Source organism: Argentina anserina, chromosome 7 (genome assembly GCF_933775445.1).
Source record: "Argentina anserina chromosome 7, drPotAnse1.1, whole genome shotgun sequence".
NCBI lineage: Eukaryota > Viridiplantae > Streptophyta > Magnoliopsida > Rosales > Rosaceae > Argentina > Argentina anserina.
In genome coordinates, this window is record NC_065878.1 from 8,751,767 (window position 1) to 8,823,855 (window position 72,089).

At 37.2% G+C, this 72,089-nt stretch overlaps 2 protein-coding genes across 2 annotated transcripts; one reads left to right on the forward strand and one right to left on the reverse strand.

The window, feature by feature from the left end:
* The first annotated feature begins 1,330 nt into the window (after window positions 1-1,330).
* Window positions 1,331-11,021, forward strand: LOC126801916 (ribose-phosphate pyrophosphokinase 1). The gene is made up of 9 exons (XM_050529408.1): window positions 1,331-1,584; window positions 1,692-1,871; window positions 3,735-3,983; window positions 5,239-5,382; window positions 6,187-6,354; window positions 7,066-7,135; window positions 8,170-8,251; window positions 10,247-10,406; window positions 10,787-11,021. Exons 1-9 carry the CDS (start codon window positions 1,483-1,485, stop codon window positions 10,823-10,825), a joined length of 1,194 nt encoding a protein of 397 aa, XP_050385365.1. The 5' UTR covers window positions 1,331-1,482; the 3' UTR covers window positions 10,826-11,021.
* A 7,903-nt stretch (window positions 11,022-18,924) lies between these two features.
* LOC126802274 (protein NRT1/ PTR FAMILY 7.2-like) lies at window positions 18,925-21,976 on the reverse strand. The gene is made up of 5 exons (XM_050529880.1): window positions 21,821-21,976; window positions 21,536-21,662; window positions 20,854-21,071; window positions 20,052-20,614; window positions 18,925-19,928 (listed from the first exon to the last, which is right to left on the reverse strand). Exons 1-5 carry the CDS (start codon window positions 21,851-21,853, stop codon window positions 19,049-19,051), a joined length of 1,821 nt encoding a protein of 606 aa, XP_050385837.1. The 5' UTR covers window positions 21,854-21,976; the 3' UTR covers window positions 18,925-19,048.
* Window positions 21,977-72,089: the final 50,113 nt, after the last annotated feature.

Genomic DNA, 72,089 nt, shown 5'->3' on the forward strand with positions numbered 1-72,089 from the left:
AATTTGGTTTTAATTTGATTTTCAGTGCGTAATTAGGTTAGTTTTGGGACGGGTCGTCTCAACGATAATTAAGAGTTTGTGAAATAAAAACTCCTAGTAAACTAGAAAACTAAAACTAGAAACTAACATCTTACTACTAAGTCTGCAGTCGGTCCAAAAGTAAGCAGTAACAATGCCCTATTAGCACAGCTAACTTATTTCAAGTAACTAGAATCTTAGATTTGGACTTCTGATCAAACATAATAGAAATCCAAATCCACCAAGACCATCCACTAGGATCCCATATCTCAACCCACGAGTGCGTGAGCCTAAAAAGAACAAAATCGGGTCCAAGCGTAAACCAAATCCAAGCCCACACAAATGTGGTTGCGACACTAGACGACGGTGATCGATGACAGCGCCTCCACCCACCCAGCTAGCAGCAATGAACACCAATCCCATCGGAAAAAACCTCCTCCTCAATCCCATGAAGGAAAGACGAGGTGTCGCCGACACAGCAAGGCCGCATCCCACAACTCTTGACATGGAATCAGATTCCTTAGCCAAATCCGAGATCCGAGATCAAGCAATGTCTCTCGCCGATAAAGGACCATCTGTCTCAAATCACAAGGCACCAAGGTCTGTCCAACCTGCAACCACCGCCAATATACTAGCTCTGGCAACCCTCGTCTCTCTTATGCCACCATAACAAGATAGAGAAGCCTCTGTTGATGCAAATTCTCATCACGCTGCACCCATCGTGGGCCTGGATCCCAAAGCCGGATTTGAGACCACTATGCTGCCTTCTCCAACCCTAGGCTGACCTTCGGCATAAACAGATTCACCCACCTCCAAACCATGAGGATACCACGGCGAGGAGACGACCCTCGGAGACCCCAACATCATCGGGGAGCACCAAAGGAAGGGACGACCTTGGGAGAGTCGTCAAAGCAACACCGTGAAGAAATTTGGACTTCGGATGCCACGTGGAACGAAACCCTAAATCCTAAATCCTAAACCCTAAACCCACTACGATTATGTTGCTTTAAACTTGTTTTTAGTTTGAAGCAACATAAGAAGGTGTAATGCAGTCGGGCATACCAAGCGTGCACTTAAGTGAACTAACTCGACAACGAGCAATCGATCTTACACTCAACCACTCCAAACGCAGGTTAGGATCTAAATTAATCTACCAACACCCAAATTGCATATAGGCTATAATCTTTTCAACAAATCATATCTCAATGACCCTCTTTTGTGCAAACATCTTAATCTACAACCAAAACGCATGTTTATGATGATATTCTAGAATTGGTATTTTCTTTTTCTTATCTGACAAATAAATAAAAATCCCCAAAAAATTGAAAATGGAAACATGGAAATAGAAATTTCTCTCATTCAGCAGTCGGTTTCTCGATGGGCAACAACGCCTCTCTTCCCTGAACCGCATCCCGCCACCGCCCTCAAAACCTTCCCCTAAAACCCTAACACACCTCACCCGAAATGGCCTCGCTCCTCCACACATCGCCTCTCTCTTCTCGCACTCTCCTCCCTACTAACCCCTCTCCCTCTTCCTCCTCCCCAATCCCATGCCCCAAACGCTTCGTAAGCTCTCTCTCTCTCTCCTCCTCCTCTCCTCTCCTCACTTCAATTCGAGTATGTAACTATGAATATCTCCTCACTGATTTGTTTTTGCTGTGGGGTTTTTTTAGCGGTGTAGTGTGGGGGAGCCTCTGAGGTACGCGAACGGGAGGCCGAGCGTTCCGATTCTCCGGAGCGACGAGGTGCTGCCGAACTTCCTGACGAGGACGAGTCCGGTGGTGAATGCAGCCGGCAAGGATGACACCAGGCTCAGGATATTCTCTGGGACTGCGAACCCGGCGCTCTCTCAGGTATACTTTTTACATTTTCGGCAAGTTTTGTGGTTTTGAATTGTTCTAATAGGAATTACTGTGAGGTTGTATTGGTGAGGGAGGCATGTGAGTGCTTGTTTTGATGTTATTGTGACTTGTGTGTGATAATGTAGGGATGAGATCGCGGTAGGTTGATTAGACGGTGGGATGTAAAATTTAAAAGATCTGATGTGGTTGTTAGTGAACAAAGAGTGTTGAAAATATAACTAATGATCAGGTGCCGAACCGAGTAAGACTTATGTAGGATGAAAATAAACAAGACATAATGAGATAATTTATGATCAGAATTCATGTGGCTGGATTCTGGTGTAAGGAGACTCGGGTCTGGTTGATTTAGAAAGGGGAATGATGATGTTGGAGGCTGTGTGGTTTTGATATATTTGTTTATAGACTTGGTACATGTTTATGTAGAGAGGGAGGGGTGGTTTGAATTCATTTTATTTTCTTTCTTGATGGTTTTTACTTGGCAATTGACTTGTTATCTTTTTTATTTTTATTTTCTGGTGGAGAATGGGAAGCAAGTGAATCGTGGCAGGCCCAAGTTTTTCAATTTTATTTAGTTAAGATCTGTGTAGGTCACCCTTGCACAAAGAATGAAATAGAAGGCGGTTATATCATATGGGAAATTGAGTATGTTGCGGGAACTCTAAACCCTAAACCTTTGCAAACTATTATATCTCTATGATGCTGAAAATTTGCCCTTTTAAATAGAAACCAGGATTTTCCATAAGAGAAGTTTATTGTGATGTACTTTCCTGCTTTATTAAATTTGATTTTCAGTGTGGTCATTTTGTGAGTTTGAATGACAAAACCTAGTTGAAAATAAGGTCTCAAGAATAATAATAAGATAAAAAAATTAGAATTAGTTGAAGAGGGTAGCTAGTGTATCTGTTCAGATTGTGAATATTGATCCCAGTTTATTAAATGTTGAGATGTAAGGAAGATGAAAAAGCTAAGATGGATGATCCAAATTTCCAACATTGTAGGGACATTTTGGGTGATACCTCCTACTGATAATAGTGCGAATGGTTGTGTGGATTGTAGGATCTCATTACTAAAAAAGACTGTTTAAGATAGACTGTAAAATAACAAGTGACTGATCAAGACTTACATGGGATAATTGATACTAATAGATCTGCGAAGATCTAATAGCATAACGTTCTACTAGATTGAAATGTAGAATAAGAATTCATGCAGCCTGAATTCTATATACGAAGATTTTTTTTTTCAGTATAAGGTAGATTATTAAAATGGGCAGAAGCGGGATTTCTGAATCCACTTCTTTTTCTTTTCCCACTTTTTTTTTTCAATATTTAATGCTCAAGACCTGATTTTTACTTGACTTTTGTCATTTTCACTGTAGCTCACTGTGTTACATGAATATGTAGCCTCCTTTGTCATGGATCTGAATTTCCGATGTTTCCATGGAAAAAACAACTAAAAATGAGTCCATTTGGCCCTTTGTCTTCTGGTGTGGTTATGTTTGAAAAAGCTAATTCTAGAAGTATCAAGAAAATGCTTTCCATCCTGAAATTTATAGTTCAGAATACCTAATGCAGTTGGGTAAATGTTGGAATTTTTGTAGAATTCTTCTTGTTCATGCTTTTAGCTAGACTGGTTGACATGAGGGATGATGTTTTTGTCCTTGGTTGGGTTTTAAAGAAAACATGTTTAACATAGACTGAATAAGTTATATATGTCCCAGGTCATTCCCGTCAAAGCAAACATTATAAATTTTTTTATACAGAATCTCTTCCATGGAGTTGTATTCTACCAAAGAAATAAGAGCATAGTATGTGTATCTTAACCACTTTAAATGAACTGATTTCTGCTTTTTGATAGGAAATTGCATGCTACATGGGTCTTGAACTTGGAAAGATTAAGATAAAGCGCTTCGCTGACGGAGAGATATATGTTCAGTTGCAAGAAAGTGTCAGAGGGTGTGACGTATATCTTGTTCAACCGACATGTCCTCCTGCAAATGAGAACCTCATGGAGCTTTTGATAATGATTGATGCATGTCGGAGGGCGTCAGCCAAGAACATTACTGCTGTGATTCCATATTTTGGATATGCCAGGGCTGATAGAAAGGTAAATGAATAGAAGAAGCAACGAAACCGGAAATTTTTTTCATCTCTGGTGCATTGCTCGACTCTCATATGTTTCAGAGCTTTGATAATGATTGATGATTGTACTAGGGTCCCCAGTAATATTTTGACTAAATACTGTTCAGATGCAGAGTTGTTCATTTATACCACCCATGGGCCGGAGTTATTTGTCTTCATTTTATCCACTTGTAGATTGTGGCCTTAAGATCACACAACAAATTAGTGTTGGGTTAGGTATTTCTAGGGATTGTTAACGTGTGAAACTTGAAATTGGTACCTCATTTCTCCGTTTAAAAAGATACTACCTTCATCCACTTTCTTGCCTCTTCTGTGATATGTGTGATCCAATGAGTGTTGGTTCAAACTTAGAGAATTATATATATAGAGTCCCATGCGTAAGAGTTATCCCTTTCTTAGAGAAGAAAAATGTGTGGCATTTTAGTATCTTCCTGAATCATAAGGTCTAGATCCAAAATTAGAATTTAATCCTTGCAACAATTAGCAAAACCAGAAATAGTTTACCATTTAATTGTCTTATTCTTATTAAATTTATGCGACTATTTGATTACAGGTATGGGTATCCTAGTGTTTAAACACTGTTTGTGTATTTTTTTAGGTGATGTTTGCATGGCTGAATGGTTTTTGACTTGGCTGATCCCTTTTCTTGTTAACAACATATATGTGAATTTATCCTTATTGGTGAAAACATAAGTTGGATCCTCATATGGAGTTCTTCGGCTGTACTAAGAAACTTTTCTACAGTAGCAGTAAGGTTGCTGATGAATGCCATATATACTTGGTAAATAGTTAGTTTCACACTTGGATCCAAATTAGAAGCATTCTGAATCGCTCAACACACGTGCAAAAGGCCGCACATGATCGATACATGTTTTCCTCAATTTGTTCCCACTATCCCATGTCTCTTTCACAGTTTGATTTTTTTTCCTTTTTCTGTAATTTTTTTTTTGTATTTACTGTAAAATCTGTTTTCTTTGTTTATCAGAATTAGCCAATACAGGGACAGATTTGACAGTTCTCTGCTGAAGCTTTCCTACACCTGGCTTTCTAATATTAGAGATAAAATTTATACTTTTAACTCCTCAAATAGTAGCTTGTACAATGTTTCCGTGCTTAATTACAATATTCTGTAATGACTCACAAATTTTGGCCAGTTTGAATTTTGAGTTCTTGATTTCAAATTTGTTTTGATTATTAACTATAAGTACTCTTTGTTTCAGACTCAAGGGCGTGAATCTATTGCTGCCAAACTCGTTGCAAATTTGATCACTGAAGCTGGTGCAAATCGTGTTCTTGCATGTGATCTTCATTCTGGTCAATCGATGGGATACTTTGATATTCCCGTCGATCATGTATATGGTCAGGTAACAATTTTTCAGTACTTGGGGGCATTTCTGTTCATACACCATCAATTAGGCTGTTTGATTCTTACAAGATTCTTCAGTCCTTTACTTGGCAACTAGGAATGATTATGTGTATGTATGTATTTTAAAAGAGACATTTCCTGTACTAGTGATAAAATTGTATGTTGAAACAATTTTTTCGAAACTACTGCTAGAATGTTAGGGATAACATTGTAAGTGTCTTTAGCTTTTATTTGTGTGCATCTCCTGCTTTGATGTACATGTTTTTATTGTAAGATCAGTTCTGTATTTGTGCCTATCCACTCGGTCCACTGCTGGAATGGTTAAGGCACTGTAAATGATTGTAGGACAGATGGAATTAAGACAGATAGTGTGTCTAGGCTTATGCTTGCGCTCAGTAAGCCCAAATACTAGAGTTAAAAATCTCAATTGTAAGCTATAAGTGGCGACTGTACATTCTAAAATAATAAGCCTTGTTTAAGAAACACAGATTTGCTAACAAACAAAGGAAAAAAGATGCAGTATGGCCAAAATTTATTGACTCTACAGTATATGGTATATTAGTTTTGAGACTTAATTTTCCTTGGTCTTGTTGTGCTTCTGTCTGGGGTAAAACATATGCTAGTTTAAGGGTTAGGATTGTGTCTTTCTGAGTGCAATAAAGTTGTTAAGAAGTTTGTCTCTGCTTTTTTGTTAAATAGATTTTTGGCCTCCACTTTTACTGAATTTATTTAATGATACATACGGTCAAAGTTCTGTTCGGATTGTAATGATTTTTTAAATGTTTTTATTATGTTTAATCAGCCTGTTATACTTGATTACCTCGCCAGCAAGACTATCTGTTCCGATGATTTGGTAGTGGTCTCACCCGATGTTGGGGGCGTTGCTAGAGCCCGTGCTTTTGCAAAGAAATTATCTGATGCTCCTCTGGCAATTGTTGATAAAAGGCGGCATGGGCACAATGTGGCAGAGGTATGAACTATTTTACATGAGGCTGATATCTATTTCAGAATTGCACTTTAATCATTTTTCATCATAACTCATCAATATTTTAGGTAAATTGTTGCCGTTCAGTTCTATGGTTCTATATAGTGATAATTATTTTGACCCTCACATTGCTAAACCTTAGGCCCTGCATTACTGATTCCATGGAAGTCGTTATATTTCCTAACCTCCTTATCGTGTTACTTGAAATTTTATGTAAAAGAAATGAATGAAGCTAGACTCTACCAGTAGTGGCTGTAGGAATGAGAGTTTTCCTAACATCCATTTGTCATTTGACTATCCTCTTAGTCTCTTAATATCTTCTGAATGCTGTTCTTAAAAAATAAATAAACACAGACTACTAAATGTGCTAGAGATCTCCGAGAGGACCACTCTAAACAAGTAAACAGCAGTCTGTATAACGAAGGACTTGAGAGAAATTCTCAAAATAAAAACCAAAAGCTATTAATAATGTAGTAAAAGGTTGTTTGGTAAGCTCTGCATTTTCTAAAAAAGTTTCTCAATTTTCACATTGACACTTTTATGATTCTGCTTTTAATTAACTATTTTAGTTTTTTTTTAAAATTTTTCATCATATTGTCCTTAAATCATTGAAGTCTCAAGCAAAGGATTGTTATTAAAATATTCATAAGATTTTCTGTTTTGGTCAGTTCATTGTAGAATGTATCTGTATTGCAGGTGATGAACTTGATAGGTGATGTGAAGGGAAAAGTAGCTGTCATGGTTGATGACATGATTGATACAGCTGGTCAGTTTACATACTGTAATCCGTTGTATAAAATAGAAATTATACTAGCACCTTCATAAAGATTCTGTCAAATAAAATTGAACAGTACATATCATCTTGAGCTTGCTTGTGATTGTAAATTTGAATTTTGGAAAATTCATAATCTGCAGAGTTAGATGAGAGAGGTCTTTGGAAATTGATTAGTTAAATTGTAAATGGCCGTGCTAAAAAAAACCTGTATATATCTTTTTTTGAAGAAAAGAAGAAGACTACTAAAAGTACTAGAAACCATTGTTGGTATCTCTACCATGGATCTGGGTGTAATTAGATTTAAGTTTCTCTATAAATACAACTTGAAAAGGACTTTCAACTGTATAACAAGATGGACTTTCAACTGCCCATTAAAAGCATCGTGGTGGCATGGGGGCATGGGGCAATGGACTATTCTTCATTTGGTAATCTTTTAGGTGGTTTAACTTGGCTGTCTTGCATTATCCTACTCCGGGTGATAGTCTGCAAAATCAGATGTTAAGGCTGTCGTAACTGTTGTGAGGATTCAATTTTCATTGCCTTTGCATTTATTAGTGGCTGTTCTCGGAGACTAGCGTGAAATGTACCTACATTTAGGTTTTGTCATTCCTGCAATTCCAGTTATTGATTTTCCAATTTATATTTCTGCATAATCATTATCGATTCTTGTCCAATTTTATTGTATCCGTCTACTTTTCTGCTGTATGATCAATAAAGCGGGTCAGATTTGGTTTTGCTGTTGTCATTAATGCAGTTTACTAAGTTGGTTCATTATAGAAATTATCTTAACTCATTCCGTGCAAATTTGTTCAATTTATGTTGCAAGCTTCGCAACATCTCCTTTGCACATCCCGTAACCATTTAGCTATGACTATGACATGCTATGACAGTATTCCTTCACTATCATGGGATATAAAACTGATTGATGTTCTTATAGTTGTTGGCGTTCATTATTAGTCTCTGCGGCTATATTCTTGGTCGTTGTTCTTGCAATAAACTTATATTGTTTGGATGATGGGTTATAGGAACTATCTCGAAAGGTGCAGAATTACTACATCAAGAGGGTGCCAGGGAAGTCTATGCATGCAGTACACATGCTGTTTTTAGGTATGTGTTACTTTCATAGTGCTTGAATGCCACTTTTATTCTTTTAGTATGACATAAATAGAATGTCTATTCAGCAGAATATGATAATTTCCACCAATATCAGCATCCTTGGTATTGTTTTTTGTTGATTTTGTTTGCTTCATATTGAATTTATCGTGAGAGGATCTCTCGTAAGTGTAGCTTGCTCATTAGTGGGTGGTTCCTGGTTTGAGTAGCAGTAGTCTTCTTGGTCAAATCAGAGGTGTGGATGTGTATGTCAAATTATCATCCCAACTACTGATCATACATACTTTGGAGTAGGATCTTCAGTGGTTTTGAGTTAGATTAGAAACTTGAAATGCCACTGTGGATGTGAATTCTTTGACAGTTGATATTTAAAAACCACTTTCGGGATCTTCCTTGAGCAATTTATAGTTTAATTTCTAGCTCACAATTTATAGTTTAATTTCTAGCTCATTGAAGATTGCAGTTGTAGTAGCAGTTCAACCTGGGCTCGATTGTAGGGGTTCATAGGTTTGTTGATTTTTTTATAGGCCATACTATTAGGATCTAGGATGCCCAAGGGGGAAAAACTACAAAAGACATTCTCGAAAGTGTTAAATTAGTCCAGAGGGAAACAATATGCCCAATCTGAGTTTAAGGTCCTCTCAGGCTCTATGATTTGCTGATTCATACGTATACCTGACTAACATTGTCCCAGTTGATTCTAGTTTGGTCTGACAAATAGTACGACTGTCTATGGATCCAGGGTTCATGTACCTACTCTTTTCATTTTTACTTTAACAAATCCATAGCGGGCCATTTTGGTGCTTTATATGATTACTTCATACCTACCTTTTGTCTTTAATCTACCAAGTTACAAATTCTTGCGTGGCTGCTAGCATATAGAATAATCAATTCTGATTGAAATGCTATTGTGGGAATTCCATTTTCTGTATTTGTTCAGAATAGTGGGCTATTCTCATTTAGGAATTCTCTCTGGTGTATTTGGAACTAAGCTATGACTGTTAGATCTGTGCTTTGAGAGGTGCCTCTGCAAATCTTTTTACATTCAGAAATTAACATTTCTGTTTTCTTATATATGCTACATCATAATTATTTTTCCATTTCATACTCTGAAATAAGCATCATGTACGAGGAGCTCATAGAAGTAGACCGGTAGTGTGGCTTTGGCTGAAATTTGTTTTTCTTTTTGTTTGCATAGGGATATTTTGGGGTATTTGGGCAGTAATATACTGATTACAATTGTGTGGTGTGTAGCTGTGGACCACGATTTGGTCTGCTGCAAGGAAAGCGATTTGATGATATGGGAGAGAAGATTAATTTGGTTGCCACAAAATAAGTCTTTAACTTCTCTTTAGCATCATGGTCTAGATATTTTTATCGATGTTTTCTTTATTGTAAATTATATTATTTTATTAGGGTTTAAAACGGATGGTGATTCTTGTCTTGTGTCCATTTTCATTCCTCTAAATATCATTGTTTCTATGGTTTTATAGTACCTTAAGTAATCACTCAAATAGTCTGCATTTTCTTCCCTGCCCTTGCTATCATGGAGGTCTGGAAGTGACCTTTTTAAAAAAAAAATTAGAATCGATCTGGAGTTTATGTCCGCACTAAAAAGGCCTATAAGCCTATGGTAATTTATAACTTTTTTTTTGGTAATAAAAAGGAATCAATAGAAATATCCCAGCTGCATCTATGATATAAATGCAGTATCACTAGTTGAGTGACATCTTATGGAAAGGAATAAGTTTCTTTGTAAACCGTTTATTTGGTGTTTACCCTCTTTTTCTTTTTTGGTTACACGGGGCACAAAGGTGTTTACCCTCTTTGCTGAGTTATTAATCATGGATGTGGGATTCTTTTCTTAACCCATGGTTGCAGTGCAGTTGGATGCCAGCATACTCTTTCCCAAATTAATTATTGGACTATAAGAATGAATGTAGTAGTTATGCTTAACTGAGTATTTACTTTCATCTATCATTTTTGCAGTCCTCCTGCTATAGAGAGGTTGTCAAGTGGTTTGTTCCAAGAGGTGATCATAACAAATTCTATTCCAGTGTCTGAGCAGAACTACTTTCCCCAGCTAACTGTCCTGTCAGTAGCAAATCTTCTCGGAGAGACCATATGGCGTGTGCATGATGACTGTTCTGTGAGTAGCATATTTCAGTAAAATTGGCTTCTTATGATTAGGAATGGAATTAGTCCCACCCTGTTACATCAAACAAATATAATTCATTTATTTATTCAATTGTATATGGTTGGCATTATACAAAGCCTTGTCCTCCAATCAACTGGTGAAATGGGATCCTGTTGAAATAGAATCACCTATATGAAGCCACTTCCATTCTTTACTTATATCTCATCTTCTTCGTCCTTTTTTTTCTTTTTCAATTTTTCCTGTTTCTCAATTCTATGTTCTCAACCATCCGACTGTAGTTGTATACTTTATTTGGAACAGGATAATGTTTGCACCTTGTATTGTTTCCCTAAGAAAACAAGCTGAGAGTTTATTGATTTTGTATTTGTCAGGGTGGCTATGAACCCTATTCCACCTTGGGCATTGATTGATCAATTCCTGTTTGCGGTCTCCCCTCCAGGTTCCTTTACTGTTGTATTTGTTACCTTGTTGGCGCATGTTTGTTAATAGCAAAACAAATTTTTTAACAGCTTCGTTTTTTCCTTTCTTTTTCACAACTTTGCTCGATTTGAGGTTGATGTGCTTGAATTTGAATTACACAGGACTAATCATATCTTATTTTCCTTATTGGATCTAGTTGGTGAACCAGGGTATATCTATATAGACAGCACAGTTGTTCACACTCCAAATTCCCTATTATGCTATGCTTGTGTTTTGAATTTTGCACATTACTAAACAAGTTATGTTGTACCCCATTACAATTCTTGAACAAACAAATGCATTCATTTCGCCACTACCACTACCAGTACTGGTGAAATGATGTAATTAGAATACTTGTTGTAAGGGTTGTAGCATTGAATTTTTTATATTTTTTTTTCGGTTTCTAATCAAATGTAAACCCATAGTGGCGTGCCAAAATATTCATCGTCTGAGCAAAATCAAGTCACCCTGATTCAGTATTACAAACCCTATAGACTTGTTTAGATCAAAGCTTTATCGTCTGAGCTGCACTTGTATTCTATAGAGTTCTTGGTGGTAAAGAGTTGAATTGGACGGCCGTGGGTTCGAGTTGATTAGGATTGCCCACAAAGAAGACCATAGGGTTGAACTGGTTATTTCCAGAAGAACCACATCGTATTCTAGAGATAGATGGTTAGTCACATCGTCATTTTAACTCCAGTTCGTTCATTTGAAAACAAGTTTGTGTATTTTCTTAAATTATGCATTTGGGTGGCAAGTGGTTGTGAACCAGTTCAGCTCCTTGTAACTAAATCTTTTACAGGGCGTGCCTAATGCTTTACTGGCTGCTTACGGCCATTTTATTCATCTATAGGGGACTCTTCAGGGTTAGAGTTTTTATATTTTGCAATAATAAATTAGGGTCGGGATTTGTGCAAGTTGAATCTAGTTCTTTATTTAGGTTTGGCTAACATGGCTTTCATCTGTTGTAGCTAGGGTATCTTGATGAGTCGTGCGTATGATGCAATCTTATGTTTTCATCTAATGCATTTGACACCAGGCACGGATGTAGAGGTGGGCTGGGGTCTGCTGCAGTCAACCTCATTTTTTTTAAGGGAAGCTCAAATTTTACTACATGTTAGAGCATAAGAAAAAAAATAGAGATTAGAAAAAGTCGAGACTCTGTATCTCCTCCACTACTCCGCTCTCTCTCCTCTCAGTTCTTTACAGCTCTTTGTCTCTCTAAAATTCTAATTACTCTATTAGGAAAATCTTCATCCTTAATCCTATTAATTAAACAATCTCAGGTATTGACTGATTCGTATCTATTTCTCATAGTAGTTTTTTGACGAATTGAGTTTGTGAATTAGGTTTCCAAGATTTGTTAATCTGATTGTTTATTAAGGATGGTTGTTGTAATGTTGTTATTTGTTAAGATTTATTGATATAGTGATATTGATAAAAGATTTAAAATTAGGCAGAATGTTCAAGTATTTAATGTCGTATTTGATTTTCAATTGATGGAACTGAATACTAGATTTAATGAGAAAGCAAGGGAGCTTTTGGTTCTTAGTTTTTCATTAGATCCTCGATTTGATTTCCAATCATTTGACGTTGACAACATTTGTAATTTGCTGAGAAATTTATCCTCATGATGTGCCTAATTTGGATGATTTAAGAACTGAATTGGAGCATTTTGAGTATCAATTCTCTGAACTTGAGAGATTTCAGAATCTCTGCACAATTTCAGAGTTGTGTCAAAAATTTGTTAGAACAAGAACACCATTTATGTTAATTGAAAGACTGGTCTGTTTAGTGATGACTCAACCTGTTTCTATAGCTACAACAGAGAGAGTTTTTTCAACTGTGAAGATGATTAAAAACCGACTTCGAACTAAGATGAGTGATGATTTTGTTGTTGATTTAATGACAGTGCATATGGAGAAAGACATTGTTGATACTATTGATTATATTGTGTTATCGATGAGTTTTATGCTTTAAATAAACAAATGGTACAATTTAAGTAGTTTAATTTGTATTTGTATTGCATATTTGACTTTGAATGATATATATGTGTGTTATTAGGTGATATCGATATTCTTTGAAAACAAGATATACTATGTCAATTTTTTTTTGCAAAATAACTTTGTTCATTACATAAAGCAAATCCAGCTCACCCAGGTTTTCATTCCTAGATCCGTCCCTATTTGACACCCTAGTTTCTTCAGAAAAAAAAATTCATCTATATCTTCTCTTATCACTCGTCATTGACCTAAATAGACAATTTTATCGATTAATTTGAGATCCTGTAATATGCACAGTTGTTAGTTAGAGATAATGGTCACCTTTGCTTGGTAGATATATATGTACAGACAAGCCTGCTCACCTGCGGGACTAAGATTGAGAGACAAAATGAGACGATTGATCAATAACCATTAGATTTTGAATGAGTGAAATCCGAGAGTTGTGTTTCTCTTTTATTCATTCCACTTCGTTTTCTCCCTCTCTCTCTCTCTCTCTCTCTCTCTCTCTCTCTCTCTCTCTCTCTTTTCTCCTTTTATATATGGGCTCTCTACAACTCTGTACATTTTCACATTTCTCTTCAAGTCTTCTACAATCCTAAGCGTCAGCGAGAATGTGATGGAGGCAGTGCATGCTCCGTATGACTTCGAAAAGTAGTGGAGGTGATATAGTTGATCTGGGGTCACTTCAATATTGTTAATTTCATTGTTTACAATCAAACTTATGCATTTGGGTTTTATGGGTTTCAGTTGAATTGTTGTATGTAGTTGATTGGGAATAGGTTCTAGTAAGTTATCTTGTTTTCATTTTTTTGCTTACCTAAAATCATTGTTTCTGGGTTGAATCCATATCCAGAATATTTCCTTAATTTTTGAATTATGAATATCTAAAATCAATGCAAGAGTATAATACAACAAGTAAGAAAGAAATCTTGAATTTGAAATAACTCACCCCCTTGATTCCAACAAAAATTACTTGATGTAGAGAATACCTAGAAGAATAAAAAGGGGAGATCAGAGAGGAAGAGAGAGAAAAGGAGAGGCGGAGTTGTGGGTTATGGATAGATCAACATAAACTTATTTCAACCCTTTGATTTCACTCATTTAGATCTAACGGCTATAAATCACATGTCCCTTATACTTAGTCCTGCATGTGAGCAGCCTCGTATGTACAAATATTAACTGAAACATAGAAATATAGATTAAAAGGTACTTATATCTCTCATGATTTACATATGATTAATTGGTGTCTCCATTTTCCCATTCTAAAGAACCACGAGCTAAATTTGAGGTTGAAATTAAATTTTCAAATTGCCTTGGGGTCAAATATATGGCAGAATTCCTTTTATACGTGTCATAAAGTGCTTGCGATTCAGTTCCCAAAAGATGATGCTTTTGAATTAATATCAAGTTGATGAACACCCATGTATTGTAACCAATGAGAAACAACAATTAACTTGAATCTAGGATCCATTATTGTAGCAAAACAAAAGGTTTTGGGAAATGTTTCATAATATTTATCATATTTTTCTTTCATTGCAGTCAATGCCTCCATAAAGATTGCAATTTCAAAATATATCTCAAATGCAACATGTATATTTATCAAGCTATTGATAACACAACATGATGTAAGGTAATAAACACTAGAGAATATCTTAGTTGAGGAAGCAAATATTGCTAGGAAACCATTGACTAGTTGAGCAATTAATCAATCTTGTTCCGTTGGAGCATCTACATTACATGATCATGATATTGACTAGTTGAGCAATTAATCAATCTTGTTCCGATGGAGCATCTACATTACATGATCATGATTCATTCACTTTAAGAACATACATATTTAAAGGTCTTTTATACTCTATAGCTAATTCTAACAGTTCATAAATGAAATTTCACCATCTATGAGAGACATCATTGTCAACATCTCCTGAATGTGCGATGACAACATCTCCTCATATATATGATTTGCAAGTGACTCTTCTCTGTGTGAGGATACTCAACTAACTGAAAACATATTATTCTTTTATTTAAAGACCAATCTTGGTTATTAAAATAGCGGTGAGTGACATGTAACACATTTTTTTATGCGAAGATCATATATCAGAAGTTAAGCAAATTTTTCCATCAAACGTGCTATTGAAAGAAACTCAAAATCGTATTTCAAAAGAAACTCAAAATCTTAGTTTTGCCGGTTTAACATCTCTTTTACATGTTTAGGCTGAAATCCCTCACTATTCAAGACAAAATGGGCATTCAATCATTCATTTAAAATCATGGTTTTCAACAAAAATAAAAGACTATTAAACTCTAATAACAAATCAACAATTTCTTTACGTGCAACGTACATGTTTTTAGTAAATAAAAGCATATACATTTCCCTTTATATGTTAATTTTTTTTCTGCTCATTCATATAACCCTTTAAATGTCTTCTTAAATGACTAGTTAGTACCAGCACTAGGACCACCTTGAAGCATCATCTTACAAATCCCACATTGATTTTTAAGGACCACCGTTTCATGAATTTTAATTTCAACCTACTAAAATATGATCAAACATCACTAGTGAATCTATTTCTTAGAAGATGCCGAAATACTTCAATTTTGGTTATATCATCAATATTAATATCATACATTTCTAAATTTAAAATAACAAGGTTAAGATGTTATTTGAGAGTTTGGAATAAGTAAGCTAAAATGTCGATCAAATCACAATTACAGGGCTAAAAGATAAGAAAAATGACTCTTCTATATCAGAACAGGAAGAGTTTTCCGTAAGAGAAGTTGTTATGAAGACTCATAGAACAGTAAGAACATGGAAGATTTTGAATTGGAGTTGGAATCGACGGATTCTGAGGACATTGATCATTTGGAGTTCGACAATGGCTTTCATGTATAGTCAGTCATCCTCAAAATTAATTTGATAGAGTTTATAAAGGGAGATTCTCAAGTCATTCCTCAACATGTGAAGGATTAGCAACAGCGGTGTAACAAATATTATAAATCAGCTAAGTGAAGTTTTTAGTCTTAATTATTGAGGTAATTTTGAAAAAAAATAATTTTTTAATTGTTTTTATTTGGTTCAGTTAATTTGAACCTATTAGTGTGGAACTTTAACTGTCAAATTGAATTGTTTGTTGATGCTCATTTCAAACTATATGTTGGTGTTAATAATTTGGTTACTTATATTTTTTAGCATATATGTGCCAAAACTCTTAAGTTTTTTTTAGTTGTCAATACAAGTAAATTATATCAAGAATAAGAGGTCTCAGAAATATATAAATCTGATGGGTTCATTCGTTAACCTGAGAGCCAGGGGTTGTGGTTCTCGACAATTCTCCAGAAAGAGTTTCAATCGTCTCATGATACAGCATACGTAACATGCTGAGATGTGCACATTTGCATGAAGACAACAAATGCTTGAATTATCGGTGTGCACATTTGCATGAAGACAACAACCTAGCTAAATAAAACAGTTTGTGAGAGCATAAATCGTTCACCATTATCAACATGATTTCTAGATCTGGATAAATTCATAAGTATTTGAATTAATATTTAAAATGATATATAGTACATGCTTCACTCTTTTAAGATTATGTTGTATCCTTGGTTGAAAAGTTTTGACCACATGCATATTTCATCAATTGAAACTTCATTGAAACCTCATGACTTAGGTATTTGAAAAGGTGCATAAGAATCATTTTGAACGTAAATCTTCATCTTTGGGCTACTTATCACTTTTCTAACATGTTCATTACTAATATACACGAGGCAATGAAACTTAAAGTCATGTGATCTACGCTCATCTACTTAGTGAGCAACTAATATATTTTCATCTAATATATATAATTTTATGAAATCATTAGACAATATGAAGTTTTGTATGAAATCAAATTTTCAGTTAAATTATTAGAACACACATGAGTTAAAGATGTGATAGTTGTGTGCTACTGTGCATCACAACAAACCGAGAAGTTACATCAAATAGTTTTTCACATTCAAGGAATGACATAGGCATTGAAGAAGTTTAGAAATGCAGATGCTTTTTCAATAAAAAATATTATTTTAAGTTGTCGATATTCTATCAATATGTCGTATAGTTTGTCTTTCGATGCTCTTTAAACTATTTTGTGTTACAGTGCTACATGTTGAAGCCAACTAGTTCAGTTTGTAAATAAATTACAGTTCACTTTCACCCTATCATAATGTAGATTTCTCTCTCCTACCATCTCTTCAATCATAACAATCATTTTCGAGTTAAGAGTTTCATCACACATATATTTCTCTCCCATTTGCAACTCAAGTTAGGTTAAACTATAATCTTTTTGCAAGATTTAGTTGTTGAATTGATGAGTTAAATTGTTGTAATTAATGAGTTTCTCAAATTGTATTGTGTGTAGTAATTAATAGTACTTATTGCTATCACTATTGAGCTAGCTTTCCAATTAACCTTCTTTCTAAGTTAGTTATAATAGTCAAAGATTTGAATTGCTAACATTCCATTGCTATCATTAGATATGTTGTAGAACCCTCCATGTTTATCACATCTTGAAGGCATACATGTTTCCTCACATTTGGAGTCAAATTTTCTTTTTCTTCCAACTCACATCTTGAAGCTAACTGCCGTGCAGAAAAGATTGTGGGACACCGCTTATGACGACGGAGGTTCTGCCACACACACACACATAATTAGTTATTAAGCAAATTGATTTGAGAAGACTATATGTCTATATTATGTGTAATTCAAAAGAATAGTTTATAAAAAGAAATAATAGTTTAATACACTCCTCAATCTTTACGTTATTTTAACTATAAAAGACAAATTCAAGCAACCAAATAAAAAAAATCATAAATGGTAGTGCGGCGGCGGTGCCTCTTCTTTCACCGGATTTAGATGTAACTTTTTACAACAGATTCTAAACTTTGTTGGAAATTGTCAGATCCGTGGTTAGACTCTAAACCCGGCACTAGAGGGCAGATTTAAATGGTGGGCTATCTAGGCTCAAGCCCAGACGATAATCTGAAAGTACAAATAAATTTTGTAGGCTATTAGAGATAAAACACAGCTGCCAGTCAGATGGCTATCTGGCCTACATGACATCCGCAAAATCACATGTTCGATCCCTCTTAGAAGCTAATTTCCATGTTTTTTTGCTTTTCTCATCTACTTCTTCCTTTATTATTTATTCTTTGGTACAATACTACAAACTAGTTTCATTTCCATTTTCTACACTTCATTTTTTTGGATGAAAGATATTTTTCCCAATGTTTGCTCTTATTTTTCTTTCTATTAGTTGAACACAAAATCTAAAATATTTCCTTATCTATTTACACTTCCCCTTAGTGTTTCTTTTAAAAAAAATTCCTCTCATAAGCATCCATTAGATATTGGACCTTAAAGAAACAAGAGAAAATATGTATGGATGAATTTCAATTTTTTTTAACCGATTTAGCCTAGACAGATTAGGGATCCTAAATCTGCCACTGCCAGCGACGGGACATACGCCCTTGACAATGGTCCTGTAATGGGATATGGGGATGGAGGGTACATGTTTGGTGCGTTTATCGATGATTGTCGGGCATTGACCTTAGGTTTGCAGGTGCGATGTGGCAATGTTAGAGGAGGAGATCTGAAGTTGCTGACGCTAACTGTGTGGCTTCCAAGTTCTCAATGTTGGGCTTAGAGCCCACATGCTAGGGTTTTGGTTTCTTGGATCCTTGTTTCTGTTGGGCTTGTTTGGCTGCTTTCAACTCAGGTCTGCAATGTGTTGAAATATGGATTTACTATTTGGTTGGACTGGGACAAGACTGCTGAAATAAAAGTGCTATAAGCGGTCTTCAGAAGGTAAATGTACTTTTGTCTAATTGGGATAGGTGCAGTTAGGTACTGAGTACTCATAGGGAGTCATTCTTATTTTCGACCCCAACATGTGTATTATTCTTTGTATTGTTTGATGAGTATTATAATGGATCGACTACTCTAATTAAAAAAAAAAGAGATAAGTGATTATATTTATTCTTAGCACTAGCCATAGTTTTTACAACACATTTTTCTCAGCTTGGATTAATGGAAAAGACATTTCTCTAGTTTCACCGCAAGCGATGCTCGTTCTACCGACAGAAATGGTCCAACCAATTATTCTCAGAACATTTTTCGCGATCTTATTTTCAAAATGATTAGACTCCAAGTTCAGCTTGCCTAATATATTCTGCTTGATCATCTCTTCCCTTTACTTCAAATTTGATATACTTGTACCACTTAGCACAAACTATATAGACCATGAGATCAGCTGTAGTCAAAGCTGCTAATAGAAAGTAAAACCTATCCAAATGACCTCTGTTAAGGTTTCCAGGGATCCAGCCACTCATATCATCCCTACTAGAAAATCTCATAACAATCGTGACCAGCAAACTACTCACATAGTTCCCAAGTGATATTGAAGTCATACAAAGTGCACTACCAAAGCTCTTCAACCCATCAGGTGCTTGACTATTAAAGAATTCTAGCTGACCCACATACATGAACACTTCGGAAGCTCCGACGAGCATGTATTGAGGAACTTGCCAAAATATGCTCAATGAACTCGGACTCTCGCAATCGGTAGTGGCACAATCTGTTCTTGCATATTTTAACCTAAAACACTCCACTACTCCTGCTGAGATCATTGACATGATGGCAATAACAAGCCCAATCCCCATTCTTTGAAGCACAGTGAGTCCCTTTTTGCGTAGCTTAGCTACCAGGGGGTCAAGAACTCTCCGGTAAATGAAGATGAACAGTGCGACGCTGAGAATATCGAAACTTGACATGCTGGCTGGGGGAATGTGGAAGTTGGAGATGGTGGTTTTCATTACGGCACCTTGTTCAACAAAGAGGGAGGCCATTTGTGTGAAAACTACTGAGTAAAGTATTGTACATAACCAAATTGGAAGTAATCTCAGTACGCATTTAACTTCTTCTACTTGTGTTACTGTGCAAAGCCGCCATGGATTTTGGGCACATCTGTCAATTTGGTTCGATTCCTCTGATGTAACGAGTGCTGCTCTATCCAAGAACCTGTTGAATATATAACATGAATGAATCTTGTTTAGAAATAGATCAAGAATTTAATCAAGCTCTCTGACTATGTTGATTGCTAATCTTAAATCTCGACAGAACGACTTAAAATTGTGAACTCACTTGAATCCTTGGGTGTGAAGTATTTTCCTTGTCTGATTTTCAAGGCATTGTTTTCCATGTTCTTCATACAAATTTTCTCCATCTGAGGTGATCTTGACCTTCCATTTTCTTGTTGCAGCAACCAGTACGTGACAAAACCTAGAAAGAGGATTGCCTTGAGGCTTAAAATGCCTATACCTCGGAGTTCCACAAAGAAATAAAATCAATGCCATGGCAGCAGAACCTGTAGATGCCCAAAACCCTACAGTCCATATTCCTTTGTCCTCAAAATACCCTAATATTGTGTTTGAAAAGAGGGAGCCGAGATTCAAAGCCAAGTAGAAGTAGCTGAAGAAGGAAATCTTCGAGTGACCTTCTTTGGGGTCGTCCTCATCAAATTGGTCCGCGCCGAATGTAGCTATGGTAGGCTGGTAGCCTCCATTGCCCAGTGCAATGAAATAAATGGAGATATAAAACAACGCAAATTCTAAATTTGAATGGTTTCCACATGGAGACTTCTCATCACCGCAACCCTTAGGCTCGAGTAGGAATATATAGGTTGTTAGTGACAATAATGTCAAACCCTGTAAAAGAAAATTAATTAGATGAGTATATACGTACCTTGCAAGAAAATTCGTATCAGTCACACTAATAAGATAGTTCTTTGTGCACAATTTCGGCCAAATAAAAGAGAAGAAATCTAATATTTACCAAAAGATCGAGGAGCCATCTATCTGCTTATACCATATATGCCAAAAGAAATTTATAGTGTGCATGAATCTAATTAATACGAATTTGATTTGTAATAAGCTAAGAAACTTACAATGACAAAAATAACTTGAAAGATAGCGCAAGTTTTGTATCTCCCCCAGTATGAATCACTAAGGAAAGCTCCAAGAAGAGAGAAGATGTAAACGGTTCCAGTCCATTTGCTGACATTATTTGCAGCCTCAGCGTTGTCCTGCCCCAATACCCTTGTCAAGAATAATACCAAGTTCACTCCAACTCCAAAGAATGCCAATGTTGCCAATCCTTGATTCACTAATATTAGAAAAAAACATATACTGTATGTTAGTTCCACCAAAAACATATATTATTTGACCAAAAGAACGAAAATTATATGTATAACGAAATATATACTATAGTCTATAATGAATATAGTTTGGAATATAATTATATACCATCACAGTGAATAAAAAGAACTGTTTACTTGTGAGATCGATCTATTCATCACAATATAGACTATAAAATAAAAATTAAGAAGTAAATACAAATATACAATAAGGATGCAGATAAAAGAATCCAAACAACTATTCCAACTTTTGACGATTCAGAACATTGAGACCAAATATATGCAAATTTAGTACAAACGCGGCTTTGTGATAATTATATAAAGAAGTCGAGATTCTAATACGAGTCATTAGATCAAATCGTGTTGTAATTAGTGCATGCATGTCTGTCTGACGTGACTGACGTCTGTGCATGGAGCTTCTTAGCTCACTTACCTAAGATGAGAATTCCAGCAACCCAAGAACCAGTTCTCCCTCGGATTGCAGGGCGCCCATTCCAATCAACGGCTCCATCCGTCGTACAGGTTTCTGTCATCTTTTGGTTCTTTTCTTCTTCATAGCCCTGAAATAAGTGATGAATATGATTGAAGTTTCTATGGTTTAAGGTACTCCTTCTAGCCATGCAATGAGCCGATGCATAATCATATTTATCATAAACCCTCAGTAGGGAAATGAGTAAATCTTACGAGGACAGTAAAGAAAAAAGAATCACCACCATACCTGCTGGTTTCGGAAACAACTAGAGCTGGCCATTGCTATCTATAGAGCTTATGGAAGAGACCTCAGAAGTAATATCTAGCTGTAGCGCGATTAGCTGCACCAGTCAGAAAAGTTGAAGTATAGTGATGTAAGTACTGCAGAGGAACGAAAAGCTAGCCAGCCTAGAAGAGTGTTTGCTTTGAGTTGAGGAGGAGCACGGATAGTTAGGTATATATAGCGAATGTTCATATTTGAAGAACGGCTGTACATATACTGTGCAGTGGGCACACGTGTAAGAAAGATGAAGATAAAGGAAACCCTATACGCAGGTAGATATATATTTCACAGGAAAAATGAGCAAGTAATTATAATTAGGTACGTGGTGATAAGGATATGTGTGGGAAGAAGCTATCAAACATATCAAATGAGAAAGAAACGTGAATTTGTTGGATACAGTCATCCACAGCAAAACCTGATATCCTTATCAATCTGTGTAGACGTGAAGACATTGAATTAAACGGCTGTAAATCAACTTGGCTGATCTGTATTGAAATTGACATGTTTGATCTTATAATTAAGTTTCTACGAACCATTTTCTCTGTTGTTACTGAACAGACTTCTATTTGGTTTTAGAAAGGTTGTTGCCAACAAATTATACAACGTGCAACGCCTCTCCACTTTTTTTTTTGGTCTGAATGAAACTTCCATTGAAAACAACTAGCAGAAATACAAAGGAGAAGAGATTAAAAACAAAAAAAACAAAAACTAAGCCAGGTTAGCAGCATAATGTCCAGTCTTGTTTTCAAGAGTGTCTATCGTGGACATCGCTGGTTATATGAGCTTCATATATATGTGGGATTGCTTCAGGATCAAGGATTTTGGATGCATATGTGGCTACCCATCGAATTCCTAAGGATTCAAACAGGCCGACCCGGTTAAGTTTGGAGAGCTTGTCGCTAGTCAGAGACTTAACATCGAAGAAGGGAGTATGCCACCCTATACAAACTGATCGGGCTCTAGAGCCGATCCCCTGATGAGCCCAAGGCATGGTGAAACCAGTGCATTGCCCCGTTGGATAAGGCTGACTCCTAAGTGATGAAGCGCTGCATGGACCAAGTGTGATAGTTGAATGGCTAGGTCTGTGACAAGTGGTACAAGAGTTGCCCCGACATCGTTGTCGTTGTGTCGCCAAGTGCTCACACATGCCATCATGTTGTCACAACCCGAATTTTAAATAATGAAAATTCAAATTCGAGGACATGATAATTCGAATCAAAACCATTCTATTACACTTACAATTGTTACAAATCTTGATCAAATAGTAAAAACAACGTTTACAAGGAACTGATGCAAGATATTTCAAACATTACATTCATTCTATCCCTGCATATACTTCCCTGGACTCTCCCACCGCAAACAAAAGGATCACACCTTCACATAAAATCATACACCTTGGATTGGTGCACCGGGTTGTGAACAAACAAACCCGGTAAGCTTATAAAGCTCGTATGAGTGAACTTAACTCAAGAAACTCATCCTTAAATTTCTTTTAAAACAAGCCACAAACATTTAATCTCCACAGCCATACACATACCAAAGCATGATAAAATTAGTGATTTATGTATAAAAGCATGGTTCAGGAATTCACAAACAAAGGTAAATATGATAAGTGTAATCCATGCATAAAGTTTAGTTCAGGAGATCACACATATAGAAAGAAAATGCAGAAAGGAGAATTTGTGATTCCTGCATAAAAGCGCGAGGAAACCACATAAATAAAAGGACAAAGAAGAAGAATTTAACAACCCAACCCAAGATTCAAAACCCAAATGCACACACAACCAACGGTTCTAGTCCCTCATGAACACTATAACTAATAACAACAAAATAGAGAAATATTCATTCAACTCACAAAATTATATTCATGAGTTACAACACTTTGCCCCATGAATAGTAGACACTAATACTAGAGCTCTAGTTGATCATCCCCGCACCCGGCCAACGTATGGTTCCGATATATACCTAACGCCACTTAGGCCGTCACTAAAGAAAATAATATAAATTCAATTTTCGCTACTTTGACCACCATTAAGGCAAAACAACAAAAACTCACAATGAAATAACATTTTTACCGGAAGGTACATTTTCTTCCCTCCCCGTCCCATCCTCCATCACAACAAATTCACATCACCACAAAAACAATTATATTATCAATTGCTAAACTTGTAAAAATCATTTTATAAGTCAAACCATTTTACTTACCGATGAACCGTAGTCGATCAAGTTCATACGAGTTAAAACAAAGCTTATTTTGTAAAACAACTTCCCATTTAGCGATTCAGTATTTATAAAATAACTTCAAACATAATGATCAAAGTGAGGTTTACTCACCTTTTCGCCCATACAATGTCTTCCATATCACCCAAAGCAAGCAATATGGTTCCATTCAATCACCTAAGTGATAAAATGACACTTAGCAACTAATCAAAACATAAACATTACTTAAGCCTATAACTCCACTCTTAGATCTAACCCAAAAATTGCCGAGGCGGCAACCTTCCTCCTTGACCTACCAAAGGTCTCTAGAGAATCAACACCAACAACAACTCCCTCCACAATTCAACCTAGAATCACCAAACCTCCTACAACAACTAATACACACAATAATTAACCTAACACGTGCAAATGACATATGCATACGCTTGTATCGATGAGTATATCGCAATGGAGTAAGCTAATACTCCAAAACAAGACCAGATGCACCGCTACACACTGTCGTAAGCGGCCACACGCACCGGTACCTAAACCTCATCAAAACCTCACACTTCAACATCAAATTTATAGATTAGTGTGATGAACATTTTCATACCTTAACAAGCTCCAAATCAGATTGAAAGTGATTGGGAAAGTCACCGGAAAGTTTCTAAAATCACAAATTCAACCAAATTGCTTAAAACTTCAAACCGAGCTCCTAAACCATCAAAATCATGCTTAGAGGGAAGGATTAGGTCAGAGGAAGGGAGCTTGAGCTCTGAACCTCACCGGAAAAGCTCGGGATGACGGCGTCGGATTTGCAACAACCTTGCGGCCTCCGCTGCTCTGTGCACGGCGGTCGGCGGGGCTTGAGTGTAAGCTCAAATGAAAGGTGACGTTGAGCCTGTCAGTTTAATAGGTGGCTCACGTCGTGGCATCGACGCTGGAGAAGATTTCTGAGATTTTCAGCTGTGAAAGTATTGTGGGCTGATTTTCTGAAAAATTTCTAATTTCTCCCTTTAAATCCCCCTATTTATACTATTTTCTAAAAAAACCCAATTACACTTTTTTATTCTTAACTTTTTCACGAACTCAGATTCAGGTATGCCACATGTCCCCGAACTCGTATCGATGAGCTCTATAACTTTCGTGAATAAAGTTTCCGAAGATAAGCTACGATTCAAAAGTCAACACTTGAGCCTTTAGAAACTTAATCGTTTTTAATCTATTTATCTTCAAAATCACTTCTATTTCAAAAGAGTGACCATTTAGAAGGCGTAGAATGAGGAGACACTCGAATCACCATTTTAATAATTTCTGAGAAATCATAAGAAATCGGAAATGAAAATTCGGGTTATTGCACGTGTCCCTAGGTACAGGAGGCTCCGAGGGGGAGTCGAGTAGGGAGGGAACCTCCAAGGGGAGGACCGGACGAGAGGTCGAGGACAAGGTCTAGGATGAGAGATCCGACACGAAGCTTGGTTGGGCGATATTTAGGAACTCCATTCATCTTTCAGGCATCGTGGGCATATGGGACACACATGCCACAGTGGGAATGCCGTAGACGAGGAGGTACAACTTTTTTGGTGGAGAAGGATGTCACGTTCCATTTTCGGGAGTGTGTGTCATGGGCATCGCTGGTTATATGAGCTTCATGCATATGTGGGATTGCTACAAGATAAAGGAGTGTGGATGCATATGTGGTTGGCCTTCCTAGGGGTTCAGACAGGTCGACCCGATTAAGTTTGGGGAGCCTGTTGCTATTCAAAGACTTAACGTCGAAGAATGGAGTAGGCTACCCTACATAAACTGGTCAGGGTCTGGAGCCGATCCCTTAATTAGCCCAAGGCAGAGCGAAACAAGTGTATTGTCCCATTGGATAAGGCTAGCTCCTAGGCTATGGAGCGTCGTATGGACCAAGTGTGGCATTTGAATCGCTAGGTTCGTGATAATAAGCTACCTGGAGACAAAAGATGCTCAGAGAGCAAACTAAGTAGAAGGGGTCCAGGAAGACCATCACTTCTTAGAACAGAAATAGCAGCCCTCTATGATTCTCCAGTTTCTGGGATGTTGTTTTGGACTTAGACTGGACATCGGTGAAACGTTTAGTTTAGTTTAGTTTAAAGCATATAGCAGCCCTCTATGTTTGTTCGGTTTGTTGAATATACAATATACACAATAGTACTACAAACCTTGGTACTAGGGGTGGAATTCAGTTCAAAAGGTTCGGTTTTGGGCTCAAACCGGAAACCGAACTGAAATTGAACTTCGGTTCGGTTCGTGGTTCTCCGATAGACCAAACTGAAAATCGAACCGTTCGGTTCGGTATTTTTTGTATAGGAAAAAAATATAACACTCTAATGTAAGGTTTTAAACAATAAAAGAATTATTATAAAACATTCTAAAAAAAAGTCACAAATAAATTCTAGTTTCGAAATATTGTCGATCGACACCTATAGATGTGATCGATATATATATATAGAGGGACGATGTAAAAATTTCATCCAGTTTGAACATGGTTTGACCGTCTGTACCAACGGTAAACCATAAAAGAGGCGTTTTCACATAATAAAACTTCATTGACCGGGGCTTTGCCAAATCAGTTTCCTTGTTGCGACCACACACGATCGATGACAAAAACTATGTGATTTCAAATATGTAAAAAACTTTCCTCATTCGCATCTTGGTAATGGGTCCCCCCTTAGGGCATATTAGTGTTTTGGTTTACCGAAAATTCTGACGGTTAAACGAGGTCCGAATTGGATGAAATTTTAAAATGATCACTAAATATATATACATATCATATCGGATGGTGTCGATAAATTCCTAAAAGTTTCATTCATATAGTCGCTTCATAATGTGATAGTTTTATTATAAACATAATATAAATGTTATGATACATTAGTGGACACTTCGGCGATCGACAACTCCAGTTCGAAATATGGTTGATCGACACCAGTAGATGTGATCGGTATATATATTTAGGGAACCTGTAAAAATTTCGTCTATTTTGAAAATGGTTTGACCGTCCGTACCAACCGTCAATAAAAAATAAGCGTTTTCACATAATAAAACCTCATTGACCGGGGCTTTGCCAAATGAGTTTCCTCATTATGACCACGCACGATAGGTAACAAAAATTAGGTGATTTCAGATATGCAAATGGCTTTCGGCGTTCGCATATTTGTAATAGGTCTTTCCTTAGGGCATATTAGTTGTATTTTCGATTTACCGAAAATTCTGATGGTCAAACGAGATCCAAATTGGATTAAATTTTTATAGGGTCACTAAATATATATACCGATCCGATCGGCTGATGTCGATCGATCCCGAGGAGTTTCCTTCATATAGCCGCTTCATAATGCAATAGTTTTATTTTAAACCTAATATAAAGGTTATGATACATCAGTTGACACTTAGGCGATAGCCAACTCTATTTTGAAATATGGTCGATCGACACCAGTAGATGTGATCGGTATATATATTTAGGGACCTCGTAAATATTTCGTCCATTTTGGACATGGTTTGACCGTTCGTACCAACGGTCAACTAAAAAAGAGACATTTTAACAGATTAAAATCCTCATTGACCGGGGCTTTGCCAAATGGGTTTCCTTGGTGCGACCGCACACAATTGGTGACAAAAATTAGGTGATTTCAGATATGCAAACGGCTTTTGGTGTTCGCATTTTGGTAATGGGTCTTCCCTTATGACATATTAGTATTGTTTTTGGTTTACCGGAAATTCCAACGGTCAAACGAGGTTCGAATTGGATGAAATTTTACAGGGTCACTATATATATATATATATATATATATATCAATCATATCGACTGGTGTCGATCGATCCCGAGAAGTTTCACTCATATAATTACTTCATATTGAGGCGGATTTAGTAATTACACATCCGCTTAAATATATATATATATATATATATATATGTTTGTTTTAGCAAACTTATTTGAAATATACATATATGGGCATACATATATATACATAGATGATTATATATACATATATAATACTACAAAAGAGAAACATATAATTATATATGATATAAACCTAAAATCACATTAATCAAATCAAATATTCGGGAAGATAAACGTAAAACGACATTGTTTTATGAATAATTTGGTTTTTCGGTTTGATTCATTTTCTTATGTGCCCAAACCGGAAACCAAACTGATTAATTCGGTTCGGTTCGATTTTCTAAATTTTAATTCGGTTTGTGTTCGATTCAATTTTTTCGGTTTCAGTTCGATTTTCGGTTTTTCGGTGTTAAGTGCCACTCCTAGTTACTATGAGTAGTAAATGTCGATTAATCCCAGAACACGTACAGAGCCAATCATTTTCGATAGGAGAAAGTTACTGAATTTCTGACACTTTTGAATCAGATATATCGTCATACCGAATAACTGTACTAGCTAGTCATCTATTACTTAATCGATTGAACTCAATGAGATTGGTGTTAATTTTCTGCCTCCAGATTTGATTCAAACTTCTAATGGAAGTGGGGCTGATGAAGCAATAAAACAAGATCGTCATTTCCTTGGACCCCTTTATGTTGCCAATTAACCAGACGTTTGAAAATTCAATGCAGGCTAAGAGGCTCATTATTTAGCCAATGGATTCGAAAAGTCTGCGGAGGCTCGCTATCCCGATGAGGTTTTATCCGACCCGGTCTGCGAGAAAACACGCTAAAGTCTGTTTCCGTGAGTAGAGAGTCGGACTTAGTTTAGAGGTGTAAAACCCGGCCCAGTCCGTGGGCCTGGTCCGCTAAAAACCTATAAGGCCGAGCTCAAAAAATAAAATATTATACATGCATATAATATATTATACATATATCAATTATATGTCTTTTTTGGTAATAATTACACATAACATATTATATAGGTTAATAATACTAGATTTAAAATTTTATATTTCATTATATTATAACTTTATACTAGATTTAAAATAAAATTGTAGCAAGATGAAGCAACTATATGAAGTATATTAAGTAAACTTCTCAGGATTAATCGACACCAGCTGATGTTATCGGTACTAATATTTAGGGACCCTGTTAAAACTTCATCTAATTTGGACCTAGTCTGACCGTCATAATTTCCGAAAAACTAAAAACACCACTAATATGTCCTAAGGGAAGACTCACTACCAGGATGCGAACGTCAAAAGCCGAATGCATATATAAATTATCTAAGTTTTATCACCGATCGTACACGGTCGCACCGGGGAAACTCATTTGACAAATTCTCGGTCAACAGGGTTTTTTAATATGTCAAAATGCCTCTTTTTTTGTTGACCGTAGGTACAGACGGTCAAACTATGTCTAAAAGAGACGAAATTTTTACGAGGTCCTTAAATATATATACCAATCACATCTGCTGGTGTCGATTGACCGTATTTTGAACCGGAGTTGTCAATCACAGAAGTGTCCACTAATGTATCATAACCTTTACACTAAGTATAAAATAAAAGTATCGCATTACGAAGTGACTATATACAGAAAACTTCTCGGGATTCATCGACAATGTGATTGGTACTATTTAGTGACCCTGTAAAAATTTCATCGAATTCGGATCTCGTTTAACCGTTGGAATTTCCAGTAAACCGAAAAACCACTAATATGCCCTAAAGGAGGACCCATTACAAAGATGCGAACGCCAAAAGCCATTTGCATATCTGAAATCACCTAATTTTTGTTACCTAACGTGAGCGGTCGCACTGACGAAACTCATTTGACAAAGACCTGACTAATGGGGTTTCAATATATTAAAACACATCTTTTTTGGTTGACCGTTCGTACCTACGGTCCAACCATGTCTAAAATAGACGAAATTTTTACGGGATCCATAAATATATATAACAATCACATCTGCTGGTGTCGAGCGACTATATTTCAAATTGGAGTTGTCGATCACTTAAGTGTTCACTAATGTATCATAACCTTTTATATTAGGTTTAGAATAAAACTATCGCATTCTGAAGCGACTATATGAAGGAAACTTTGTGGGATCAATCGACATAGCCGATGTGATCAGTATATATATTTAGTGACCCTGTAAAACTTTCATCCAATTCGGAACTCGTTTGACCGTCAGAATTTCCGGTGAACCAAAAACACCGCTAATATACCCTAAGAGAAGACATATTACCAAGATGCGAACACCGAAAGCCGTTTGCATATCTGAAATCACATATTTTTTGTCACCGATCGTGCGCGGTCGCATCGAGGAAACTCATTTGGCAAAGTCCCGATCAATGAGGGTTTTAGTATGTTAAAACATCTTTTTTTTGGGTTAATCGTAGGTACGGATGGTCAAATCATGTCCAAAACTGATGAAATTTTTAAGAGTTCCCTAAGTATATATACTGATTACATATGCTAGTGTCGATCGACCATATTTCAAACTAGAGTTGTCGATCGACCATATGCCCTAAGGGAGGACCCATTACTAAGATGCGAATGCTGGAAGCTGTTTACATATTTGAAATCACCTAATTTTTGTCACCATTCGTACGTGGTCGTAACGAGGAAACCAATTTGGCAAAACTTCGGTGAATGAGGTTTTATTATGTCAAAACGCATCTTTTTTGGTTGACCGTAGGTATGGACGGTCAAATCATGTTCAAAACGGACGAAATTTTTACAGGGTCCCTAAATATATATATATATATATATATATATATCGATCACATCTATCGGTGTCGGTCGATAATATTTCGAAACTACAATTTATTTGTGACTTTTTTTAGAATGTTTTTTAATAATTCTTTTATTGTTCTAAATCCTTAAATATAAGTATTATCTTTTTTTTTCTAATACAAACCCGCAAGGCTCGGCCCGCAAAACCCCGCATGACCCGCTTTACGTGGGCGGGTTTGGATCTTCTTATTTGTGAAAATACCTGCCCGGCCCGACCCGCCACTCATGGGCCGAGCCCGGCCCGTTGACGAGCCCTAGACTAAATGATACTAAGCACCGTATAGTATTATTGTTAATTAAAGTGTTTTACCCGTCATAAATACTGATTTTCCACTGATTAAAAATATAATAAAATTAATCATATTGATAACTATATATATACGATTTTGAGAACGATTTTTATCAAAATTTTGGTCACATTTGTACCAATGATTTGAAGGATGGATTGATCATATCTATCTGTTACTTAATTACCTTATTTTTGAAATTTCTTTCACATTCGTGGCTCTCCGAAATACGTACAGCATACATTCACACACTCATGCAATAACGCATATATAATGATAATTGAGGATTCTGTTGGAGGAGGAATAAAATGAGAATAATAACAACGTAATGGAACAAAATATAACCGTTTTATTGATTGATAATGTGACCTATATATAGGCATTACATAACCACAATCCCATAGTATTCGGAGTCCTAATCTATTATAGAGATGTGAATCTATCTCTAACAGGAAACTAAATAAGGCTAAGACACACACAAGGGTAGAATAATAATTCTCCCGGAACACTCCCCATTGTGTTGGATGCCTAGGTTGCATGATGCACATATCGTTGCCTCGGTAAAAACCTTGTTAAGCAAAATAAAAACCTTTTGGGTGAAAAGTAAAAGCTTGAACAAAGGGAAAATGAGTACAACGCACCGTCTACATTTGATAGCATCATGTGAGGTAGACTTCCCCTGAAGTGTACGAAACAACTTCCCATGATTAGTGCCATAATCATGGAGTACAAAGAACAACGTATACAACGTTCATTACATGCATCTCAAAAGTAGTCTTGGGCTAATGATTAATGATTAATATTGCCACATATCCTTAGATCATACATAGCCAAACTTAGATCTTAAGAAACAAGATTACATAACAACTCAAAACAAGAGTTTGCAATGAAAATCAGATTCTCGGGTAGAATGACCTTAACTCACTTAAATGATCATAACTTCTTCATCATAATAGGTATTTGTGAACCGTAAAATGTTGTGGAAAGTAGACACCCGTGGCTTTCCAATGACATAAAGTTCACAACCTAATTTGACCGGAGCAGTTCACAGTGCTCTGTCGAAGTTAACTGACTTGCAAATTCCCAGATACAACTGTCCTACTTTGCTAAAACGACCATAACACACTCAATACGATACATATGACTAAATGGTTGGTGTTTTTGGAAAAAAGACACACAGAACTTTCTAACGGTATCAAATTCACCATATTTCATTGCGTGAGCTGTCCAACATTGAAGTTGACATACGAAACATGACAAATTCTGATTTGTCACATTCACCTTTTTTTTTTTTTTTACCTTAGGTCGGACAGTCAAATCATGTCCAAACGGATGAAATTTTTATGGATTCCCTAAATATATAGACCGATCACATCTGCTGGTGTCGATCGACCATATTTCAAACTGGAGTTGTCGATCGCCGAAGTGTCCACTAATGTATCATTACCTTTATATTAGGTTTATAATAAAACCATCGCATTATGAAGCGACTATATGAAGAAAATTTCTCAGAATCGATCGACACCATCAGATGTGATCGGTATATATATTTAGTGACCATTTTAAAATTTCATCCAATTCGGACCTTGTTTGATCGTCAGAATTTTCAGTAAACCTAAAACACAACTAATATGCCCTAAGGAAGAACCCATTACTAAGATGCGAATGCCGAAAGCTATTTACATATTTGAAATCACCTAATATTAGTCACCAATTGTGCGTGGTTGTAACTAGGAAACTATTTTGGTAAAACCCGGTTAATAGAGTTTTATTATGTCAAAACGCCTCTTTTTGGGTTGACCGTAGGTACGGACGGTCGAACCATGTTCAAAACGGACAAAATTTTTACAGGGTCCCTAAATATATATATCGGTGTCGATCGACAATATTTTAAAATTAGAATTTATTTGTGATTTTTTTAGAATGTTTTCTTATAATCATTTTATTGTTCCAAACCCTTAAATAAAAGTATTATATATTTTTTCTAATACAAGGTCGCAAGGCCCGGCTCAGCTCAGCCCGCAAAAGCCCGCAGGACCCGCTTTAAGCGGACAGACTTAGATCTTCATATTTGTAAAAATATCTGGCCCTGCTCAGACTCGTCACTTATTTAAATGTAATAAGGCCCGGCCTGGCCCGTTGACGAGCCCTACAAGCTAGGGCCACAAAAGCAGGAGTCATGCAGCACTGAAATGAGGAGGATTTTCTTTGGACAAAACTAGATAGATATGGTTTAATTGCGTACGCAGGTTAGTAAATTGCTTTTGAATGCATAAACAGATGATCGATTACTTTGGTCCAACAATTTCTTAGTTGTGCCATAAATTTCATGACATTAAACCTAGCTCCATTCAGTCCATTGTACACCAGAAGAAGATAAACTAAACTTTTTAAGTGTACGTAAAGAAGAGAAACTTATGCCAAATATAGCGTTATGAAGACTAGTGATTCTTATAATGGTAGGTAAAGTGGAGAGACATATTAGAGTTTGAGGTGGGGAGTACGTACGTAGCTATCAGCATATCAACTAGATATATAAAAGTCCTGTCTATGACAAATTTCTGAAGAGGAGCCAGACAAACCAGCATCGATCACTAGCTATTATTGCCTTATTTGGTTCAAAGCATTTGGACACATTCTACTCCATCGATAGCAAGATCGAGTAGTTCAACCTTCATAGTTAATGCTGTCTTGTAAGAGATATGTATCAAATAATCAAATAATTAAAACAGTGTCTAGGACAGACGGTATCGTTAATTATTCCAAAGCGAAAGGTTTGAGGATGACAGTCTGATTTGCTATATATATTTGTAGCTGTATACATGTGCATTAGTTAATGTTCCTTCAACTAATATAATGTTGTTTCAAGACCTATGTATCTTTTGGTTCTATTATGGATGAAAATGATTTCGTTATCATTTCAATATTTTCATATATGAAAACAAACTGATGTGGTCATATTAAACTTCAATTTGGCCGAATGTCTAATTTTTACCTAGCTAGTGGTAGCTTCTTTTTTTTGGATCAAATAGCTAATGCTAGATGGTTAACAAAGTTTAATTGGTAGGAAACCACCGCAGGTGGTCCAGTGGGATGAGCACTGGCCTGTGAAAGATCAAGTCCAGAGTTCGATTCATGCGGGGTGCGGATTGGCGTTAAATACCAATCTATTCTCGGTGGCCAGAGGGGAAGAAGGCTTTTGACACTGCCCCTCGAGCGCGGATTAGTCTCTGGGCTGAAAGCCTTTGAGGATACCTCGTGATGATAGATTAAAAAAAAAAAGGTTTAATTGGCAGGCCATTTTCACCTGCTGACGTGCAGGAACAAAAAAGAAAGATTTCTTGGTCTCAGATCGACATATACTGATATTTCTTCAATCGATCGATCAGTCTACATTGTTAAGCTGACATGCAAGTCCAAGTCCATTGATATTTTCTTTTTGAAGGAAAGGCCATTGATATTATAAGTTCATGGTTTCAATTCGTCTCCAATAAATAGGCCTGGTTTTAATGAGCTAATCAATTACAATCGGAAGTTTAAAACTCCCTTTATTTTTGACACATGGTAAGCTATACCTGCCGCTTAACTAGCAACGCAAGAAGGCGAATTACACAAGCATCAAGCAAATATAAAACATGTGAATGATCCAAGAGTAGTTAGCTAGGCTCCTAATTAATTCTTAATGCGTGCTCAGTTTTCTAGCAATAAGAAGTTAAGTCAATAGCCGCCAAATAAAAAGTTTGATTATTCAGAAAGATGAACATGAGTCGATCGTTTGTTCTAAAGTTTCAAAAGGAGCTGTCTTATCGATCTAGCTGTAGATAAGAAGGGTCACACTTGGAACTCATATTCAATTTCAAAGCAAGAGGACATGAAAAGCAAGTGCTCCTATATACTTAATTCATACACGACTCTTTGTTTTTTCAATATAATTCATGCCCAATGCATGTTGCTTATCACTTGTTTAACATGATAATCCATTTGATATTTAGTGTGATAGTCCATTTGATATTTAGTACGACCACTTGACATTTAATATGATAAACCATTTTTTAATTGATCGATACGTATATACTAATATACAGATCTTCTTTCCACATGGTTAGCTTTAATATGAAGATATTCATTTTATTATTATGCTTATTTACTTGGAAATTGGAATGGCTTGTTGCCGCCGAGAAAGATGAGGTGGATGAGGGGCCAATTTGTACGATGAATATCCAAATAAAAGGAATTGTTATTAACACATTCTTTTTTGTTATTAACACACTTTATATATATATATATATATATATATATATTATAATACACCTTACTACGTTATTCGGTTTAAATTGGCTTACATCATTAATGGGGTGTGTGAATAATAAAAAAAAAGGTGTGTGAATAACACCACTCCAAATAAAAGCTCCATAAAAAGAGAAAAAGAAGGTAAAAAACAATACAGTGTGCCGAGATATTATGGTTCTATTCTTATGTGTGTCTTAGTCTAAACATGTTTCCTTATTGGAGTAGATTATGTTTTAATCTAATAAATATGAATCTCTGATTCTTCGGGATACTCCACATGTAATGTTATAAGTTCCATTATCAATAAACAAAGAGATCAGTTGTGTTCTTTTACGTTGTTATTATTCTCGTTTCGTTCCTCATTGAACACGTTATCAACTTGAGCGATGAGGTCACACCCGAAAAAAAAAAACCTTAGCTCTGAAATCCCTCATCTCCAGCAGCCTTGTTATTATTGCCATCGTTGGAAATTTAGCATCCATGTCGACAAATAGTTGTCTGAAAAGCAGAAAAAAAAACAATGAATCTGCTATGGGCATCCTGATATCTGATCTGAGCACCCCACCTCTTCTCCAACCACAGAGGTCGACCCCCTGCGCTACCATGTCGTTGTCAAAGAGACCACCGGTCAAGATCAACCAGCGTCATTGTTCCGCGTGCCTCAACACTTCGTCGCTGTTCCGACCTCGACCTTCTTCTCCGACGTGCGTCTTGTGAGCTCCGCCATCGATGCGATCCAGCGTCACCATTGCCCAGCTTTGCTCCTTCTGATGATATTGGGTTCTTCCTTTAAAGACTGATCACCGCCGCCATACAGCTTTTGTCTGCTTCCATACTCGACCTCGTCGAGCCTCCCCGATGCTCTGACGACCAAGCTCGATGTCTTTCTAGACTAAGTCCTCCGACCTTCCTCGTTAGCGCCGACGAAAAGTCCATTTCCCATATCGATGCTCGCATGCTCATCGAGCCTCTTCGGCGCCATACGCATCCTCCGGATTTCCAACCTATATTTGCAGATCGAGAGCTCCGGATTACAGTCTCCGCTCGATCCATTTTCTTTGGGTCCAAACCGGTCTTGACCCGGTTTCAACTTCAGGCCGACCCGTCTCAAACTTGGGCTTACGACCTGCCGAGCCCAACAACCTATATGGCTTGCCCCTTATTTCTTTTTCTTTTACTATTTCTTTATTTCATTATTTCTATGAACGTTTCAATTCTAACTAAATTTAACATGCTCGTATAGGAAAAATGGTCTAGTGATGACATACACATCAGAGATGGACGCTACTTTTGCAATCTGCACACAGTTTCGAGAATATCCTCAAAAGATATCTATGTCATTTATACGAAGATTGAAAAAACTTAAGCTAGCAACGTTTTTGCATGAAGATTAATTTGAAGACTATTTCAAATTAATGCGGTTTATTTGGTAGACCAACAAGTAAGCTTTTCTTAAGGTTGTTGTTTTTGAACATATATATATGTATAAATTATCGGGCGCTATTAGCCTTCTTCATGTCTTTTTTCCTACCGTTCTTATACTGCAGATGTGACCAATGAGGGATATGATTCCCCTCTTGGTTGACGTTTTTCGTATGACGGTGATGTGGGAGTCACGTTATTATTTAAAAAGAAGAAATTGATTTCGTATGGTTCTCTGTGTACATTGCTATTTTGGGTGTGATCATGAGAATCGCCGTTTTGTATCGATTATTTTGTGACCATAATTACAACCCTTCTCATTTCGGTTACAAACTTCAATAATTTCGTTCATTTGAAACAAATTCAACCCTCGTTTCTTGTCGATACATCGTCATCGCGATTATAATTTGAATTTTTGAGTTTCTTAAACTCATGTTTGCGTGCTATAATCTCAAGGTCTTTGTACTCCTTTATTTGAGTTAAAATTCATACTACTCTAAAATAGCACTATTTACTGATAAAATTTCCCAAAGTTCTATGGGACATGCTTGAAGTGATTCAATAAACGTCTATGACGTTATTTTACCAAAGTTGACCTTGATACATGCTCCACATCTAAGAAACACAAGCCATTTTTGGCACCTGTATCTATATATATTGAATGATCATTTCATATGGAAACGTAATATTCTTTCAATTTCCAGATAACAGATTTTTGAGTCTTTGGCTAAGGTTCCACCGCATCCAATATGCAAGATTTTGTTTCTATGGATTTTGATTAGTCAATCTCCTTTGACTATGTTTTTCTGTTATGATTTTTCAAGTATGATGTTGGCATTGTCATGTTCTCAATTGACTTTGATTCTAGTCGTTTTGTGGAACTGAAGGTTTGTTTGTGTTGTATTAAAAACTGACATTAAATAAAATTTCTCGTATTTTTTTTACAAGTTAATCTATTGAGAATTATATTTACCTTAAATCTAACATGAACGATCAATATTTGCAACTCACGTGATTTTCAAATCTAACATGAATTATATTGTGAATTTAGCACTTAAAAATTAAAAAACGAACCTTGGAACCTCAAATTTTGACGTCGTTTTTGATCCCTTTCGTGTCTGGCATCTCTGGCTTGGATCCGGCCACTTTGCCATATTTCGGTATATTCGGCCAATTCCAACGTGTCCTATCGTTTTCTGGCCACCGACGACGACCTCTAGCGTCTCTGCTCAGCCCTTTCCAGAACTCTTGTTCGGCCTCCATACCGGTTGTTTCCGGCTGCCATGGACCAGTTTTCCTTCCAACATCCAACATTTTTTGTTAAATCATTTTCCTGCCAAAGTTTCATTCGATTTTGAGGATAATTTGACATGATTTCTGGTTATCTTTTCCGATTTTCTCTAAGTCGTTTTTCATATCTCAACCGGTTCTATTATTGGTGAGCATTCACACCATTTGGACGGTTTCTTTCTAACATCCGTTTCCAACTCTTTAGTTAAAGAATGTAGTACTATTATACCTTCGATTAGATTGCACTTTGTTCAAATCCCATTTCTTACAATATCTAACGGCGTATTGTCTAGAAACGTTCTATGTGTCGCTGATTCTCTTTATTGATTTTGATGATGTGCTGCGATGATGTCAAATGTCTTGCTGATTGCAAAACCACCCACACTGTCCTACGACGCATGTAGTTGTTTACGGATATAGTGCTTTATATATCTTTGCACCTTACTAAGTTTCAAAGGTCATACATGCCAATGATTTCTCATATGGATACTTATGTTGAGAATGGAGAGGACTATATCTATCAGATTTCGTTGACAGTAGTTTTTTCAAACTTTTGTAGTAGCTATGTTAACCTGCAATCATAGCTTTGCTTGCATGCAGTAGTAGCTTTATGTAACCCGAGATTTTTTGAATCATGGGTTCAGTTTTGCTGCCCTATTGGTTTTGACATGATCATTTTTTGTCATTATGAATATGATATGATGATTAGAGTTATTGAAAATTCACATAATCAATTGTTATTCATGTTCAATAAGCGATTGGATGATTTTTCTCCATACCAATGAATTGAGGGACCGTACGGCCTCCTCATGGCAGTGTCTCTACTTTTATGCCGGCTGTGGTGCTGTCCATCCCTTCGCAAGGGTTTGTGACATCTCCTATTACGTTATTTCTTCATGTCACCAGTTATTCTTCAAAACCTGCTTAATTGATGACTTTTAACGTCAACCTTATTATGTGAAGGCTCCAATTGGGCATATTCCATTCATACAACATATTCAAGATGTCATTTGTTGAGCTATTCAACCAAGAATGCGGACTTTCTATGTATTTTATGGTATTAGTTGAAGCATCAATGTGTTGGTCACTCGTCACTTTGTGTTTTTTTTTTTGAAAGTCACTCGTCAGTTTGTTATCCACAAGGAATATTGCATTAGCTGAGATCACCAACATAAGGTCTCACGACCCTAACAATCATCTCAAATCTATTCGATTGGATAACTCTGGAGTGTGCACCTCCAAGACTTTTGATGATTATTGCATGTCTACTAGGATCGTCATTGAACATCTTGTTCCTCATGTCCATTCACAGAATGATCTAGTAGAGGATAAAACATCAAGCTTTTTCGACTTATTGCTCAGGCTTGGTTATGGGTACTATCTTGCCGGTCTTTGCATGGGATATGCAGTGTTGTATACAACGACACTTATTCGTTTCAGACCCACAACTAACCAAAAGTTTAGTGAGTACTTGATGGTTCCTAAATACGATCTCAACGTTCTTTTCACTAAATGCATATTTGGTTAAGTTACTTATGTGCCTCAATTTTAGTATCTCAATTGGTCTACATGAGACGATTAAGTATTTTTGGTGGTTATGAGTAACCAACACTTGTCTATTATTTCTAATCTACAACTGTGGATCTTTATTCTGCAATATTCGCAGACGGTCATTTTGATGAGACATACTTCCCGTCGTAAATGAGAGATATGGAATGCAAGAAGTGCAATGCAATATTGATCTCCAGAAAGTGAGAGTTTCGATGCTCAATGACTTTACCGATATTGTGAAAGTGACGATATCACACATAAATGTTGTAATGTTCTGGTAAGATTGGAACTGCCAAAATATGGGAGAATTTCATATGACCTGGTCCAAGCGCAGTTGACACCATCCCTGACATTGGGAAGGAAGCCGACGATGGCACCATCATACGCTGTGGTGTTGGCGCCCGTGGTATTGCACCACAAAATATGGGCGGTAAACTTAAGGATGAACTAGTAAGGGTCATAGCTTCGGTCTTAGCTCCTACCCAGAAGAGGGGGAGATCATCAAATTCTTTGGAATAAAAAACCAGAAAGAAGCGAAGTGCGAATACACAAATATTCCACCCATCATCAAGAGATATTCTCTAAACATGTCTATCAACTAAGTTTTTGTATGACGCTACAGATTCATTTTGTTGATGTCAGAGAACAAAAGAAATATCTCAATTGATCATATAAGCGCGTGCGTGTTAAATGGATTGCTCGCCCATGATTGATGATGTATTTGCTTATGCTCTTATTCCGTTGTAAAGTATCAAAGACGAGTGGCTTGGCCGAAGTGGAAAAGATCAATACAAAATGAACTAGACTTGTTATATTAGTCTTTGTTTGTAAGAATAATGAGAATATTGAAGTCATGTGATATTTGCAAGATCTATGGCACAGAGATTGTCTCATTATCGTAGTATTGACTACGATGAGTTATATTCTCTCGTTATGGGCATAATTGTTTTCCTCTACTTGATTAGTAGTAGTGTCCATGAAAACTGATTTGCATCATATGATAATGGTCATATTATATCTGTAAAGGGATCTGAACACATATATGAAAGTGCCTGAGGGACCTTAATTGCTCAACTAAGTACCTCAAGACCACGAAGAGCTTATGCAGTTAGATTGCGACTTTCAGGAGAATGAAGTACAATCGGCTACAAAAACTTATACCCATACATATTCATATGAAAGCTAATTCTGGATTCTTTATTATGTCTAAGTAAAGATGATGAAGAGGTTAAATGAGCTAAATATGTAATTGTTATTAGAACACTAATTCTTTTATTATGATGTGATTAACTATGTGTCTATGCATCATCATTGGACTTGAATTGTTCCATTGACATGGGTCTAGTTCTACACTCAATAAACCAACACAGATCATATCCACACCAACGGCGCCAATAGATCACTCCCACCACCAACATCCGTCTTGGTGTTGCAGATGGCACTAGCAGCGTAAAGGATATATGTAGTTCCATCTTAGATCAAAATAAGTCATTCATTAATCCATGGATTGTATCGTCAAAGACACATTGAATGTAACAAATATGAATCTGTTCAGTTTCGTAGGTCAACTCCAATAAGATCTATAGGATAGCTCACTTGATGAACTATGATTAATTTGGTACCATTGGAAATGTCTATGTGTCTACTTTCCAGGGACATTAACCATTCGATTATATCTATCGTACTGAGTGAGTTATGACCATTTTAGCAAAGTAGGACAATTATGTCCGGCAATTTGCAAGTCAGTCAACTTTGACATACCTTTGTGAACGTCTTCAGTCGAACTAGGTTGTGAGTTATATGTCATTAGAAAGCCACGGGTGTCTACTTTCCATAATTGTTTATAGTTCACTTATACCTATTGTGACGAAGAAGTTTTGGCCGTATTAGTGCGTGATCCACGCGTGGAAAATCTGATTTTCATTGCAAACTCTTGTTTTGAGTTGTTATGCAATATTGTTTTCTAAGATCTAAGTTTGAGAAACATGTAATGAACGTTGTATACGTTGTTCTCTGTATTTCATGATTATGACACTAATCAGGGAGACAAATTTCGTAGACATCAGGGGGAGTTTACCTCACATGTTGCTATCAAACGTAGATGCTGTGTTGTGTTTTTTCTCCTTCAATCAAGCTTTTGTTTTTCACCGAAGAGGTTTTTATTTTGTTTGACAAGATTTTTACAGAGGCAACGTTATGTGCACCATGCAATCTAGGCATGCGACACTAGGGGGAGTGTTCCGGAATATTACAGTTCTATCCTTATGTGTGTTATAGCCTAAGTATGTTTTCTTATTGGAGTAGATTATTTTTAATGTAATAGATATGAATCCCTGTTTTTTCGGGGTACCCCGTATGTAAAGGTGGAAAACGGGCTGGGCTGATCTATTTTATGCGGACAAAAACCGTGCTCGTGTCGTGCTTGGGCCGAGCAATTTATTTTTCGTAACGGGCTCGGGTCGGCCCATTTGCTTAAACATCAAGCTCGGTCCGGCCCGGCCCATGGCCCATGCCTATGTCGGGCCGGGCCAAGAAGCAGTCCGGGCCGGCTTATTACCATTATAGGACACAATTACAATAAAAAAATATTATGTAATTAGAATATTTATTTTATATAGCTATTTATAATAGTAAAATAATTAAAATACTACAACATATTATATAATTTTATTTTTCAAACGTTATCTATGTCAAAATCATGACGTTTTCTTCACTAATTTGATAATATTTGTGAAATATTATAGTTAAAATAATGAAATAATCAAGACATTTTAATTTAAAAATTCTAATATTCAAGTCTAATAATTATTATTGTTTAAATATTTATATAAATAATATAAAATTATGTGTTTAACGGGCCGGCCCATGAATTTATCGTGTCCGGGCCGTGCTAGGCTCAAAACAGGCTTGGACCGGGCCGAGACCATGGGCTCAAATATCTCAACCCGGCCCGGCCCATTACATGCTTTTCGGCCTTTTTGCCACCTCTATCCGTATGTAATGTTTATATATATATATATATATGTCACATTATCAATCAATAACACTACTAGCAAAATGGGTTCTCACACTGATTTTAATCTGTGGGAACTGAGGATATTCACACGGATGTCAGTGTGAGAATACTATTAGACATAGTGTAGCTACGAAATGTCTATCAGTGTACTTTGGAGGGGGGCTAATTGTCACGTCCTTATTTTGGGAGTGTCGATCGTGGACTGCTGGTTAAAAGAACTTAATGCCTATGCGGGATTTGCTCCAAGATTCAATGTGTTGGAGATATATGGCTGCTCCTTCCGAGGGGTTCAAGCATGCCGACCCGGTTAAATTCGGAGAGCTTGTTGCTAGTCGAGGACTTAACGTCAAAGAGGCGAGTTGGCCGCCCTACACACAGGTAGGGGTCTGGAGCCGATCCCCTGATGAGCCCAAGGCAGGGCGAAACCAGTGTATTGCCCCGTTGGATAAGGCTGGTTCCATGGGGATGGAGCGCCGCATGGACCCAGTGTGGCAGCCGAATGGCTAGGTCTGTGACAAGTGGTATCAGAGCCATCTCAACATCGTTGTCGTTGTGTTCGCCAAGCGCTCACACGTGTCGCCGTGTCCCCAAGATACGGGGGGCTCCGCGTGGGAGTCGAGTAGGCAAGGTCGCCTCCAGGGGGGAGGACCGGACGAGAAGATCCATGACAATGTCCAGGACAAGAGAGATCCGGCGCGAAGTCATTGTTGGGTGGAAGATCTTTGGGAACTCCTTTTCGTCGCTCTAGGCATCGCGGGCGCACAAGGGTTGCGTTGGCGCACAAGGGATGCGCGGGCCGCAAGTGAGGATGTTGTATACAAGGACGTACACCAAGTTTGGTGGGGGAGGATGTCACGTCCCTATTTTGGGAGTGTCGATCGTGGGCTGCTGGTTAAAAGAACTTAATGCATATGCAGGATTTGCTCCAAGATTCAATGTGTGGGAGATATATGGCTGCTCCTTCCGAGGGGTTTAAGCATGCCGACCCGGTTAAATTCGGAGAGCTTATTGCTAGTCGAGGACTTAAAGTCAAAGAGGCGAGTTGGCCGCCCTACACACAGGTAGGGGTCTGGAGCCGATCCCCTGATGAGCCCAAGGCAAGGCGAAACTAGTGTATTGCCCCGTTGGATAAGGCTGGCTCCATGGGGATGGAGCGCGGCATGGACCAAGTGTGGCAGCCGAATGGCTAGGTCCGTGACAAGCTCTGATATTAACTGTCACGAACTTACTCTTTTTCTATGCAACTCGTGCGACCCTAGGAACTCCCTTATTCTAAGTCAGACTTAAACTCGCAAACGCCCTGCTAGAACAATTGAAAGGCAAAGAAGAATATCTTGAAAGAGAATTTATATTGAACAAGAGAGAACTTACAAGTATGCTTGATAGCTTGCTTCTTGCTTGATTGCTTGATGGATGAAATGAGAGGGGTGACTTGCTATTTATAAGCCTCCTCATCCTACTTGGCTAGTTCTAGAGACTTCTAGGACTATGTACAATGTAGATGACTCTAGAGAGTTCTATACAACTCTACATAACTCTAAGATGAACCTTGAGTGTTCTAGAGTATTCTTGAGTGGTCTAGTTCACTTAGCCTCTCCAAGGTTCTAGAGATGTCCGGAAATATCTCAAGACTTCTTGAGATTTCTAACGCCTTCTAGGATCTTCCAAAGTATTCCGCCATATTCCGGATCCATCTAGAATGCTCAAGATAAAATTTGGCTTATGTTGGCGGAATGTGACATAATGATCATAACACACAGATTAAAAAATCAGTGTAAATTTTTAACGTGGACCCATTATATTTCAATAGATATAATTAAAAATATGCAATGTGTGAATGAGTTTTCTAATTCACACATATTTCGGTGTGGAAAAGTCGTAGTATTGAAAAAAAAATATTCTCCATTATTTATTATTTATTATTACATCCAAGATTTTTTTCTCCATTACAGTTCAACAATGTGTAATTCTTTAAAAAACAAAAGTCTAAATCTTTCCAGATGTATTCACATTCTGCTTTTTGTTTCAATGGTCGCATGATAGATCCAAGTTTTTATTCCATAAATACGTCCGTCTCACAAATTTAGTGATCTGCAAAAGCATTGACGGATTTCTTTAGGCAATAATAGCATACGTATTCAAAACTGCAAAGCCAAGTACAGAGAAATAAGACCTTTGAATGAAAACCAACTAGCTTTAAATCGATCAACATAAAAAGGAGTTAGCAAGCTAATTTCTGAGATAGTGCTTACCACTAGACACCAGGGGTTTGCTTCGCTTTATCATCTTTCAATTCTCAACTTCTTTGCTGCACTTAATTGCCGGAGACCAATTTTGGCGTTCTTGATCAGTTGCCGAGATCTGGAAATCAAATAAAGTAAAGAATAAATGAGAGTTTGAATCATAAAACAAAGAGAAACAAAGTGAAACAATATATCAAGGTTCTAAAAAGTGCTAAGTGGTATGCAGACGGACAACCACCTTCTAGCGCCTAGACGGTTAAGCGGCGCCTAGGCGGTTTTGAATTATTTAATATTTATTTATTTTTATACATATATTTTAAACTATTTTAATGATTAAAATATATATAATAATGTTTAAATTATTTTTAAAAATACTTAAAATAGTTTAAATTCACAATAACTTAAGTAGAAAGTCCATAAGAAAAGATAAATAATGAAACAAATGTAATATTACTAAATCTGAAGTTTTCATAAAAGATCCAAATTATTCCCTAACTCCTTCAATATCGGACTCAGACTTAATATTCATATTTATTTCCTCTTCTTTTGCTGATGAGATTCAGTTTTCAAACAAGAGACAAAGAGTGAGAGCTGCGACATTTTTTAGGTTCTTTTTTAATCTCAAATGATGGTTGACCGTCTAGACCACCTAGGACCGCCTAGTCGGCCGCCTAATTCACAAAACGCCACAGATGACCGTCAAGGAAAAAAACGTGGCGGTGTGTGACCTCCTAGCGCCTAGACGGCCACCTAGACCGCTTTTTAGAACACTACAATATATATGGATCAATTCTATGGGTACAGAAGGGAGATATGGGGTTGAGGGAGGCTATGTGAGTTTGAATCTAAATGAAGAAGCTAATTAGATGAGGGCCATGAGGCGGCAGAATAGATGAGGAGGTAAGAGAGAGAGGGAGAGAGAGATGCTTATGGTTCGTTCTCAATTATGTATGGGGCTAGGCCGGCTAGCTGTAATCATGTATGAATTTGAAAATTGAGAATTATTTTCTTATACTGATATCTGTATGTTCATGTTACACGGATATCTGTGTAAACAATAATCGACACTGATATATGTATCAAATTATATTAGTCACTGTTATATTATAGAAATACAAAAGAAAACACAACCTTAAAATAAACTAATAATTCATACTCATTGAAATGTGTGTGAATTAGTTTCTCCTGGATAACCATGTGAAAATACAATAAACAATATAGCTTATATACATTAACATTAACATATGTCTATATTCCTATAACACTGAATTTTGTGGGTATTCTTATTACACACTGTTTTTTGTGGTTATCGTTAGTTATACAATCTCTGCTGGACACACATATACTTATCTCATATGGTTTACTGTGTGAGTTGGTATATCTCATGGATTTATTATAGTTAATGTGAGTAAATTAGTATGAGAGCTCATTTTGCTAGTAGTGTAAAAAGTCCGGTTATGTTATTTTACATTGTCATCATTCTCGTTTCGTTCCTCCTCGAACATACAGTTATATTAATTCAGAATCAACGGTTGTCGATCAAAGACACAAAAGAAGAAGGAAGTAAATCTCATCATTTCAGCATATATATCCTGCTCAAATATATAGGGTACCTACAGTGTATTACATCTTTGAATTGAGTTCGACCTAGCTAGCTTCTTTCTATAGAATTGCTTTAGTGGTTAATTATACGGGTTATTTTAATTTCTTGATCGAAGGTATTGCTTCTAAGATTGATGTTTAGCTCTGTTGCCATAATCAAGTCATCTGAGGCATCTTATGTTCGTGATTGGAAAAAAAAAATTGCAGGATCATGACTTCATGAGTTGACACTTCTTTCAAGCTGGATTATTTTCTTGATCCTTCTAGCTAATGGCTTGGTCTTCTAGTTGATTACTTGACTCTACGTACATTAGAATCATTTCGGTTCCCTGGGTGCATGAAAATTAACCTGAAATGTATTCAAAATTAACTACTCTTGGATGAAGCAACTGTATGAGCAAGCAAATATCGTTTGACGACTAATTTACTTACTGTACGTACGTAATTAGTCTCAACTGATGTACGCCCCGCGTGAAGAAAATTAATTAAACAACACTTTTCGTTTGAAAGAAAAGAGACAGAAATGACTTCATTCACTACTAGTCTACTACTGCTATATATCACATACAGAACGCTAGTAATTCACGACTACGTTCTACTCAAGTTTTTTTTTTTGGCAAAACGTTCTACTCAAGTTAGCGGAGTTTTATGCAACGATTGTACACACAAAGTTCTCATGCATTGAGGGGATTAATTAGCTAGCTTTGCAGCAAGAATATGTAAACCCTTGGGTGCATGCTTTGAGAATCAAAACCATTCCATGGATTAAAGTCATCCTTGTACTGCAAACTGTATTAATAATTCACTAGTACAAATATGAGCAACCGCCACAGGTGATTATCTGAGGCTTGATAATTGTTAATTAGCTGGGTTTATGATTCTCTTGGCTCTGGCGATCTAACTATAAACCTGGCTGGAGCTGAATTAATTCTTTTTTAATTGGTTTCATTAATTGATTTCAAATAATTAATAATATCCTTTTCAAGATGAGTTTCATAAGAGTAGCCGCTCGACTTTTCTCTCTAGGGTTTGTATGTCAAGCGGCTTTGCATCGTTCCTCCTCCCTCTCCAGCGTCCATGTCTGATGAGGTTTCCGCCCAGTTTGCCACCGCTTTGGCCATCAGAGAAGGCGGGAGAATGTCGTTTACTTCTGCTACTAGTGCAACAGCGATTTCACCGGACATGTTTGCAGTGGGGCGTCTACTGTCCAATAATTGCCGCTGTCCGAAGCCACGGGCTGTCATGGATACGTTGCCATCATTGTGGGAACTGCGAAACCGGCTACAAATGAGGGTTGTTGGTGATCGGTTTGTTTTGTAATTCTCAAGGGCTGTTGATCGGAAACAACTTATTTAGGATAGGTCGTGGTACTATGGCCAGTCGCTGTTCATCATGGCGCCTTATGACGGATTGATGGATGTGAATTCAGTGCCTTGTTACTCGTTCATGGTCTCGGTGGAAATCTTAGGGCTTCTGCCCAAACTTTTCACGGTGGAGGTAGTGGAATTGGCCGGATCTACTCTTGGTGTGATTGATAATATTGACCGGGGAGGGATTAGGCGTGGATCTCGTGCTAAGCTCCATATTAGACATTGTGTGGTTGATCCTATCATGGAGGCTTTTCCGCAAAGGGTGTTTGACTTTGGTCCTGATAGAGTTTCGGCGACCCTATCGTTCAAGTATCTGCATGTGGTAGATTTTTTCCGTGTATGTGGTCTCCTGGAGCATTTGGAGAGGGGTTGTGGAGGTCCTCCGGACTTGTCGAAACCGCTAGTGCTGGGCGGTGAGGTTGAACAGAGTCGAGGTATGGTGGGTGCCGGCTTGAAGGGAGGAAAAGGCAAAGAGAAGGTGCAGGGGAGTCCTCTCTAGTGTCCAAAATTGCGGGGATCACTGTTTTGGTGGGGGTAAGCTGTTTCTATCCAGCAGTGGCAATAGGGAGGCGTCGTCATCGGCGGGGCCTCAATTGTCATTCTCATTGCCCGGCATGATGGCAGCGAAGCTTGTTGCGCAGTTAGCTAAAATGTTCCTGCAACCAGAGGCGATGAAGGTTCCTGGGGTTGCGACTGTGCCGACAGAGCTGGTGTCGGAGAAGTCTGCCCCTTGAGCATTTTAGATCAAAAAAGGTGCTAGCGGGGAGATTGATGGCTTTTGCAAATGGTTGAAGGTGCTTGAGAAGGGTATGGCCATTGTTCTTTTTGATGTTTCCTTTGATACTAATCTTGCTTTACATTTAATGAATGGTAGCTTGGTTCTTTCCCTAGTTAAGAAAGGGTTGCAGAGGAGGAGGCCAGGCCACCCTAAGGGTTATGTTAATTAGCCTAAAGTGGTGAAGGAGGGTAAGGAGCCAGTTAGGATCCAAAAAACTAAGAGACCGGAGAAGAAGAAGTATCAACGTGATTTAATGATATGCCAGCAGTGGATGGTGATAGGTTGGCACTGGGGAGGAGCCCCCCCCCCCCCCCCCCCCCCACGACGGTGTAGGGTAGCTGGGATAGACAATCTTGCTAAGTTACTTCCTTTGAGTAGGATGATCCTAGTGGGATAATAAGTGAGTAGATTCCCAGTTGTTTGATTTGCTTGTTTTGGATATTTGGTTACTGCTTTTGGTGCTTTCCTAAGTACCACGGACACGCCTCACACGGCTCAAGGATCGCATGTCTGATACAGACATAGATATGATACGTTTGAATACGGTTAAAATAAGCCTGACACACGTATCACATTTTAGATACGGTATGGACATGTGTGTCCATTTTGGACACGAAATTAAGTATGATACGCTGGGTTATTTCGTTTTTTTGAGTTTCAAGCAGGGGAAAAAGATGAATCTCATTTGCACCTCTTCTCATATCTGAGTCTCTTGCAACGTCGAGAACGTCCCTAATCGAAAAGGATTATCATCAATCAGGGAACCTCACTTCATCTTATTAGAGTAGAACTAGCTATCTAACTTACCATGTGGATGTATGAAGCAAATAAAGAATCGCCCATGTTGCAGAAGATGCATATATCCATATATAGAAGCAGCTTACTCTATTTGTATGATATTAGATGAGATTTGAGATGAGGATGAGGGGATGGAACTAGATCACGATATATAGGATCAAAAAACTAGAGACGATTATGATACTGGCCGGAGCACTGTGTTCGTCTTTGCTCTGTTAGTTAAAACCAATAAGAAAGGGGGATATGGAGGATATGAATCAAGAAAGACTATGTGGTTGCCATGCTCACGTGGGAAGTAGGAGATGATCGGTGGTTGAGGGAATTAGTTTATCATTGTTGTTTTTGTGAGAGAGAGAGAGAGAGTGCCCAGTGGGAGAGAGATCAACATATCATGTCTTCGCACATTTGCACCATTTGTTTTTGACGTATTTTTTCTAATTGGGTATGTATATATATTTAAGATTAATATTTAATTAATGTGACCACTATGTGTCTGTGTCCAAAAAAAAATTAATTTGTCATGTCCATGTATCGTATTGTGTCTAATACAGACACTTGTGTACGTGTCCGTGCTACATAGGTGCTTTCTCATTGATGGTATGTAGCATTTAGTTAGATATGTTCTTTCTTATTTGGCTCGCATAGTTCAAGTGTTTCGTAGCGGGTAGCCCTTAGAGGGTGTTTAATGTTTATGTTGCTTCCTATTTTTCCTATATATGACAAAATCGTTGATTCTAAAAACAAAATTATAATTCAGCCTACAGATCTCAATTACTATGGCTAAATTCAGTAGACTGTATTACTAAAATGAGAAAAAAAAAGTGCAACTAATTAATTAATTCTCAACAAAAAAAGTGCCACTAATTATTTAAACTGATAAATATCAGCTATGATATATAACGACATGCATTTTTTATTACACTAACAACAATACTTTAGGAAATTTTATGGATATTGAGTTCAGATTAACCAAGTGGAGGCAATGCAAAAAATAAATAAATTAACCAAGTGGAGATAGCAACTGATTTAATTCTCGCTAATAGTTATCCGACTCTGTAACCATAAAAAAGTAACATGTGTGAGTCCCGAGAATTTTATCACACTAACTTTGGAGGTTACGACAAAGTTAGTAACTGTTGGAAAAATTCTGAAGTAATACGTCATTTCTTCCTACGACGATTTTTTAGTTTCTTTAACTCTTCAATTTCAAGCTATGACAATTAATCTCATGTCGTTACGAGTTCACCGGTACTTCCGGATAATTTTTCTGAGCTTCGAGCTACTTGTTATGATTTTGCAAAGTCTTGTAATTTTGGAAAATCTATTCCTATTAATCAGATTTTCTAGGGGAAAATTGTGGCCTCTTCCACCGTTTGGTCCAAAAATCCCCATCACCATTCTTTCATAATCCCTCTATTCCTCATTTAAAAATCTGACCAGTGTTTTAATCTTAGCCCTTGATTCTTTAGTTCTCTTCTAATATCAGCCCTCCATTCCTTTATTTAAAAAGGGAAAGCATGATCAGACCTTGGTCAAAAATCAAACCCATGCTGAAAGCTTTTTAAATAAAGAAATGGAGGCTGAGATTAGAAGAGAACTAAAGAATCAAGGGCTAAGATTAAAACCCTGATTAGATTTTTAAATGAGGAATAGAGGGATTATGAAAGAATGGTGATGGGGATTTTTGGGCCAAACGGTGGAAGAGGCCACAATTTTTCCACCAGAAAATCTGATTAATAGGAATAGATTTTCCAAAATTACAAGACTTTGAAAAATCATAACAAGTAGCTCGAAGCTCTGAAAAGAAATCCGGAAGTACCGGTAAACTCGTAACGACATGAGCTTAATTGTCGTAGCTTGAAATTGAAGAGTTTATGAAGCTAAGAAATTATTGTAGGAAGAAATGACATATTACTTCAGAATTTTACCTACAGTTACTAACTTTGTCATAACCTCCAAAGTTAGTACGATAAAATTCTCGGGACTCACATTCTCCCCTCCTTAAAATAATTTCATCCACGAAATTCCAGAAGTTAGTTATCTGGTCATTTGGTCAACAGATTGTGGTCTGGTCAAACTCAAATGCTTGCTACGAAATCTTGAATGAAGGTAGCTCACTTGTACCCATCTGGCTGCAGCCAAATCACTTACCGTATTCACGAACGAAGAATCTACGGTTGTATCTTCAAGTGTAACCATCAAGTTTAGAAATCGTGGCTTCAACTTTGGCCAAGTCTACAGGGCATGCAATCGTTATGATATCTTCGTTGATATGCTGACTTTGTCAACTTTGGCCAAGTCTTCGACTCTGATACCAAGTTTATACTGTCACATCCCATAAGGGAAAATGACCACATTGAAATGGCCAGTGACTTGATATTATTGATGGTCATCATGCATTTGCATTGTTTTCCCATAATTATTAAACTTAGCTTGTTTCATATTAAATGATTTAAAAGAGCATGCTCATATCTAAATGTTTTAATTTTTCATAAAACTTAGCCGACCTTCCTTTTAAATCACATTGGTGGGATGACCCCTACTGGGTTAGTGAGGACAAAGCACACCCCTACTTTAGATTCCTTGCAGGTTTCTGGATTTACTTTCGGGACTTAGGATACGTGAAGTTAGGAGTACATCTCATTTGAATCCAAGATGTTTAGATTAATCCTTTGTCTATTATTTGTTATTGATGTTTGTATATTGAACCTCTTATTTTGAGATTGTGATTTCATTTCTGTCACCATTATTGTTAATCTTGGGTTTCTTGTGTTATTTTTAGTTAGCTTTTCTTCTCCCTCTTGTTTCTCTCCCTTTCAAACCCCACGACCCATCAATAAAGTGTGACCCGACCTGGATTTTCCGGCCAACTCCGGCGGTGGCACGACTGTAATTTTTCATGGTTTCTGGTAAGAAATCACTTACCTATTATCGAAATCTTTACTTCCTTTTAGTTTCGACTTCATTATGATTCTCTAGCCTTCGATTTGAATGATTAGAACTCAACCCAAACTTGTTTTCTTCTGCATGTGTTCTTGGGTACAATCATCAACGAAATCCTCTGGTTTAGTCATTGATTCAAGTTAGAAATAAGGCTGGGAGGAAGTGAAGTTGAGGGAAGGATCGATTGAAGGACTGAAGCTAGCTTGATTTCATCAAAAATCATGAATTCCAAAGCTGAGCTTCATTGTCACTATTTTGGAAATTCATATTTCTGGGTTTAGGAACTTGTTATGATGGATTGCGTTTTGATTAAGGAGATTAAGGGAGAGGTAGCTAGTTACTAAGTTTGTATATGAAAACAAGGAGCTGATTGACGGTTAATCTGCTTGGGTGTCCAAATCAGTTCTGAGTTCGTGCTTGAGCCATTTTGGTGAGCTTCTTGTTTTTCTGATCCTTCTTGCACCTTCTGAGTTCATTGCCTAATCTACCTGCATCATTTACCACTTAGAATGCTTGATAATGGGTAGCAGAGCAATGAGGAACTTGTACGGATTTGAGTTACATAATAAAGGAGAAGAAGTTTGAATGATAGTCATTTATTTTCTGGAAATCACTGAAGGTAAATCCCCTAATCATTTGGGATTATTACCTTACTGATTTTAAGTATGGAATTGAATTGTAATGCATAAATTTTTATGCATATAGGGTTGTTGGAGAGCAAAGGAGAAAAAAGAGATTACGACATTCATATCCACTTTTCTGATATGCAATCATTCTCTTTGGCTAAGACCCTTTGAGGTAGATTTTTCGATCCTTCTAAGTTACGTTTTTGTTAAGTCTCTAATTTGGAAATCTATTAAGGTGTCATTAGCAAATAAGGAATATCTATTAGTAGCTAATATGACTTAAAATCTTAAGTCATAAGTTATACTCTCTACATATTATTTGTTGGATTGATATGTATATTGGATACAAGTACTCGATAGTACTCAAATATGATATGTCGATAAATGGGGAATACATTTAGCTACAATCGATGTTTGATCATTATTATTAGTCAAATAAAAATAAGAAGTTTAATCTCCTATTTTATTTGTGATGCAACGTTTAAGTATTTTATATTTACAGTCGCTCCTTGATCGACTATTTCGGACTTTGGATGCTTGGTGACAGCTTAAGCTGAGCGAAGGCAAGATCGTGGATTGAGAATTGGTTGCACATCATTTCCAGGTAGGGTGAGCTAACCCCCTTTGTGTATTTCGTGCCCATTAAATTTATTTTTTATTTCTCGGTCATATATATTTGTTGGAAGATTGCATATATGATTTAGAAATCCTAAAACCCGAGGATAGGCGGATAGATTGTGAGTGAATAGACCTGAGAGTGTATGAGGCCCGATATTCTGATAACCCCTCGGTGTCGATAACCATAAACCTCCGGAGGGGCAATGCTATGTTTATTATTGAATCCATACCTTACAGTATTATTGAGGGCATTCCATTATATTGACACTCTCACTCCTTTGTTGTTTCAACAAAGGCAGTTGACCTCGACTTAAGAGGTGACTCATTTGCCTCCTAGTGGTTAGGATCGGTCACCACTGAGTTGATATTATTGATGACCATCATGCATGTTTTGCATTGTTGTCCCATAATTATCAAACTTAAGCTGTTTCATATTAAATGATTTAAAGAGCATGCTCATATCTAAATGTTTTAAGTTTTCATAAAACTTAGCCAACCTTACTTTTAAACCACATTGGTGGGCTGACCCTTACTGGGTGAGCGAGAACGAAGCTCACCCTTACTTTAGATTCCTTGCAGGTTTCTAGATTTATTTTCGGGGGTCAGGATACGTGAAGTTAGGAGTACATCTCATTTGAATCCAAGATGTTTAGATTAGTCCTTTGTCTATTATTTATTATTGATGTTTGTACATTGAACCTCTTATTCTGAGATTGTGATTTCATTTATGTCACCATTCTTACTAATCTTGGGTTGCTTGTGTTATTTTTAGTTATGGGCTGCTGACGCCCACTTCCACTTCCGTTATTTGAAACCTTGTTGTACAGCTCGCGTATATTTTAGTAAATATTATTTTGTGTTGGAAATGTAAAAGTTTCTTTCATTGTAAACTTATCAGCTTATTTCCTTTCGTGAAAAAATTTATGCAGGTTTTTCAGTTATTGAGTTCAAAACAAACTACGTTCGTTTGGTCGTTTGTTAACTTTCTATTTTACCATTTCAATACTGTCATTTTCCCTTCTGGGATGTGACAACATGTCTCTATAGATAAATGTCTCTTTTGGTAATCGTACATACCCACAAAATTATATGACGAATTGTAAGAAAAAAGAGGTGTGTATCTAGGATATAGAGGCGTACGGATAAAATTTCTCTAAGCTGAAACGCAAGTCCAAGTCCAATATTGAATCATTGATAATATGATTCACGGTTTCAATTCGTCGATCTCCAATAATTAGGCCTTATAAGAATGGAACTTCTTTATAATTATAACATCTACGTCAAACAATTACGAATGGAACTCGTCATATATATTACAAAGTAAGCTATATCCTTTTGTATGGGGCCGATCAAAGTAAGCTATAATTGCTTACTTAGCAACGGAAAAAGGATAATTACACGAGCATGAAGCAGATATAAAACATGTCAATGATCCTCTTTTTTGTGATCCAAGAGTAGTATTGCTTCTAATAAGAAATGCATGCTCAGTTTTCTATCAATAAAAAGGTAAGTCGATGGCCGCCAAATAAAAAGTTTGATTATATACAAAGATCAACGTACACGAGTCATCTTTCATCTAAAATTATCATAAGGTTGCAGGTTGCTGTGATCTTATCGATCTAGCTAGCTGCGGATATGAAGGGTTACACACTTGGAGTCCATATTCAATTTCAAAATAAGAGGACTTGAGAAGCAAGTGCTGCTATATACTAAATTCAGACATGACTCTTTGTTCGTCCATCATATATGTTGCTTATCACTTATTTAACAATTAAGATGATATCCATTTGATATTTAGTAAGATAAACAATTTGACATTTAATATTAAAAACCTTAGGGGCCGATCAATCATTCATGTTATTGTCACGTACAGACGTACTCATGCTATTGTACTTGACTTGATGTGGTTGAAGACAAGCACGCTGTTAAAACATGGTTCAATTAGACGAGATGGAATCAGCGGCAGCCGGTAAGATGAGGTATGAATTTGTAGGATGATCGTATCAGTGATCGAGTTTTGTCCAAAGGCTTGAAAAAATAAGAAGAAGATCGATGAACTAATCAGAAGGTTGTCAAAGAAAGCAAAAAAGAAGAAGAAGTATATCTCATCATATTTTAGTATTTTAACATTGATGATTGTTACACTGCATAGATAGGGTACCTACAGTGAAATTACATCTTCAATTTCGGCCTAACTACTGCATGAGATTGTTTTCTTGATCCTTCTAGCTAGGTAGAGGCTTGGAGTTCTAGTTAAATATAATTTTTTTCGTTAAAATGCAATTTTATCTGATGACAATTCGGTCTTCTTATCAATCGATCTACCGTGTAGGAACATCTTCAATTTCGGCCTAACTACTGCATGAGATTGTTTTCTTGATCCTTCTAGCTAGGTAGAGGCTTGGAGTTCTAGTTAAATATAATTTTTTTCGTTAAAATGCAATTTTATCTGATGACAATTCGGTCTTCTTATCAATCGATCTACCGTGTAGGAAATAGCTAGTTAGATTTATAACTCTCTAGCTTGAGTTCCAAGAAGCGGTTAATACGTCGTGTCAAGATATACGAATAGAGTATGAACATATTTTTAATGTAGATTTGTCTAAGAATTGTGGAGGTTATAGTGAAGCTAATATATATTGTGCGGAATTTGGCAACCTTTCGTCGTTTCGATTCAGCTTGAGATTCAAGGCCCAAGCCAGCATAGGGGTGAGTGCATAAACTCTAGAGAAGCTTGAGTTTCGATCTGGTCATTCTGGTGTATGCCGTTTGCTTAATTAGTCGATCAGTTTATATATTCCAAACTTAGCCCAATCTACATATATAGGGGAAATATATCTGGTCGCTCGGTGATAGTCCAACCCAGTTTGAGCATTATTAGATAGATCGGTCTCTAATTTATGTGTTGCATGGGAGTATATTTCTTAATTATGCGAGTAAACATGGTGGGAAGATTTCGATCGGCGTTTGATTTATGAAAGAGAGCAATATAATTAGAATTGAGGCCATGCTAACACTTTATTACATGACTCTGCTACGTATATAATTAGAATCATTTGGGTTCCCTGCAAGGGCGGATTCATTTATGGGCGAGCGAGGCCAGGCAGTTGTTTAGGCTGGGTTATTGACACTGGGCTTGAAATATAGAGTATTTTGAAGAAAATCAATGGGAGGAAGAAGATGGGTTGTAGAGGAACTCGGATCATCTCCGGACATTTATCTCCTAATATTGTCTCATAAGTTAATCTAGACCGATCATTCTTTATAAATGGCCGCGATCCCTCTTATTTTATTTTTGGTAGAAATTTTCATCCTTCTCATACATGGCGTCATTCTCTTTCCCTTTCTCAAATTTTGTTCCTTCTCAGTCTTCCTCAATGACTTTTTTGTCGAATACTTCAATATTCTTCTTCTTAGGGTTCATATGCTATCTTGATCGGAAGTCAGATTTCTGGGTATTACAAGATGGGCACTAATCTGGGTAATCTCCATACCTTGAAATGTTTAATTCAGAAACTTGGATTAATTTTGAACTTGGGGGCCTCCCATATGGGTTATTAGTACTCTTGCTTCGGCCTCCCATTCCCATATGGGTTTGTTCATCAATTATTTGAGATCGTTTGTGTTGATGAGCATTAGAAGTTATGAGTCTGATTAGTACATATGAGTGAGTGAAGTTGGTATTGGTACATGTTGCAAAAAAAAAAAATTGAAGTTTTGGGACATATGAGTGAAGGAACAAGGATGGAGGTGCGATATGAGCTTATCATGGAGGTGGAAGTGAGTTTATGGGGGAGGGGGTCAGGAGAGCTTCTCCAAGCAACACTTTTCTTTTAGAAGGAGATAAATCACCAAATTTTCTCTACAGTTATCAAATGGAGCCTTTTTTTTTTTACCCTGGCTGGCCAATTGTTTTTGGATCCACCACATGCAAATTAACTTGAAATATACTAGATAATTAATGAAGAAATTATTGAAAATGGTCATTTGAAGGTAGAAATGATAAAAAAAATACCTTTGTTTTATCACTTAACAAAAAGAGGCATTGTTATAGTATGTACATGATAAAAAAGCCTATTTCATGTTTAAGAAATGATAAAATGGGGTCCATTATACCCCTTCATACTATTTTTATCTAATTTCACTCCTAAGTCCTAACTACTCTCTCTCTCTCTCTCTCTCTCTCTCTCTCTCTCTCTCTCTCTCTCTCTCTCTCTCTCTCTTTCTCTCTCTCTCTCTCTCTCTTTCTCAAGGAAGGATGACCGCCAAAACCAAATCACCACCCGAGTCGCCGAACTCCCCGAGGAATGAGATCTCCTCCGATCTCTCTCCTCTCTCATCCTCGTCGGAGTCGCCGACTCTAATTGCTCTGCTCGCTATGGAATAAGAGGAGGAGGAGGATGAGGCTACGGTTTGAGCTTTTGGGAACGACAACAACTCAGCAATCTAAATCTCTAGAAACTAGGTCGAAAATGTGGCATCGACCTTGAGTACTCCAGGGCTATCTCCTCAAAATCGGTGACACTAGAGGTGAGGTGAGGCTTTGGCAACGCATCAACCATCAAATTCCTTCAATTCACGGCCATGATTGAACCAAGGTTGTTTAGTTATGAATTTGTATATATATAATGCTTTGATTGTTGCCTTGCTCCAATGTTATTATTTCATGCGTTAAGAAGTAATGTATATAAGGTGTTTGATAAAAGTCCTCAATGAGGTTATGAATGTTGAAAAACCTATTATTTCATGTGTTGACAGTTTCAAATACTGTTACGAAGATAGTTACTTAATGTCAATATAATTACAGAAACTATTACATCAACAATCTCACTATAATATAATTACAGAAACTATTACATCAACAATCTCACTATCATTATAATTATTAATATATGTTACCAGTATTATATGCCAATCATTATAGTTATTTGGTGGTTTGACTGTACTTGTGAATATGTCAATTAGTTAATGGAATAGTCAGTTTGAGAGTTACATCAACATCTACTTGTTCTTTATGTTGATTTTGAAATGTGACTGTGGTGCAGTATAAACAGTGTTAAATAACCATGTAACTAACAATGTAACTACTAATGTAACTAGACTACTCTAGTAACTTCTCATGTAACTATTAAAGTAACTAGCCACTAAATATGTAATTAGTCATGTAACTGCAACATGTAACTAATAATTGTCTGGCATAACCCAAACCTAATCCTTATGAACCAGTTTTGTCATGCTCGTCATATTTGCAGGCTTCTCATAATAAAAGAGTTTGGATGTAGAGGCAAACTTTTATACCATAAACTTTCTAGCTAACTATGTTAGTACTATGTAGCTATTGAGTAACTATTTGATAACCATGTGTATAGTAATTTTGTGTATGTGCGAAGTTGGGAGACATAATATAGTGGAGAAAATGTCATAGTATGCCCAAGGCAACCATTTCACAGTGATTTCTCACGTAACTGACCATGTAACTATTAAACGAATCAAATAACTACCAATGTAACTAGACTACTCAAATAACTTCTCATGTAGCTGCTCAAGTAACTGGGCAATACTTACGTTACTGTTTTGTAATTGTTAAAGTTAATGATCATGTAATTGATAAATTGCATGATATAATGACTAGTCATGTTACTACTTAAGCGCTGAGATAAAAATGTTTCTCAACCATATCATTAGGCCATGTGACTACTTAAGCATCTTGAAACTGAGCATGTATACCTACTAAAGTAACTACCACGTAACTACTCATGTAACCTATTATTTGCAGTGTGCCGTTACACCATAATAAGAGCATGTTTCTGATAACATAATTGGATAGTTGGTAGTTACATGACCAGTTACTTGAATAGTAACCTTAAATTACATCAACAGTTACTTAGATAGTTGCATGACCATTTACATGAGTAGTTACCTGAGTAATTACATAAGTAGTTATTGGAATAGTCAAGTTAAATCAGTGCTCAATTACTTGATTAGTTATAAAAACAGTTACATGTGTACTTACTAAATAATTGAGTAGTTACATTGCGAATTTACATGAGTGCGTGGTTCATTTACATGAGTTGTTACTTGACTAGATAGTTGAGTAGTTACATATTTAATACTTGAGTAGTTACATGGCTAGTTACATAAACAGTTACTTCGTCAGTTACATAGTCTATTGACATGGTTGAGACACACTATTGTCATGGTGCTTGATTAGTTACAAAACTAATAAGTTACTTTCTTAGTTACAAGACTAATTAGTTACTTGAATAGTTACATGAGGTCATGAGTAGTTACTAGCACAGTTAATGTTACACAAACATGTACTTTATGTCATTAAAGTTCCTAATATAGTTATTCATTACATAAATAGTTACCAAGACAGTTACTCATGTCAATACAGTTATCGTGACAGTTATATAGACTAAAACTCAATAGTCAATATAGTTACCGAAACAGTTACTCAATATTAATAGTTATATGGTATTGATGGTCATTATATGTGCATTCATCAATCATGCTAGACTGAGATACAAATGCTCATGCTAATGATGCTTCTACAATTTGCAATTGAGTTCATAAACTAGCTCTTATAACATTAAACAGTAGATCCTTCCACCATACACAAAACCTCCCTTCTCATCATTGTAGTGTTCTATAGCATTCTGACTTGCTCTATCGCTCAAAAAAGCCTCCCAAATAGAGTCTCATCCAGCCGTTTCAGTGCGCCTTCGGGTATAGAACCATATTTTTCGAAGCAAGGAAGAGAGCTTCTAAATTGGTAAACTGGTTCCTGGAAATGACAAAAACAAACCATAATCAAACAATTACTCAACCAGTTACATGATCTACTGACACATTTATATATCTAGTTACTTTAGACTCACACAGTTACCTATCTAATTACTCAAACAGTTATTTTACATTTTTCTAAAATGAACTATTCATGATCAATCACAGTTACCCATCAAGTTATATACACAGTTACTTTTACGCACACAGTTACCTATCAAGTTACTTAAGCAGTTACAAAGATGAGCACTAATCTTGTTGTCTTTTCCTTTGCTGCATGTACTGCTACTAGCCTTCTTTGTTATTGCCTTTGTTTTTTTTTCTTTCCTGGAAATGTAAAAAAAAATCATATTAGATAATAAATACACTAACACAGTTACTTTACACTCACAGTTACCTATCAAGTTACTCAAGCAGTTACAATGATAGTTACCTCTTTGTCTCCGCGACTATGTTATATCTCCCAACATCACACCTACAAAAAACCAATATATATCCACACAGTTAAAAAAAAGTTACTTGATGGAAACACTGTTGTCTATGTAACTAGATATGTAACCACTCACATAAATACTATGTAACGACTCAAACTAACCATGTCAATACTCAAATAACTAATTATGTAACTACTTCAGTAACTACTCAAGTAACTAAACTGGTCATGTCAATACGCATATAACTAATTATGTAACTACTTCGGTAACTATCATGTAACTACTCAAGTACTTATCTACAACATCCCGCTACACTGCAACAGTAGTGCACTCTGACCATGTAACTGGCCATCGAGCTGGTTAAATCAATATCAATACAGTTCCAATATAGTTACTAAAACCGTTACTGAGACAATTACTCAATACTAATACAGTTACCAATCAAGTTATCAATGTAACTACCACGTAAGTATTTAGGTAACTGGTCATGAAACTACTACGATCTCCAATAAGTACAACAACATATAACCTACCCATTATTGACAGAGGGGAAACTGAAAGATTCCTCTGTAGAGAAAACCCAGATCTCCAGCCCCGCCTGTGTTCCATGATCCAACACTTCGCCACCTCCCATGCTTTGGTCGAGGCTTAATCTTTGGCCTCGTCTTCCTCTTAACCTCTTCCTCCTGCATCCTCATCTCCACCATCGTCTCCTTCTTCTGCTCCTCCTCGTCCCTCTCCTTCTATTGCCATCAAGTTAGATCGATCTACTCTCCTCCCACCTCCTCGGTTTGTTGTTTAGCAACCACAGATTCTACCTCTACTCATCCCTCCATGAATTCACCGTCTCCACCTAACCTACCCAACCCTAGCCTCTCTTCCCAATCCTAAAGTCTCTGCTGCCAATCCAAAGATCTTCCTCTTTTTTGCTTCACCAGTCTCCGTTAGCTTACTATGTTGAGAGGTCTACTATTCCTCCACCATGTGGGTTCCTTGTCAGTAATGACATATAAGATTTTGGGGTTAGAGAGAGAGCGAGAGAGAGAAAGAGAGAGAGAGAGACGGGGTGGGTGGTTGTGAAACAGTATGGTTAATAAGTGACACACTTATAATAATTTGAAATTTAGAAGGTAGAAGTTTTGCTCGGTCCCTTATTTATTAGAATTCCAAGCCCTAATTAACATTTTAACTATTTAAATACCCTTAATTATCAAAATCCCATAATTAATTAACCACTAATGGATGAAGCGTAAGAGCTAGCCAACAAAATATCGTACGTTTGACGCGCGACTAATTTAATTACTGTACTTAGTCTCGATTGGGAACGATGCACGTATGATCAAAGATATTTTCTCATTGCATAAGTGAGAAAAAGATGTGCAATTAATTCATTAAACCAATGAATAAACTAGGATTAATTACCTGATCTTGCATTGTCCGGCCTGATGGTACTCGATCGGATGTTCCATCCGCCCATGTTCTTCAATAGTTCAATCATCATCACTAATTTCTTTAATCAGCCACGAAAACCACATGCAGTTTTTATTTACACTAAACACAATACTTTTTTTTATATGATCTCGAGTGTTCAGATTAATTAAGTGGAGAACTAAGAAAAACCAGCTGAATACATTTATAGCGGGCTGGTAGTTAATTGATTCTGAGCAAGCTGGAGTTAGCTATACGTTGCTCTTTCAGTATTTGGTATCTATGATGTTGAACCACCTTCCCAATCGAAGCAAAGAACAAATACTTTTTTTTTTTTTTGGCTTTCATCAACTGTGAAAGTAAGATAGAAATGAACAAGAAAGACACCCAAAAACAATATATGCATATGATAGAAATTTCTTATAACAAATTACTCAAAACTATCAGACAAAAATTTAGTTTACAAATAACTCACTATTTAATTTGATAGAGCAAATAAAGACCAAAATTTACAAATAAGAACCAAATGATGGCAAGTTGCCACATGTCATAAAATATTTTACTTTTGTATCCCTCTTTGATCCATAATGTTTACAACCATTAATAAAGAGATTATCTTCTGTTGTCGATTATAAAAACTAACTGCTATTGTCGACTATAAAAACTAACTGCTGCTGTTGAGTTAAAAACCAGCTGCTACTATCGACGAAAGATATCTGCTACTGTCGACTTGGAAGACAACTGTCGACTTGGAAGGTAACTGCTACTGTTAACTATAAATCTAACTGCTACTGTCGACTTGGAAGGTATATGCTACTGTCAACTATAAATCTAACTGCTACTGTCGACTTGGAAGGTACATGTTACTGTCAATAATAAATCTAACTGCTACTATCGGCTTAGAAGGTACCTGCTACTGTGAACTATAAATCTAGTTGCTACTGTCGACTGAGAAACTAACTGCCACTGTGGTTTTTGGTGAGTAAAATTCGAAATTTCAAACTTTCTCAAAACATATGCAATATGGTACTTAAATGAAAGCTCATCACATAAGGCACAACTTTATATATTGACTCACTTCCAAATTACCGGTGGTTTGGCCGGAAAACTTAAATTTGTCGGAAAAAAAAAAACTAAAAAATGAGGAGAGAAAATTTGTTAGATCTAGAAGTGACATTTGGTAATTTTTACGAAAATACGGGTATTTTTGCATTAATTAATTAATTAGGTTTGTTCTATTTATTCTTTGGGCTTGAGTTTATGTTCTAATTTATATAAGAAATATGAAAAGTGAGTTTTTAGTTAATGCAAACGTGGTCCAGTACCAATAAGTAATTTCTCCAATTTCTTAAGATCAAATTGCATGATTCAAAACACTAATAAGGAAACTTCCGGTTTCAAACTCCCTAAGTTGCATCGAGATAGAAAAGTACTCTCAAGTGGTGAGACAACATCGTCCTTTTGCCGAAAGTACCTTTCCCAGAGAATATGTCTGAATTTCGGCCTATCACCTTGTGCAATAGTTCAATGAAGATCATTTCTAAATTGTTGGCTAATAGGTTGAAGCCTTTTTGCTTCCTAATCTCATATCTAAGCATCAGAACGCCTTTTGTCCCGGGAAGGCTGATTCAGGACAATTTGACCCTAGCTCATGAGGCGTACCATTATCTGAAATTGAAAAGGTCGAAGCACTGTCATGAGTTTGCCATAAAGTTGGATATGCAGAAGGCTTACGATAGGGTGGAGTGGGATTTTCTAGAAGCAACTTTAGTGAAATTTGACTTTAGTTTGGCTTGGGTGAAGTTGGTTATGAAGGTGGTGACCTTTGTGTCTTTTTCTATTATGATTAATGGTAAACATGGAAGCTCTTTCAACCCATCACGTGGTCTTAGCCAAGGTGACCCTCTGTCGCCATATCTTTTCTTGCTTTTGGGGGAGGTGAAGTCGAGAAATATTGATTATGAGATCAATAATGGCAGGCTGCAGTCTATTAAGCTCAGTCCTCAATGTCCTGGTCTCTTACACTTTATGTTTGCTGATGACACCATTTTGTTCTCCAAGGCCTCAGTTTCAAATTGCAGAGTGTTGAAGTCAATTTTGGATACTTACCGTGAAGCTTCAGGTCAGGCAGTAAACCTTGGCAAGTCATCAATATATTTCTCTGCTAACTCTCCTATTGAGGTTCGTGAAATGGTTGCTAAGGAGCTGTAAATTCCAATTAGTGTTCAGCCGGGCATTTATCTTGGTCTCTCAACCTTTTGGGGAAACTCTAAGAAAAGCGAGATGGCTTACATTCATGAAAGGATTAATCAAAAGATTCAAGGTTGGAAGGCTAATATCCTTTCTCAAGCGGGAAGAGAAGTCCTCATCAAGGCCGTGGCTATGGCTGTCCTAGCTTATCCAATGTCTATTTTTCTTTTCCCTAAGACATTGTGTAAGTCAATTAACTCAGATTTGTCCAAATTTTGGTGGGGTTTTAACGAGTCTAAGGAGAAAATGCATTGGAAGAAGTGGGATGATCTTTGCAAAGGGAAGTTTGAGGGTGGCCTCGGGTTCAAAAATCTGCTGGCTTATAATCTAGCTCTCCTTGCTAAGCATTGTTGGCGGCTGGTGAACAATCATACATCTTTATGAGCTCGTGTTCTAAAAGCAAAAGCAAGATATTTTCCTCATGAAAGTTTCTTGAAGGCCAAGAAAGGGTCAAGGCCACCTTGGATTTGGAATAGCCTACTAGTAGGGAGAGACTCAATTGTGGAGGAGTCGATTTGAAGAGTTGGTAATGGAAGAAGCATAGATGTTTGGGTTGATAGGTGGATCCCAAATGGCAAGGGGGGTCGTATTGTCCCCACGGATACGTCTAATAGATTTACTCCTTTGTTGGTTGCAAATTTGCTCGATAGTAAGAGGAATTAGAATATAGCTCATTTGAAAGGTTTTCTCAATGATATGGATTGGTGTGCCATTAATGCTATTCCGGTTGGTGATGAGCAGGAGAAGGACATACTTGTGTGGCCTCACTCCAAGAGTGGTCTATACTCTGCAAAAAGTGGGTACAAGATGATTTTTAATGAGATGAGGAAAGGTTATGTGAAGCATTGCATGCCTTCTACATCTCACTGTATTGATCCCAAGGTCTGGAAGGCTATTTGGTAACCAGGTTTCATTCCAAAACTCTCATTTCTTGTGGCGTGTTCTTTCTAATACTTTATCTACAAATTGGTACATTTTAAAAAGAAAAATTATTCCTAGCCCGGCTTGTGAGTTATGTGGTGAGCAACAAGAAACGGTGGAGCATGGTTTACTACTATGCCCGTGGACTGCGGCAGTATGGTTTGGAAGTACTCTTGGTTATGTTCCTGATAAAGCCTCAATTTCTACTCTTGATACATGGTTGCTTGCTATGCAAAAAAAGTTTAATACTTTAGGGGAAGATTCTTCTAAGCTCTTCCTTCTTGTGTGCTGTCACCTATGGGAAATTTGGAAGCAAAGGTGTAAAGCTGTAATGAAAAAGATTGCTCCAGATCCTACTGCCACAATTGATAGGATTCAAAGCAGTTTTTCAGAGTGGTTTGCAGCTCAGCCTATTCTGGTGAATGACAGGGAGGGGAATGATACGGTTGCTTCATGGCTGCCTCCCTCTCCTAACTTTGTCAAAGTAAATTTTGATGCAGCTTGGAAGTCCACGCACCCTAACAGTGGGATAGGGGTGGTTATTTGTGATTTTAGGGGTGAGTGCATTGTAGGTGCAAGTGTTTTGAGCTCCCACAATTCGGCGGTGGAGGCAGAGTCGAATGCCGTTTTGTTAGGGCTTGAAAAGGCAGCTAATCTTAGTGTTAAGAAGGTTGTGGTGGAAGGGGACTGCAAAGAAGTCATAAATGCTCTAAGGGGTGATGTCTGTGCTAATTGGAGGTCGGTGCTTTTTTTAAGGAAGGTGCTTTAGTTGAGCTCTTTGTTTGAGGAAGTTTTCTGGAATTAACTTCCGCGTAATGCTAACCGTGCTGCTGATGCCGCGGCAAAGCTTGCAATGGAGAAGTTGTGCTCTACGGAGTGGGCTAATACGCCCCCAACTTCCCTCTCTTTAGTGTTGAGGAATGATGGTTTGCCGTGTCCTCATTAAGCCATGTTGTTCTCTTTGCTAGTTACTTTGTCTAGTTAGTTTCTTGTTGCTTTCTTGTTTTTGTTGTTTGGGTTTTTGCCCCTTCTTTTAATGATTTTTCAGTGAATTGACAAAAAAAAAAGTGGTGAGACAACTGGAATTTGAACATAGGGACGTCCGCCTTAAAATGCATCATATATGCTCTGTGTGTGTACATGATCTTGCAACAACTCGCAAATATAATAAAACTTGTGAAATTAAAGTTTGATCTATGAATGGAATAAAACGTGTCGAATAAAACTTCATCTATATGAATTGACGTGCAACCATATGTGTATGATGGTGGTTGATTGGGACGTTGGCCCCATTTGAAGACATGATCTAATGTGATATATTTTTGCATGGTTTTTGATCCTTTGTCAAAAGATTGACTCCAGATACTTCAAGTTTAGAGCATTTTCTTATTACTTCGTATTCGATCAGGAAATAAAATCCTACTTGTTTTAAGATGAAATAATTGTGTATTATTAAATGATATGGGGGCCTATATATAGGCATTACAAAACCACAATCCCGTAGGATTCGGAGTCCTAATCTATTACGGAGATGCTAATCTATTTCCTAACAGGAAACCTCTTAGGCTAAGACACACACAAGGGTAGAATAGTAATTCTCCCGGAACACTCCCCCTTGTGTCGCATGCCTAGGTTGCATGGTGCACACATCGTTGTCTCGGTAAAAACCTTGTCAAGCAAAATAAAAACCTCTTGGGTAAAAACAAAAGTTTGATCGAAAGGAAAAAGAGCACAACTGTAATGACCCGCAAAATTTCGAGCTTAAAAACTCAAAATTCCAAAGTCGTTAAACACTAAATAATTTCAATGAAATCGAAATCATTTAAAATGCACAGCGGATGATTACTGAGTTCTCAATACAACTCAGAAAACCAATTATTACAACCCAAATTTATAATTCAACATTACATATGATGGAAATGTAATAATCCTCACAAACTCTCACAAAACTCACAAACAAATCCACACCAATTCTCACACACAAATCCACGCTAGAAACCTCACCACAAATAGGATACGAACGACTTCGACGTCTCTGGAGTCGTTACTCAATCTCCACTAATCAACACTTGTGGAAGTATCCCCTACACCATTGAATTGGTGCACCGGGATTGTAAACACAAACCCGGTAAGCTTTACAGCTCGTATGAGTAAAATGAAAATATAACTCGCATATCAATATATACGGAAATCTAGAAAACAACAAATATAAATGCACTCATAAGTCAATGGACGGCCCATCTGGTTGTCCCAAAGAAATATGAAATGAACGCTCATGAGAAATTAAGTAACCCTTCTGGTTACCCAAATGCATTTATAATACGGGTACTAAGAACGCTGGTACACATCTGTTACCCCTCTCGTAATACACCGCCGATATTGGGCAACCACCCACTACCCAATATCAAAATAATATGAGTACTCATGAGCAGATAACCACCCGTTACCTCACATGCAGGACTCATGCAGACAGACTAGAGCTCTAACTGTATCGTAACTTTCGCCCGGCCAAAGGCTAGGTTCCGACTTGCCAAACACGTACAATAATCTCACATCATATTGTACCAAAAATCAAGTCCGAGGACAAATCAACATTTTAACACTCTCCATGTTAAAATCACGTACAATAATCTCACATCATATTGTACAAATCAAAAATCACATGCTCGATAAAATCTTGTCATCAAAATGACATCATCACAATAAAATCATAACAGTATATTATATAGCAAACTATATATATATGTATTTATTTACCATTTATACGATATATATATATAATCCATTATATCTTATACATGTCATAATTTATAAACACGTCCGAAGACAAAACGTTTAACAGTCTCCATATTAAACTCACATGCTTGTCATCGAATTGACCTATTTCAGATGAATTCATAACAGTATCTAATATAGCAAATTATATGTATATGTACTTATTACCATTTATACAATATATATATAATCCATTATATTGTATACATGTCGTATTTCAATATTAAAAACTCTTGCAAAAATCTTGGAATCACCGCAAGGGTAGATTCGTAAATATGTGAGATTTTACTCACCTTATCAACTCGAGCGTAATTCCACAATTTCCGAAGATAATTCATTTTCTTGATTTATCGATCACCTTGAAAATATAAGAAAAGAATTTAGAAACGTTTCGTAAACCTTTAAATGCCGTAACAGTAATAATTTGTTACTGTTTAGCAATTTCTGGTTTTACGAATTACTGTTCATTGAGTACTATTCACTGTGTACTATTCATGTATATCTGTACAAATACTCATTCATTACGTATCCCTGTACGAGTACATACTATTTACGTATTTCTGTACGTATAAATACTATTCAAATCCACATTCTGTCTCAGTAAATATTAATTACTGATTTACCCTTCTGAATTTACTTTTTACATTTACTGAATGTAATTTAAATTTACATTTACCAAACGTAAATAAAATTTACTTTTACTGTACGTAATTACTTTTTACATTTATCGCACGTAAAAATAAATTACAAAATTACCCTTCAGAAACACTGTTTCACGCGCCGCCGCACGTGGCGGCGCGTGGGGTACACGCGCCACCTCCGGCAGGCCGCACGTGGCGCTCACGCGCCACTCCCTGTGGCAGCGCGTGGGGCCCACGCGCCGAGCCCAAAACCGGCGCGTAGCACGCCACCGCCGCCTCCAAAACCATCCTCCTTTCTTCCTCCGCCCTTCCCACGGCCCAAAGCCACTCCTACACTACCTCACTCTCTCACACGCGCCGCCTAAGGCGGCGGTGTTCACCAATTCATCCTCTCCTCCGATCTGCCCTAATCTCCATCCAAACCACTAAAATCATCCACAAACATCACAACCATGAATTAGAATGCATCATTACCTAGATCGGAGCTTGAATGGCGCCAGAAATGGTGAAATCACCGACGAGTTCTTCGCGGGGTCCTCGTGCTTCGATGCGACTCCTCGACGACGTGCTGGGTTGCGTCGTGCTTGGAGAATGATGGGGTCGGACCGGCGAGGGTGTATGGGTTGGTGGAGATGGCCACGTCGCCTGGAGGAGGTCGGTGCGACGCAGAGGGAGGCTCGGGGGCGTGGGTGTAGATTCAGGACAGCGAGATGGAGCGTCGCCGCCTCAGGGTCGACTACGGAGGGTTGAGCGGTCCTTTTGGGCTAGGCGGTGCGTAACAACTCAAAATAATGAGTTTGCAATGAAAATCAGATTCTCGGATAGAATGACCTTCATTCACTTAAACGCCATAACTTCTTCGTCAAAATAGGTATCAGCGAACCGTAAAATGTTCTGGAAAGTAGACACCCGTGGCTCTCCAGTGACATAAAGTGTACAACCTAATCCGATCGGAGCAGTTCACAGTGCTCTGTCGAAGTTGACTGACTTGCAAATTTCCGGACAGAACTGTCATACTTTGCTAAAACGGCCATAACTCACTCAATATGATAGCTGTGAACAAATGGTTGATGTCCCTGGAAAGTAGACACATAGACCTTTCCAACGGTACCAATTTCACCGTATTGTATCGAGCGAGCTGTCTTGTAGATCTCGTTGAAGTTGACCTACGAAACTGGACAAATTCTGATTTGTCACATTTGATGTGTCTTTTGCAAAAAGAATGGGGGAATAGACCAATGAATGACTGATTTTGGTCCGAAGCGGAACCGTACGTATCTTTTACGCTACCAGTGTCGACTGCTACACCAAGGCGTACGTTGATGTTGCTGGAGCTGCTGGTGGCATTGGTGTGGATATGATTTGTGTTGGTTCACTAAGTGTAGAACTAAACTCATGTCAAAGAAGCAATGCAAGTCCAATGACAATGCATAGGCACATAGTTAATCACGTCATAATGAAAGAAATAGTGTCCAAACAACACTAACGTGTATGATTGTATAGCTCATTGAATCTCTTCATCATCTATACTTAGACTGAATAGAGAATCAAGAATTAGCTTTCATATGAACACATATGGGTATGAGTTCTTGCAACCAATTGTACTACGTTCTCTCGAACGTCGCAATCTGATAACATAAGCTCTCAGTGGTCTAGAGGCATTTAAAATCCCTCGGGCATTCTCATATCTGTGTCAAGATCCCTTTACAGATATTCTATAACCACTATCATATGCTGCAAATCAGTTTTCAGAGACACTACTACTGATCAAGTAGCGGAAAACAATTATGTCCATAACGAGAGAATATAACTCATCGTAGTCAATACTAGGTTAATGAGACAATCTTTGCGCCATAAGTCCTGCATATATCGCATGACTTCATCTTTCTCATTACACTTACGAACAACGACCAACATAACAAGTCTAGTTCAGCATGTATTGATTCTTTCCACTTCGGTCAAGTTGCTAATCGTTGATGTTTTACAACGGAATAAGAGCATAAGCGAATACATCATCAATCATGGGAGATCAATCTATTAAACACACGCGCGCGCTGTATACGATCAATTCGTGAGATTTCTATTCTTCTCTAACCTCAACAAAAGGAGTATGTAGCGTCCCACAGAAATTTAGTTGATACACATGTTTAGAGAATATCTCTTGATGATGGGCGAAATACTTGTGCCTACGCACTTCGCTTCTTTCTAGTTTTGATTCCAGAGAATAATGGTCTCCCCCTCATCTAGGCAGGAGCCAAGACCGAAGCTATGACCCTTACTAGTCCATCTTTGCAATACCACGGGCGCCGAAAACACCACAGTGTACGATGGTGCCATTGCCGGCTTCCTTCCCACTGTCAGGGATGGTGCCAACGGTGCTAGGACCAGGTCATATGAAATTGTCTCATATTCTAAGAGTTCCAACCTTACCGACAGATCACAACATTTATGTGCGATCTCGTCACTTTCTAATATCGGTAAAGTCATTGAGCATCGAATCTTTGACTTTCTGGAGGTAGATAATACGTTGCACATTTGCTCACTTTGAGTATTGCGGGATCTTAATGAGACATAGTGCCACACCACGTCAATTTATGGCGTTAAAACCGGAATGGGAGCATTCCATATCTCCCCCTAACGAAGGGAAGTATGTCTCATTAAAGTGATTGTCTGCTAATATCGCAGGACAAAGATCAACGGCTGTAGATTGGAATAGCGGACAAGTGTTGGTGATTCATAAATCATAACCAACCAGAATACTTCATCGTTTCAAGTAGACCCATTGAGATAACTACAATAGAGGCACATAAACAACTTTAACCAAATAAGCGTTTAATGAAGAGAACGTTGGGATCGTATCCAGTAACCATCTGGTATGCACTAAACGCTTGGCAAGTTGTGGGTCTAAAACGAATAAGTGTCGCTGCATGCAACATCATTACATATCCCCATGCAAAAATCGACAGGTTAGTACCCATAACCAAGTCCAAGCTCTGCTGGATCGTGCAATGAATGAACATGAGGAATAATATGTTCAACGACGATCCCAATAGATATGCAAAACGAAATCATCAAAGTCTTGGAGGTGAACTCTCCAACGGTATCCAATCGAATAGATTTGAGAGGATAGGAAGGGTGGTGAGCCCTTAGTATGATGACCATAGCTAAAAACTTAGCAAATGCAGCATTCCTTATGTAAAGCAAAGCGACGTGTGACCAACGCGTCGATGCTCTTAACCTATACCATAAAAATACCGAAAAAT

Coding starts and splice junctions, on each gene's coding strand:
- LOC126801916 (XM_050529408.1), top strand. CDS start 1,483: ATGGCCTCGCTCCTCCACACATCGCCTCTCTCTTCTCGCACTCTCCTC. Junction 3,984..5,238: donor ATGCCAGGGCTGATAGAAAG/GTAAATGAATAG, acceptor TCTTTGTTTCAG/ACTCAAGGGCGTGAATCTAT. Junction 6,355..7,065: donor ATGGGCACAATGTGGCAGAG/GTATGAACTATT, acceptor TCTGTATTGCAG/GTGATGAACTTGATAGGTGA.
- LOC126802274 (XM_050529880.1), bottom strand. CDS start 21,853: ATGGCCAGCTCTAGTTGTTTCCGAAACCAGCAG. Junction 20,615..20,853: donor TTCAAGTTATTTTTGTCATT/GTAAGTTTCTTA, acceptor TTTCTTTTACAG/GGTTTGACATTATTGTCACT. Junction 19,929..20,051: donor CTTCACACCCAAGGATTCAA/GTGAGTTCACAA, acceptor TATATTCAACAG/GTTCTTGGATAGAGCAGCAC.